This window comes from Lycium barbarum, chromosome 8, assembly GCF_019175385.1.
Source record: "Lycium barbarum isolate Lr01 chromosome 8, ASM1917538v2, whole genome shotgun sequence".
Classification (NCBI taxonomy): Eukaryota; Viridiplantae; Streptophyta; class Magnoliopsida; order Solanales; family Solanaceae; genus Lycium; species Lycium barbarum.
The window spans coordinates 73,421,004-73,493,092 of NC_083344.1; positions in this window are offsets into that span (position 1 = coordinate 73,421,004).

Here is a 72,089-nt window from a genome sequence, read left to right on the forward strand (position 1 = left end):
TGATGATTCTAAATGAGATTTCAAAGACATTCGAGGTAGGAGACGGGAGTTGTTAAGGAAAGCAAGGTATATGTTGTGTGTCGGGCAAGATTTACGAGTATCGAATTAATGAGAGCTTAATGATGTTTTGGAGAAGAGCTATAACATACCTTAGAGTGTTAATGAGGTGTTAAACAAGTGTTAAGAGGGTTCCATAAGGATTGGGGATCAAACGAGCCGACGAGAATGAATTTCGGAAAGTTGGGCAACATACGGTCCAACATACTGGCCGTATAAAGCATACTGGCCGTATGTTTGGCTGTATGTTTTGCCCAGAATGGAACCTTCACTGGACAAAACATACGGCCAGACATACGGCCAGTATAAAAGATACGGACCGTATGTTGGTCCGTCTGTCCGAGTCGGGTCAAATTTGTATGTTGATATAAGGGACGCCAACCTCATTTATTTCATTTCATTTTTCACTCCACAGCTCAAGAACCCTCTAGAAAGCTCTCCACTCTTCATCCACAAGAACCCAAGAGAGATTGGTGATCAACTTCATCATACCAACAAAATTAAATGTATGAAACTCATTGAAGTTCATCCAAGCCAAGAAATTTCAATGGAAGTGAACTAGGGTTTTGGTGTAAGAGGAGTATTTCCACTCATAGCTTATTCCTACACTATCTAAGGTAAGTTTTATGATCTTTCCATGTTGTTTAGGGTAATGAGAGGTTGAAAGACTTAGATGATGAAAGGAGATAGAAAATGGGTCACAAAGATGAGAATAATGAGATTGTGAATAGTAGTTTGGAATGAGTCATGAATGTTGATATATTGTGATTGTAAGTATGTTATGAATGAAATTTAGGACATGGGATAAGCATTATATGTGAGAGAACGTAATAGTGAACTATGACCATGATTATGGAGAAATTGAAGTGAAATTGAGAATTGTGGATAATGTAGATGAATGACGATTGTTGCTTATAATATTCAGAATGTTGTTATGGGTGTTTGGGAGTTGATATATGATATGAGGAAAGTTGTATAAACTAAGGAAATGCTGCCCAAATTTCTCTAGCATTAGTAAGCACGTTCACATAATCGATTAGCTAATGTTGGTGCAAATGCTCTTGAAAGTAGAAACGCGAGCATCGAAGGAGAACGATCAAATGATAGAATAGCTAAACGAAAGAGGTATGTAAGGCTAATCCTTTCCTTCTAAGGCATGGCTCCTATGACATGAATCTTCCTATTTTTCCGTGATCTTCCTAAATAACGAAAATTATGAGTCCATGACTATAAAGAGATCCATACGCATATAATGAAGAAAAGAGTATGATACGAGCATGATAATGATGATGATGAGCTTAAGTATAAAGAATCATAGAGTAACATACGGTGTCCATGAGGTTAATGATCCTAAGTATGGTTCCATTGATGCTTTTTCTTGTGTACACTCACCTTAAACTGTTAGTCCCCTCAAGGTGAGACATAATGATTATGATTACCCCATAATGTAATCGGGGGTTCACGACCTTATGTCACCCCAACATAGCCATAGTTTCCTTCAAGTTCTAATGTATGTTTGATGATAAATGTATAATGATGCTAAGCTTATGATATGCCTATGCAATGTATGATAACGTTAAGTTTACGATGGGTATTTGGCGATGCGATTCCACCGTGCCGAAATGGTCGGCCATGTCACCGCGAAGGCGGGCTGCATACGATTCCACCATGCCTAAATGGTCGGGCATGTCACCGCTAAGGTGGGCTGCTATGTTTACACCGAGCCTAGAGGGCCGGGCATGACACCACTAGTGGGCGGTATATGATGGTTACCCGGACGCGGGTTAACGATGATGATATATATATATATATATATATATATATATATGATACGCTGATGTATGCGCTATGATGGTACATGTACTACGATTATATATGATATATGTGTGAAATGTATCCACCCTTAAAAGTTACGCAGGTTATATCTTCATCTTATGTCTTATGATTTCTCTATTATGTTCATTTCGTTCATGCCTTACATACTCAGTACAATGTTCGTACTGACGTTCGTTTTCTTTGGAAGCTGTGTTCATGCCCATAGATAGGCAGGGAGGTGATCCAGACTCGTAGGAGCTATTAGCTGACTTGAGAGCACTCCATTGTTCCGGAGGTGCCATTGACTTATTCTTTTCTGTATACACATGTATTTTGGGCACGACGGGGTCCTGTCCCGTCCCTATGTATAGCACTCTAGTAGAGGCTCGTAGATACGAATGTGTGGGTCGTATGATCTCACGTTTTCTCCTCGTATGTATATGCATTATTTGATTTTGATAGCCGGAGGGCTTATGTATATAAGGTAAATATGTTTCAAGTGAAAAATGGTTTTTCTATGATTTGAGTATAAGATTAATGAATGAACGCTTGATGTGTACGATGGGTAATGGTACGAGCGGGGCTTGGTGGTTAGCCCCGGGTACCCGTCATGGCCCATAGTTGGGTCGTGACAAAAGTGGTATTAGAGCAGTTCTGTCCTAGGAAGTGTCTACGTGCCGTGTCTAGTAGAGCCTTGTTTATGGTGTGTTGCGCGCCATACTAATAAACAGGAGGCTACAGGGAATTCAGGAAAAATGGCCATTCTTCTTCTTATAAGATCGTGCGATAGAGCCATGTATAAGATTTTCTCCTCCCTAATAGTGTGCTATGATTTCAGAAAAGCCGCCAAAGGGAAAAGCTACAGCCGCCTAGAAGGGCAAGATTACGATGAAAAGGCGGGTAGAAAAAGAGCTACCAATGAATGTAGAAGAGGGTGAATCACACAATGAGGCTCAATCTAATGCCTCTTCTATTCCGCCTATTATAGAAGAACAAGAAGGGGCTTCAGCTCCAACTCCTATGCCTCTAGTTCCTCCACCGGCTACTTCAGGTCAACAAGTGATTAGAGCGCTTGAGGTTCATCTAATAAGATTTTGAAGTTCTATGAATATGTGAAGTTTAGTTTGTTGAAGAGAGCGAAACGTAAGTCGTGTTCGGAAAGATTCCGCTATGATTGAGCTAATGTTTATGTGGTGATGTTTTAAAGGGCTAATATAGAGCCTATTGTATGGTTAATGAAGTATTATACAAGTGCTAAGAAGGTTCCATAAGGATTGGAGATCAAACGAGTCGACGAAAACGAACTTCGGGAAACTGGGGATTATACGGCCAAACATACTAGCCGTATAAAACATACGGACCGTATGTTAGACGGTACAATCAGCCCAGATTGGAACCCCTCTCTAGACCAAATCTATGGCCAGACATACGGTCAGTATAATTTATACGGACCATATGTTGGTCCGTAGAACTGGTCGGGACAGATTTGGTGTATTTAATAAGGGATCCAAGTCTTATTTCATTTCATTTCCTTTCACACCCCTTCTCTCTAAAGCATCTTTCGACACTTGTTCCACAGGAATTCAAAAGATATTAGTGATCAACGACATCAATCTAAGTGAATCAAATGTAAGAAACCCATTAAAGTTCATCCAAGGCAAGGAATCCAAGTGAAGTTGAAACTAGGGTTTTGCTCAAGTGAGGTGTTTTCACCCAAGGTTCATCCTTACACCATCTAAGGTAAGATTTATGGTATTTCCATGTTGTTTAAGGTATTTGAAAGTTGAAACACTTGGATTGTAGAAGGATATAGAAAAATGGGTCATGAATGTGGAAATAGTGCCATTTTGAGTAATAGCTTGAATTGAGTAATGATTCTTGATGTGTTGTGATATGGATATGTTATAAATGGTGTTAATAACATATGATAGGCAATGTATATGAATGAATGTAGTCGTTCGTTATGACCATGGATATGGGTGATTGGAAGTGAATTGAGAAATATAGATAATGTGGATAAATAAAGACTATTGTAATGATATTGTGAATGTATTATTGACGTTTGGGAGTTGATTTATGATGTGGAGGAATGCCGTATAAATAAAGGAGATGCTATCCATTTTTCTCTAGCCTTAGTCATGTATGCTAGCTATCGATTTTCTAATGATAGCATAACTCTAATGAAGGTAGAAACGAGAACATTGAAGGAGAACGTGCAAGTGATAAAATAGTTGAACGGAAAGGTATGTAAGGCTAACCCTTCTTTCATAAGGCATGGTTCTTTGGCCAAATATCTACTCTTCTACGAGTCTATGACGCTCTCCAAATGATTCTATCCTCAAAAGGCCTCAAAGCTTATAATTCTCGATATGTATTACGATTGTACTAAATTCCTCATATGACGAATAATCCTATAAGGATAGATGTAATGAATAACGATAATGGTAATGACGATGATGATAATGACGATAATGGTAATGATGCTAAAGATGCCTATGAGCTATTATGTATATGTGCCTATGTATGACTATTTATGGAACCCCGAGCTTATAAGGCCGGGAAGAATGTATATATTTATGTAACGCGTGCGCACCTCTGCAGTTGGGTACGGATAACCCTGAAGCCTTGTTAGGGCCAGGTATGTATAACCCTGAAGCCTTGGTTGGCCAGGTATGTATGATAACCGAGCCTAGCTATAGTCGGGTACGTGAAACACCGAACCTTCATGGTCGGGCATGCTATATAAATGTTATGTATATGCTATGGATATGTATATGATATAGATATGAGTATGAATACAAATATGAATAAGAATAAGTATATGAATACGACTATGGATATGAAATGTAAGTGAGTACATATACGAATACGGTGGTATGTACACAATCTCGCATTAGAAATGGAAAGTCCCTATTAAAGGCAAGTAAGTGCTTATGACGATGACACTACTATCTCCCATCATATGATATTTCTTATGTTGCTTATTATGCTTCTATATTGATATTGATGATGCTTTACATACTCAGTACATTCTTCGTACTGATGTCCTTTTGTTTGTGGACGCTGCGCCATGCCTGCAGGTGGCCAAGGAGACAGACTTGATTCATAGCTACATTACTCAGGGACTACATAGCGGAGCTCCATTTCTTTCGGAGCTAAAGTTGTTGGTACTTATTCTTTTGTGTATATATTTATGGGCATAGTGGGGTCCTGTCCCGCCTATATGTTATGACTTAATCTCCTTAGAGGCTCGTAGACATGCGTTTTTGGTTAGATGTGTTTGGCCTTTTCGGCCTATATTTTGGACGTCATTTTGTTAGCCTCGTCGGCTTATGTACATTGATATGGGCATAGTGGCTAATGTTGATATAAAAGTATTGTTGTCCAATGGGATTAGTATGATTGACGAATAGAAATGTATGATTTTATATGTGGCTCACCTAGATGTAAATGTTAAGGTATGTTAAGAGGTGCCCGGGTGGGCTAGCAGCGGGTGCCCGTCGCGGCCCTCCGGTTAGGTCGTGACAAAAGTGGTATCAGAGCAGTTCTGTCCTAGGGTGTGTCTACGAGCCGTGTCCAGTAGAGTCTTCGTTATGGGTGTGTTGCGCGCCACACTTATAAACAAGAGGCTGCGGGCATTTTAGGAATGATTGACCTTCTTTCTTCATAACATTGTGCGATAGAACTATGATATAAGAACTTCCTTCGCTTTAACAGTGTATTGTGTATTTCAGAGATGCCTGTAAAGAGAAAGGCTACGGCAGCCCAAAAGGGCAAGACAGTGGCAGAAAAGCGGACTGAAAGAGCACCGCCAACAGTTGTAGAGGAAAGTGAGTCCCAGAATGCGACTCAATCTTAGTCCTCCCAGACAGTGCCTATTTCTGAGGAGCGTGCGGGAGCCTCAGCTCCAGTTGCAGCACCTCCGGTTCCTCCACCGGATACTTCAGGCCAAGATGTAAAAGAGGCCATTCATTTGCTTACTCAATTGGTTACTGCTCAGACTCAGCGGCAAAGTACAGGGCAAGGTGATAGGGCTGTTAGTGCAAGGGCCCGTGACTTCATTAGCTTGAACCCTCCGAAATTCTTTGGATCAAACCCGGATGAGGACCCTCAGAATTTTATTGATGGAATGTTGAGGACGCTTCGGTTGATACATGCTTCAGACACCGAATCGGTGGAGTTAGCGTCCTATAGATTGAGGGATGTCTCGATCCATTGGTACATGGTTTGGATGGCTTCACGGGGAGCCAACGCGCCTCCCCCGGTATGGCAAGAATTTGTTGATGCTTTCCTCCGACACTATTACGTCCAGAAGTTCAGCGAGCTAGAGCCGATAAGTTCTTGAATTTGAGGCAAGGAAGCATGAGTTCTTTAGACTATAGTCTCCGGTTCAATTCTTTGGCTAGGTATGCTTCGGCCATGGTAGAGGATATGGGTGACCGAGTACACCAATTTGTGAAAGGCATAGGGCCCCATTTGATGGATAGGTGCTTGACTGCGTCCCTTCAGGACACTGTGGATATTTCACGCATTCAGGCCCATGCTAAAAATTTAGAAGAAAGTCTACAACAGCAAAGAAGTGAACGTGAGCATGATAGGGGCCATAGCAAGAGGGCCAGACCTTCGGGTCCGATGAGTGAGTTTATAGGCGGGCACAAACAACAATTTTCTAGGCATTCAGGCCATTCTATGACTAGTGCGCCTCCACGGTTTTCAGGCCAGAGATTTGATAGATCCATTCATTCCGGGCCGAGTCAGAGCTTTTCGGGATCTCAGTTTAGAGGTGATTTGGGTCAGGCAAGGCCACACGTGCCACGATGTTCCCAGTGTGGGAAGTTACATTGGGGTCCATGCCGATTTGGTTCAGAGGTTTGCTATTCATGTGGTCGACCAGGCCATATTATGCGTGATTGCCCCTCAGTTCATGGTAGAGGTAGGACCCAGCCTTCAGGGTCGGTAGCCGGATCTTCATCATCTGTACGCGCTATGGGGCTAGGTTCACATGCGCCAGTCGGACATGGTAGAGGCAGAGGGAGAGTCCCCAGTTCTAGCGGTCCTCAGCACCGTATTTATGCTTTGGTTGGACGCCAAGATCTTGAGTCTTCTCCTGATGTGGTCACAGGTATATTATTGGTATTTTCTCATGATGTATATGCTTTGATATATCCGGGCTCCACATTTTCATATGTTACTCCGTATATTGCGGGTAGAGTAGAATCGGAGTCGATCAAACCTTTTGAGGTGTCTACACCCGTTGGTGAATCGATAATAGCTAGTCGAATATATAGAAACTGTATAGTTGTGGTTTGTGACCGTTGTACTATGATTGACTTGCATGAGTTAAAAATGGTAGACTTGGATGTTATTATGGGCGTGGATTGGTTGGCTTCTTGCTATGCCAATGTTGATGGTAGAATGAAAATTGTTCATTTCCAATTTCCGGGAGAACCAGTTTTAGAATGGAAAGGGAATACTGCGTCACCAAAAGGTAGGTTTATTTCCTATCTAAAGGCAAGGAAAATGATCACGAAAGGATGTATTTATAATCTAGTTCGGGTTCAAGATGTAGAAACTGAATCGCCAACTCTCCAGTATGTTCCCGTGGTGAATGAATTTCTGGATGTGTTCCCGGAAGATCTTCCAGGCCTCTCTCCTGAGCAGGAGATTGATTTTTCTATTAATGTGTTGCCAGACACTAAGCCTATATCTATTCCTCCTTATAGAATGACACCCGCAGAATTGAGAGAGTTGAAGGAGCAATTGAAAGACCTGCTTGAGAAAGGCTTTATTAGGCCTAGTTCATCCCCGTGGGGAGCACCCGTATTGTTTGTCCGAAAGAAAGATGGCTCCGTGAGAATGTGCATTGACTATCGGCAATTGAATAAGGTGACGATTAAGAACAAATATCCTCTTCCGAGGATTGATTACTTATTTGACCAATTACAAGGTGCCAAATGGTTTTCCAAGATAGATTTTAGGTCTGGGTATCATCAAGTGAGAGTTAGGGAGAATGATATCCCTAAGACAGCCTTCAGAACATGATATGGTCATTTTGAGTTCCGGGTAATGTCATTTAGGCTAACTAATGCACCAACAGTATTTATGGATTTGATGAACAACGTGTTCAGGCACTTCGTAGATCTATTTGTGATTGTATTCATCGACGATATCATGGTGTATTTTAGATCCGAGGCAGAACATGCAGAACATTTGCGTACTATCCTTAGAGTTCTTCAAACTCGAGAGAAATTTGCCAAATTTTCTAAGTGTGAGTTTTGGTTGAACTCAGTGACATTTCTGGGGCACATTGTTGCAGCCGATGGTATTCGGGTATATAGACAAAAGATTGAGGCCGTGAAGACTTGTCCAAGGACCACAACTCCTACGGAGGTTCGTAGCTTTCTGGGCTCAGCAGGTTATTACAGGAGATTTGTTGAAGGTTTTTCTTCTATTTCTGCACCACTCACAAAGCTGACCCAGAAATCAGCAAAGTTTCAATGGACAAATGCTTGTGAACGTAGTTTCTATGAGTTGAAAGATAGATTGACTTCCTACCCAGTCCTGACACTTCCAGAGGTATTGGAAGGATATGTTATTTATTGCGATGCTTCAGGCATTGGGCTAGGCTGTGTGTTGATGCAACGTGGTAAGGTGATGGCTTATGCTTCAAGGCAATTACGGAAACATGAGAAAAATTACCTAACCCATGATCTAGAATTGGCTGCAGTGATTCATGCATTAAAGATGTGGAGACATTATTTATATGGTGTCCATGTGGATATTTATACCGATCATAAGCGCCTTCCGTATATCTTCAAGCAGAAAGAGTTGAATTTGCGGCAACGACGATGGTTGGAATTGCTAAAAGATTATGATGTTGATATCCTATATCACCCCGGAAAGGCAAATGTTCTGGCTGATGCTCTTAGCCGTAGATCTATGGGAAATTTGTATGATGTACGACCAGAAAAGAGAGAAATGGCTCGTGAGCTCCAGCAATTAGCTAGCCTAGGAGTTCGAGTAGTGGACTCAGGTAGCAGAGGAACTACCATTCAAAATTCAGCAGTCTCGTCGTTAGTAGCGGAAGTGAAAGAGCGACAATACGAAGATTCCATGCTAATGCATTACAAAGATACACTCCCTCATAAGGAGGAGTCATCATTTGAGATTTCAGGGGACGAAGTTCTTCGATGTCAAGGCAGATTATCTGTTCCTGATGTGGCAGGTTTACGCCACCAAATATTGAGAGAAGCCCATTGTTCCCATTATTCTGTCCACCCCGGAGCAACGAAAATGTACCATGATCTTAAGTCTATTTATTGGTGGAATGAGATGAAGAAAGATATAGCGGAATTCATAGCTTAATGTCCCAACTGTCAACAAGTGAAAATCGAGCACCAAAAGCCGGGCGGATTGCTACAAGCTATAAAAATTCTAACTTGGAAGTGGGAAGTAATTAACATGGACTTCATTACAGGCTTACCCCGTTCTCAATGTAAGTATGATTCTATATGGGTGATTGTGGATAGACTCACGAAATCAGCTCATTTCTTACCAGTCAGAACGACATATGTGGTGGAAGATTATTCAAAGCTTTATGTTAAAGAGATAGTGCGACTCCATGGTGTCCCGGCATCTATTATCTCTGATAAAGGGACTCAGTTTACAGCTAATTTTTGGAAGTCCTTCCAAGAGGATTTAGGGACCCAAGTGAGCCTTAGCACGGTATTTCATCTGTAGACTGACGGACAAGCTAAACGTACCATTCAGACTCTTGAGGATATGTTACGGGCATGTATGATAGATTTTGGAGGTAATTGTGATGATCACTTGCCCTCATTGAATATGCTTATAATAATAGTTATCATTCTAGCATTCAAATGGCACCGTATGAGGCTTTATATGGGCGAAAGTGTAGATCCCCAATTGGGTGGTTCGAGGTAGGAGAGACTAAATTGATAGGGCCAGGCTTGGTCTAGGAAGCCATAGAGAAAGTTAAGCTCATACAAGATCGGTTATTAGCTGCCCAAAGTCATCAAAAATACTATGCGGATAATCGTCGAAGGGACTTAGAGTTCCAAGTGAAAGATTGGGTATTCTTGAAAGTGTCACCAATGAAGGGTGCAATGAGATTTGGCAAAAAGGGGAACCTTAGTCCCTGATACATTGGGCCTTATGAGATTGTGCGCAAAGTAGGTAAAGTGGCCTATGAGTTAGATCTACCTCCTGTTTTAGAGTCAGTTCACCCAGTTTTCCATGTCTCGATGCTTCGTAAATGTGTTGGAGATCTGTTATATCCCGTGTTCTCGTACGATTGGAAATCGAGAAATAATTATGACTCGGGTGTTAGAAGGACCTAATTTAATTTTTGTGAATATGACTATGTTGGTTGTGAAATCTTTAATGCTAAGCCCTCGGGAAAGGCCAAGGGTAAATTTGGAACTTCATAAATTAGTTTCGGGAATTACAAAACGGGACTTTTTAATTATTGGGCCAAGAAACCAAAATTTGCTAATTGGAAGCCCAAAGGAAAAGAGGGAGCCGGCCAAGCCCATTCTTAAAGGGTCATGTGCTATGCACATGACCCCTAAAAGGATATATACATGGATTGCACTTGGAAATTTTCATAAACCAACAATAATTCAAGAACATAGAGAGAAAAAGGGGTTCGGCCGTGTATAGGATAGAAAAAAAAAAAAAAAATCCCAAGCTTGTGTGGTGGTTCAATAATCCTAGTTTCTACATATTTGTGAAGTGCTCAAGACGCTCTCCGACGTGGTATAAATAGTTTGGCACGAGGACGACGTTTTCGACAAGTCGGGTTTTCAAGAAAAGGTAAGAATCTTGCCCCTCTAATGTTATAGAATTGCTATGAATGTGTTAAGGATTGGAAGTGGACGAGAATCCCGTAATTTAGACGTAAATAGAAAGTCGTGGGTGTGTGTTTGTAGTGTGTTTGGCCGTGAGCCATAGATAAGGAAATTGGTGTGAATTGATCTTGTTTAAGTTGGCATAATGTGTTGTTGAGACCCTTAGACCGTAATTGATTGATTGTTGAATTAAATTGGCGGTGGAAAACGAATTCGGATGTTATCGGAAAGTGTATATCCTTGGTATCTTTATGTATATCAATGTGTATTTTTGGTGCTAGAGACTTTAGATATGACTTTTTAACGATATGGGTGGATTTGGAATGAAACGACGTTAGTTAGAATGTTCGTTGTGAATTTTAGTGTTTTGAAGAATTATGGAAATAAATTGATTTTGGTGCAATTTCGTGTATGGCTTAGATTGAATTTGGAATGTGTTTGACTAGTGTTGAATGGTTAAATGAATACAAATTATGTGAATATAGAATCGGGATTTTGAACGTTTGAACGAAAAGTTGCCAACTTTGGAAGTCGTGTAGAACTTTAATACTTGAATGGTTTGATTGTTGTTTGGTTTGGTTGTTGACGTGTGGGCTGTTGTAATTGGTTAATTTGAGCCGAGCTATGCCTCGGGGACGTTAGATTTATAGGGGAAATGCTGCCGAAATTTCGGTAGGCAATTATGGAGTTTAAGGCATTCTTTGAGCCTAAGAATCTCATTTGGTAACTTTGACCAATTGCAGATTTTTGACGAAACGGGACGAGACATTTGGAAGAGCTTACGACGCCTGTGAGGTATGTAAAGCCTCCCACTCTTTCATTTGGCATATCTTAGTGTGTCAGTCGAATATGAGACCTTTCGGAGCATTTCTGCTCCTCGAAACCCGATCCACAGAAAAGTTACTATTCATTCAATTCTATTGTAGCCTAAAGACTCCAATTTGGCTAGAATGCCACTATTCGTCCGAAACCTATCGAAATGTGGTCGGGTAACCTAGAAATGATAATGTATGACCTTTGGCATATAAACGCTCGTAGAAAAACGTTCGCCACCTCACTTCGACTCGAGGTGGGCCCGCTACCCCAAAATGCCCGATTTGCCCTTCGGGCCACCTTTGACAATAAATTTGTACATACTACTTCGGATCTTTGGAACATCCTCCTACGGGGTAGGTTTGGACAATTCGATACGCTAACCTATGTTTTTGAATTATATGGACCATTTTGGAAACGTGTTGCGAAATGAAACTTTATGTCGACTAAGTATTCGACTATTTTGTAATATGATATGATTTATGAATTTACTTTGTTTTGAAACACTATTTTGAAAGACGATTTGCATTTGTTTGCTCACGACTCCGTTCGTGCCTTATTATGACTTCGTTCGCCGGTTCCCGGGCCGGTTTTGATTCGTGCGCCTTATGATAATTCGGCCGTATGCTGTGTTACGGTTCCCAAGGCTTCGCCATAGGGCCGGGTTCCGTTTGGAGTTATGCTGTGATATGGCTCGGGATGCGATACGCTCACCGATGATTATGATTATGTTCGGGGATGTACGGAGATTTGAAACCTTCTGGTGTTATGCTGTGTGTGGCGCCAGCGTCGGAGTGGCGACCACGTTCTTAAGCGTTTGCATGATTTTACTTGCATAATATATATGTATATGATTTCGATACAGACTTTGACATCTGATTTGCTTTCGATTTTGATTCATATTTCTGTACTCCGTGCTTTACATACTCAGTACATATTCCGTACTGACCCCCTCTCTCCGGGGGCTGCGTTTTATGCCCGCAGGTGCAGATTCCGGTGATCTTCCGCAGTAGGCTTCACCTATTTCTTTCTCGGAGTACTCTTGCTAGATCCGGAGTCCACTCTTGGTACAGACTCCTCCACTTTGTATATACTTTGTACATTTGACGGTTTGGGTACGGCGGGGCCCTGTCTCGCCATATGTTATGTTTTGAATTCGTAGAGGCCTGTAGTCATCTGTGTGGGGCGAGGGTCCTATGTGTATACTGTATGATTTTGCTTTCGGGTCTTAAAGCGGTCTGTTTGATATGATGGCCCCAAATGGCCCTTCTGTATATAGTTGTATATTGACCGGCGATGCCTATTCCGCCGCTTTGTTTGGGTTTGATTTGATATGACCGCTCAAGACATATTTTCGATATAAATTATGTTTGATATAACTTTTGTAAAACTATGAAATCAGTTTGGATTTGGAAACGAAAATGCGATTTGGTCTGGGTACCCAGGTAGGGTGCCAGTCGCGGCCCACGGGGCTGGGTCGTGACAAAAGTGGTATCAGAGCAGTTTGTCCTCGGAATGTCTACAGGCCGTGTCTCGTAGAGTCTTGTTTATCGATGTGTTGTGCACCACATCTATAAACGGGAAGCTACAGGGTATTTAGGACGTTACTTTCTTTGTAATCTTAGATCGTGCGATAGAGCTGAGCTATTAGGATTATTTTGGTCTGACTCGCCCTTGTGTTTGCAGTGATGCCTCCGAAGAAGGCTACGGCGGCCCAGAAGGGCAAGGCGAGGATTGGAGAGACTAGCCAGGCACAGCGAGCTACCCGGGCTCGTGTTTATGATTTGCCTGAGGATGTGCCACAGTCTGAGGGGTCTGCTACACCCCCACCAGTACAGCCTGGAGTAGGACCTTCAGCAGCTCCAGAGGTCCGTGTACCCGCACCTGAGACTCCAGCTCCTCAGCCAGGGGCGGAGGATCGGACCTTGAGGGAGGCTGTACAGTTGCTGACTACGTTGGTAGCAGGGCAGGCTCGCAGACGCGGGCGGAGGGACGATGATGACGATGACAGGCGGGACAGCCTGAGAGTTCGGGAGTTTCTGCTATGTGGCCCTCCAGAGTTCTTCGGGTCTAAGCCCGATGAGGACCCCCATGACTTTATTCGGGGGATGCGACGCTCGCTGGATTTGGTCAGGGCTTCTGAGACCGAGTCAGTTGAGCTGGCTTCACACAGGCTCCGAGATGTGGCTACTCATTGGTACGAGACTTGGGAGCTGTCTAGGGGAGAGGGTGCCCCTCCAGCCACTTGGGATCAGTTTGTGACAGCATTCACCCGCCACTTTTTGCCGCCAGAGTTACGGCGGGCACGAGCTGATCGGTTTTTACGTCTGCAGCAGAGGGGTCGGAGTGTTCGCGAGTATAGCCTTGAGTTTGATTCTCTGGCCCGATATGCACCGGCCGTGGTAGCAGATATGTCCGATCGGATGCACCGCTATGTTATGGGATTGGACCGGTATTTGGTAGACAGCTGTATGGCCGTGTCACTGCAGACAGACATGGATATTTCCCGGCTTCAGGCCTATGCGATGGGTATGGAGGACCGTCGCAGATCTGATCCTGCTGGCAGAGATAGAGACAGGAGGCCGCCCAAGAGGGCTAGATCCGCGGGTTATTCAGGGGATTCTCGAGGCGGACAGCCTCAGCAGCAGCAGCCGTCTGACAGATATCTTCCTTCTTCCGGCCGGGGTACTCAGTCAGGCAGCCGGAGATTCGACAGTACGGGACCGTCTGGGGCCGGTCAGAGCTCCAGAGTGGCAGGTTCGCAGGTATCCAGGGGTCCCAGTCAGGCCAGACCACCTAGACCCCGTTGTCCACATTGCGGGAAGTCTCATCCCGGGGAGTGTTACCGAGCGACGGGAGCTTGTTTTACTTGTGGTGGTCAGGGCCACTTTATGAGAGACTGCCCATTGGCCAGTGGTTCGGGTAATGCGGCTCAGCAGACAGGGTCAGCCGCCGGTTCTTCCTCTGTTCCATCTGTTGCACGCCCTGGAGGGCGGGGTATTCCAGTACCGGCAGCACGCGGTCGAGGCCGCGGTGGCGCTTCAGGTTCTAGCGGTCCCTCGAACCGCATATATGCTTTGGCCAGCCGCCAGGATCAGGAGGCTTCGCCAAACGTTGTCACAGGTACATTACTGGTTTTCTCCAGATCTGTATATGCATTGATTGACCCTGGCTCTACTTTATCATATATTTCCCCGCTCGTTGCTAGTAAGATTGGGATAGTGTCTGAGCCTATAGAGCCATTTGAGGTAGCTACGCCAGTTGGGGATTTTATTATAGCGAGACAGATCTATAGGGATTGTTCTGTGACCATTTATGATCGTAGCACTAAGGCTGATTTGGTAGAGTTAGACATGCTCGAGTTTGACGTCATTATGGGTATGGACTGGTTGTCTTCCTGTTATGCTAATGTCGACTGCCAGCAAAAGGTAGTCCGTTTTCAGTTTCCAGGGGAACCAGTCATAGAGTGGTTCGGATCTACTGCATCGCCGAGGGGTAAGTTTATTTCATACCTCAAGGGTAAGAAGATGATCCAGAAGGGTTATATCTATCATTTGGTTCGTGTGCACGATACTGCAGCGGAAGTACCTACCCTTCAGTCTGTCCCGGTCGTCAGTGAGTTTCCAGATGTTTTTCCTGACGAGCTTCCTGGCCTTCCGCCGGAGCGGGAGATTGATTTTTCTATTGAATTGATGCCGGATACGCAGCCTATATCTATTCCTCCCTACAGGATGGCACCAGCTGAGTTGAAGGAGTTGAAGGAGCAGCTGAAAGATTTGCTGGATAAGGGTTTTATCAGGCCCAGCACGTCACCCTGGGGAGCGCCGGTATTATTTGTCAGAAAGAAGGATGGGTCGTTGCGGATGTGTATTGACTACCGGCAACTGAATAAGGTGACTATTAAGAATAAATATCCCCTTCCCCGGATTGATGACTTGTTTGATCAGCTGCAGGGTGCTAGACACTTCTCCAAGATAGATCTGCGCTCAGGCTATCACCAGGTGCGAGTACGGGAGTCTGATATCCCGAAGACTGCTTTCAGGACCCGGTACGGGCATTATGAGTTCAGAGTTATGTCTTTCGGGCTGACTAATGCTCCAGCGGTGTTTATGGATCTGATGAACCGGGTATTTCGGCCTTTTCTGGATATGTTTGTTATTGTATTTATTGATGATATCCTGATTTACTCGCGCTCAGCCGAGGAGCATTCAGATCATTTGCGGACGGTACTTGGCATTCTCCGTCAGCAGAAGTTATATGCTAAATTTTCTAAATGCGAGTTCTGGTTGACTTCTGTGGCATTCTTGGGTCATATTGTCGGCGCAGACGGTATTCGGGTCGACACGCAGAAGATTGAGGCTGTGCAGAATTGGCCCAGGCCTACTACTCCGATGGAGGTGCGCAGTTTTCTGGGATTGGCTGGGTATTATCGCAGGTTTGTGGAGGATTTCTCTTCTATTGCAGCACCACTGACGAGGCTTACCCAGAAAGCAGTAAAATTCCAGTGGTCAGATGCCTGCGAGCGCAGCTTTCAGATGCTGAAGGAGAGATTGATTACAGCGCCAGTTTTGGCTCTTCCAGAGGGAGCTGACGGGTATGTTGTCTATTGTGACGCCTCTGGTATTGGGATAGGATGTGTATTGATGCAGCACGGTCGAGTCATAGCCTATGCTTCCCGGCAGCTCAGACCGCACGAGAAAAACTATCCCACTCATGATCTTGAGTTGGCCGCGGTGATTCATGCTCTGAAGATTTGGCGGCATTATTTATATGGGGTCCATGTTGATATCTATACGGACCATAAAAGTCTCCAGTATATTTTCAGACAGAAGGAACTAAATTTGCGGCAGCGGAGATGGCTTGAGTTACTAAAGGACTTCGACGTTGATATTTTGTACCATCCGGGGAAAGCCAACGTGGTAGCTGATGCGCTTAGCCGCAAGTCCGTGGGCAGTCTGGCTGATGTTCCACCTGATAAGAGAGATTTGGTTCGTGATATTCATCAGCTGGCCAGCCTCGGAGTTCGTTTGGTGGATTCTGGAGATTCTGGGATTTCTGTTCGTCCAGTTGCTGAGTCATCTATTATTCAGGAGGTAAAGCAGCGCCAGTTTGAGGATCCTCTTTTGATTCAGTACCGGGATGCGGCCCTTAATACGACAAAGACCCAGTTTGAGATCTCGCCTGAAGGGGTACTATTGTACGACGGCAGATTCTGTGTACCGGACGTTGCGGGCTTACGACGGCAGATTATGGGCGAGGCACATTGTGCCCGGTATTCTGTTCATCCTGGTTCCACTAAGATGTATCGGGATCTTCGGTGTTTGTATTGGTGGGACGGCATGAAGAAAGACATTGCTGAATTTGTTAGTCAATGCCCGAACTGTCAGCAAGTCAAGGTTGAACATCAGAAGCCCGGTGGGTTGCTACAGGAGATGGAGATTCCAGCCTGGAAATGGGAGATGATTAATATGGACTTCATTGTTGGGTTGCCGCGTACTCTACGCAGGTATGACTCCATTTGGGTTATTGTGGACAGGCTGACGAAATCAGCCCATTTCCTTCCGGTCCGGACTACTTATTCGGCTGAGGACTATGCCAGATTGTATATCAGAGAGATAGTCAGACTTCACGGAGTCCCGATATCTATTATTACTGACCGAGGTACCCAGTTTACAGCAAATTTCTGGAGGTCATTTCAGGAGGGATTAGGGACTCAGGTGAGTCTCAGTACAGCTTTTCACCCTCAGTCCGACGGGCAGGCCGAGCGCACTATTCAGACGCTCGAAGATATGTTGCGGGCCTGCGTTATTGATTTTAGGGGCAGCTGGGATGATCATTTGCCGCTTATTGAGTTTGCCTATAACAACAGTTATCACTCCAGCATTCAGATGGCTCCGTACGAGGCCCTTTATGGCAGGAGATGCAGGTCTCCTATTGGCTGGTTTGACGTGGGCGAGACTAAGTTGATTGGGCCAGATGTAATCCAGGAGGCTGTAGATAAGGTAAAGCTTATTCGAGAACGATTATTGGCTGCTCAGAGTCGACAGAAAGCTTATGCAGATAGACGACGTCGACCGTTAGAGTTCCGGATTGGCGACTGGGTATTCCTGAAGGTGTCGCCCATGAAGGGTGTCATGAGATTCGGTAAAAAGGGTAAGTTGAGCCCCCGGTACATTGGACCGTATCAGATCGTGCGAAAGATAGGCGAGGTCGCCTATGAGCTAGACTTACCATCCGACTTGGAGGCCGTACACCCAGTGTTTCATGTGTCTATGTTGCGGAAATGCATTGGTGATCCTGCCAGGATATTCCCAGTTGACGACATTCAGGTGACGGAGCAGTTATCTTATGACGAGCAGCCTGTATCTATTCTGGATCGACAGGTGCGGAGACTACGCACTAAAGAAGTGCCCTCCGTCAAAGTCCTGTGGCGCAACAATAATCGGGAGGAGATGACTTGGGAGGCGGAGGACGAGATGAAGAAGAAATATCCCCACTTGTTTCCGACATCCGCAGGTAATCTAATTTCTTTTTTCAGTTTGTTGTGTCGATTGCTAAAATAAATTACGTATGTCATTATTAAAAGGGACACCCCTGCCTTGATCATAAGACCTTATAAGATTAATCTAACATTCGGGGACGAATGTTCTTAAGGGGGGGAGAATGTTATATCCCGTGTTCTCGTACGATTGGAAATCGAGAAATAATTATGACTCGGGTGTTAGAAGGACCTAATTTAATTTTTGTGAATATGACTATGTTGGTTGTGAAATCTTTAATGCTAAGCCCTCGGGAAAGGCCAAGGGTAAATTTGGAACTTCATAAATTAGTTTCGGGAATTACAAAACGGGACTTTTTAATTATTGGGCCAAGAAACCAAAATTTGCTAATTGGAAGCCCAAAGGAAAAGAGGGAGCCGGCCAAGCCCATTCTTAAAGGGTCATGTGCTATGCACATGACCCCTAAAAGGATATATACATGGATTGCACTTGGAAATTTTCATAAACCAACAATAATTCAAGAACATAGAGAGAAAAAGGGGTTCGGCCGTGTATAGGATAGAAAAAAAAAAAAAAATCCCAAGCTTGTGTGGTGGTTCAATAATCCTAGTTTCTACATATTTGTGAAGTGCTCAAGACGCTCTCCGACGTGGTATAAATAGTTTGGCACGAGGACGACGTTTTCGACAAGTCGGGTTTTCAAGAAAAGGTAAGAATCTTGCCCCTCTAATGTTATAGAATTGCTATGAATGTGTTAAGGATTGGAAGTGGACGAGAATCCCGTAATTTAGACGTAAATAGAAAGTCGTGGGTGTGTGTTTGTAGTGTGTTTGGCCGTGAGCCATAGATAAGGAAATTGGTGTGAATTGATCTTGTTTAAGTTGGCATAATGTGTTGTTGAGACCCTTAGACCGTAATTGATTGATTGTTGAATTAAATTGGCGGTGGAAAACGAATTCGGATGTTATCGGAAAGTGTATATCCTTGGTATCTTTATGTATATCAATGTGTATTTTTGGTGCTAGAGACTTTAGATATGACTTTTTAACGATATGGGTGGATTTGGAATGAAACGACGTTAGTTAGAATGTTCGTTGTGAATTTTAGTGTTTTGAAGAATTATGGAAATAAATTGATTTTGGTGCAATTTCGTGTATGGCTTAGATTGAATTTGGAATGTGTTTGACTAGTGTTGAATGGTTAAATGAATACAAATTATGTGAATATAGAATCGGGATTTTGAACGTTTGAACGAAAAGTTGCCAACTTTGGAAGTCGTGTAGAACTTTAATACTTGAATGGTTTGATTGTTGTTTGGTTTGGTTGTTGACGTGTGGGCTGTTGTAATTGGTTAATTTGAGCCGAGCTATGCCTCGGGGACGTTAGATTTATAGGGGAAATGCTGCCGAAATTTCGGTAGGCAATTATGGAGTTTAAGGCATTCTTTGAGCCTAAGAATCTCATTTGGTAACTTTGACCAATTGCAGATTTTTGACGAAACGGGACGAGACATTTGGAAGAGCTTACGACGCCTGTGAGGTATGTAAAGCCTCCCACTCTTTCATTTGGCATATCTTAGTGTGTCAGTCGAATATGAGACCTTTCGGAGCATTTCTGCTCCTCGAAACCCGATCCACAGAAAAGTTACTATTCATTCAATTCTATTGTAGCCTAAAGACTCCAATTTGGCTAGAATGCCACTATTCGTCCGAAACCTATCGAAATGTGGTCGGGTAACCTAGAAATGATAATGTATGACCTTTGGCATATAAACGCTCGTAGAAAAACGTTCGCCACCTCACTTCGACTCGAGGTGGGCCCGCTACCCCAAAATGCCCGATTTGCCCTTCGGGCCACCTTTGACAATAAATTTGTACATACTACTTCGGATCTTTGGAACATCCTCCTACGGGGTAGGTTTGGACAATTCGATACGCTAACCTATGTTTTTGAATTATATGGACCATTTTGGAAACGTGTTGCGAAATGAAACTTTATGTCGACTAAGTATTCGACTATTTTGTAATATGATATGATTTATGAATTTACTTTGTTTTGAAACACTATTTTGAAAGACGATTTGCATTTGTTTGCTCACGACTCCGTTCGTGCCTTATTATGACTTCGTTCGCCGGTTCCCGGGCCGGTTTTGATTCGTGCGCCTTATGATAATTCGGCCGTATGCTGTGTTACGGTTCCCAAGGCTTCGCCATAGGGCCGGGTTCCGTTTGGAGTTATGCTGTGATATGGCTCGGGATGCGATACGCTCACCGATGATTATGATTATGTTCGGGGATGTACGGAGATTTGAAACCTTCTGGTGTTATGCTGTGTGTGGCGCCAGCGTCGGAGTGGCGACCACGTTCTTAAGCGTTTGCATGATTTTACTTGCATAATATATATGTATATGATTTCGATACAGACTTTGACATCTGATTTGCTTTCGATTTTGATTCATATTTCTGTACTCCGTGCTTTACATACTCAGTACATATTCCGTACTGACCCCCTCTCTCCGGGGGCTGCGTTTTATGCCCGCAGGTGCAGATTCCGGTGATCTTCCGCAGTAGGCTTCACCTATTTCTTTCTCGGAGTACTCTTGCTAGATCCGGAGTCCACTCTTGGTACAGACTCCTCCACTTTGTATATACTTTGTACATTTGACGGTTTGGGTACGGCGGGGCCCTGTCTCGCCATATGTTATGTTTTGAATTCGTAGAGGCCTGTAGTCATCTGTGTGGGGCGAGGGTCCTATGTGTATACTGTATGATTTTGCTTTCGGGTCTTAAAGCGGTCTGTTTGATATGATGGCCCCAAATGGCCCTTCTGTATATAGTTGTATATTGACCGGCGATGCCTATTCCGCCGCTTTGTTTGGGTTTGATTTGATATGACCGCTCAAGACATATTTTCGATATAAATTATGTTTGATATAACTTTTGTAAAACTATGAAATCAGTTTGGATTTGGAAACGAAAATGCGATTTGGTCTGGGTACCCAGGTAGGGTGCCAGTCGCGGCCCACGGGGCTGGGTCGTGACAAGATCCTACTAGGATCGTGCCAGTAAATGATGTTCAAGTGACAGAGAAGTTGAATTATGAAGAGGTACCCATTACCATACTAGATAGGCAAGTACGGAGGCTTAGAAACAAAGAAGTAACCTCAGTTAAGGTTTTATGGAGAAACAACAAACGAGAAGAAATGATATGGGAAGCGGAAGAAATTATGAGATCCAAGTACCCGCATTTATTTCAGCCCTTAGAAGAAATCCAAGATGAGACATCAAGATCATAAGGTATGTATGTTTTCCTTTTTATGCTTTTGGGTCGTGGGTGGCCAAATTCTATTGCTATTATGTTATGGCCCTGTGAGGCATTGTTATTATGGGCTGTTGTGACAGGATGGTAGTGCCATATTACAGGGGAAACTCTAGCGAAATTTTAACAGAATCCCCTACGACTTAACATTCGAGGACGAATGTTCTTAAGGGGGGAGAATTTTACACCTCGAAAATTCCGTATGTGTTGATTTGTGGATAGGTTAATGTGAGCTTAAGGTGATTATGAAATCCCTACGAGGTTAAGAAAAGGATTAGATATCTTGAGGTTCAGCTAATAACATTTTGAAGTTCTATGAATATGTGAAGTTTAGTTTGTTGAAGAGAGCGAAACGTAAGTCGTGTTAGAAAAGATTCCGCTATGATTGAGCTAATGTTTATGTGGTGTTGTTTTAAAGGGCTAATGTAGATCCTATTGTATGGTTAATAAAGTATTATACAAGTGCTAAGAAGGTTCCATAAGCATTGGAGATCAAACGAGTCGACGAAAACGAACTTCGGGAAACTGGGGATTATACGGCCAAACATACTGGACGTATAAAACATACGGACCGTATGTTGGACCGTACAATCAGCCCAGATTGGCACCTCTCTCTGGACCAAATCTACGGCCAGACATACGGTCAGTATAATTTTTACGGACCGTATGTTGGTCCGTAGAACTGGTCGGGACAGATTTGGTGTATTTAATAAGGGATCCAAGTCTTATTTCATTTCATTTCCTTTCACTCCCCTTCTCTCTAAAACATCTCTCTACACTTCTTCCACAAGAATTCAAGAGATATTAGTGATCAACAACATCAATCTAAGTGAATCAAATGGAAGAAACCCATTAATGTTCATCCAAGGCAAGAAATCCAAGTGAAGTTGAAACTAGGGTTTTGCTCAAGTGAGGTGTTTTCACCCAAGGTTCATCCCTACACCATCTAAGGTAAGATTTATGGTATTTCCATGTTGTTTAAGGTATTTGAAAGTTGAAACACTTGGATTGTAGAAGGATATAGAAAAATGGGTCATGAATGTGGAAATAGTGCCATTTTGAGTAATAGCTTGAATTGAGTAATGATTCTTGATGTGTTGTGATATGGATATGTTATAAATGGTGTTAATAACATATGATAGGCAATGTATATGAATGAATGTAGTCGTTCATTATGACCATGGATATGGGTGATTGGAAGTGAATTGAGAAATATAGATAATGTGGATAAATAAAGACTATTGTAATGATATTGTGAATGTATTATTGACGTTTGGGAGTTGATTTACGATATGGAGGAATGTCGTATAAATAAAGGATATTCTGTCCAATTTTCTCTAGCCTTAGTCATGTATGCTAGCTATCGGTTTTCTAATGATAGCATAACTCTAATGAGGTAGAAACATGAGCATTGAAGGAGAACGTGCAAGTGATAAAATAGTTGAATGGAAAGGTATGTAAGGCTAACCCTTCTTTAATAAGGCATGGTTCTTTGGCCAAATATCTACTCTTCTATGAGCCTATGACGCTCTCCAAATGATTCTATCCTCAAAAGGCTACAAAGCTTATAATTCTTGATATGTATTACGATTGTACTAAATTCCTCATATGACAAATAATCCTATAAGGATAGATGTAATGAATAACGATAATGGTAATGATGATGATGATAACAATGATAATAGTAATGATGCTAAAGATGCCTATGAGCTATTATGTATATGTGCCTATGTATGACTATTATGGAACCCCGAGCTTATAAGGCCGGGTAGAATGTATATATTTATGTAACGCGCGCGCCCCTCTGCAGTGGGGTACGGATAACCCTGAATCCTTGGTAGGGCCAGGTATGTGTAACCTTGAAACCTTGGTTGGCTAGGTATGTATGATAACCGAGCCTAGCCATGGTCTGGTACGTGAAACATCGAACCTTCGTGGTCGGGCATGCTATGTAAATGTTATGTATATGATATAGATATGAGTATGAATATGAATATCAATAAGAATACGTATATGAATACGACTATGGATACGAAATGTAAGTGAGTACGGATATGAGTACGGATACGATTCGGAGGTATGTACACAATCTCGCATTAGAAATGAAAAGTCCCTATGAAAGGAAAGTAAGTGCTTATGACGATGACACTACTATCTCCCATCATATGCTATTTATTATGTTGCTTATTATGCTTCTATATTGATATTGATCATGCTTTACATACTCAGTACATTCTTCGTACTGACGTCCTTTTGTTTGTGGACGCTGCGTCATGCCCGCAGGTGGCCAGGGAGACAGACTTGATTCATAGCTACATTACTCAGGGACTACATAGCGGAGCTCCATTTCTTTCGGAGCTCAAGTTTTTGGTACTTATTCTTTTGTGTGTATATTTATGGGCATAGTGGGGTCCTGTCCCGCCTATATGATATGAATTACTCTCCTTAGAGGCTCGTAGACATGTGTATATGGTTAGATGTGTTTGTTCTTGTCGGTGTATATTTTGGACGTCATTTTGTTAGCCTCGTCGGCTTATGTACATTGATATGGGTATAGTGGCTAATGTTGATATAAAGGTATTATTGTCCAATGGGATTAGTATGATTGAGGAATAGAAATGTATGATTTTATATGTGGCTCACCTAGATATTAATTTAAAGGTATGTTAAGAGGTGCCCGTGTGGGCTAGCACCGGGTGCCCGTTGCGGCCCTCCGGTTGGGTCGTGACACTAATGTTGATTGCTGAATGAAAGTAGTTCGATTTCAATTTCCGGGAGAGCCCGTGCTTGAATGGATACAACATCTCCAAGAGGTAGGTTTATTTCCTACCTTTAGGCCAGAAAGATGATAGCTAAGGGCTATATTTATCACTTAGTCCGAGTTCAAGATGCTGAAGCAAATTCGTCAACTTTCCAATCCGTTCCGGTAGTGAATGAATTTCCGGATGTATTTCCAGATGAACTTCCAGCCCTTCCTCCGGAGAGAGAGACAGATTGATTTCGTTATTGATGTGTTGCCGGATACTAAGCCTATTTCTATTCCTCCTTACCGAATGGCTCCGGCCGAATTGAAAGAGCTAAAGGCACAATTGAAATATTTGCTTGAGAAGGGGTTTATTAGACCCAGTTCATCACTGTGGGGAGCACCAGTCCTATCCGTGAGAAAGAAAGATGGTTCCTTACGGATGTGTATCGATTATAAGCAGTTGAATAAGGTGATGATAAAGAACAAATATCCTCTCCCAAGGATTGATGATTTGTTTGATCAATTACAAGGTGCCAAGTGGTTTTCCAAAATAGACTTGAGGTCAGGTTATCACCAAGTGAGAGTTAAAGAGGAAGATATTCCCAAAACAGCTTTCAGAACGACATATGACCATTGTGAATTCCGGGTAATGTCATTTGGGTTAACTAATGCTCCGACAGTGTTCATGAATTTGATGAATAATGTATTCAAGCCTCTCTTTGATTTATTAGTAATAGTATTCATTGAAGATATTCTGGTATACTCTCGAACAGAATCAGAACATGCAGACCATTTACGTATTGTCCTTGGAATTCATCGAACTCGAGAATTGTATGCAAAATTTTCAAAGTGCGAGTTTTGGCTGAATTCTGTGACTTTTTTGGGCCATGTTATTTCAGATGATGGCATTCGAGTTGATACTCAGAAAATTGAAGCTGTGAAGACTTGGCCAAGGCCTACGACTCCTACAGAAGTCCGTAGTTTTCTGGGATTGGCAGGTTACTATCGAAGGTTCGTAGAGGGATTTTCATTTATTTCAGCCCCATTGACGAAGCTAACCCAGAAGTTAGCTAAATTTCAGTGGAATGATGCTTGTGAACGCAGCTTCCAAGAGTTAAAGGACAGATTAACCTCAGCCCCAGTCTTGACACTCCCAGAAGGGCCAGATGGTTATGTTGTATATTGTGATGCTTCCGGTGTTGGGTTAGGATGTGTGTTAATGCATCACGGTAAGGTCATCGCTTATTCTTCGAGGCAGCTGCGGAAACATAAAAAGAACTACCCAACTCATGATCTCGAATTGGCTGCAGTTATTCATGCATTAAGGATATGGAGACATTACTTATATGGTGTGCATGTCGATATTTATACGGACCACAAGAGTCTCCAATACATTTTCAAACAGAAGGAGTTGAATCTGCGGCAGAGGCGGTGGTTAGAATTGTTGAAAGATTATGATGTGAGTATTTTATACCACCCCGGAAAGGCAAATGTAGTAGCTGATGCGCTTAGCCGCTGATCGATGGGCAGCCTATGTGAAGTTCGTCTGGAGAAGAAAGAATTAATTCATGAGCTCTACCAACTCGCTAATCATGGAGTACGTCTAATTGATGCAAGTAGTGCAGGAATTGGTATTAATAATCCCACAGTGTCGTCCCTGAATATGGAAGTGAAAGAGCGTCAATATGAAGATCCTCAGTTGAGCCATTATAGAAATACATTTCATGAAAAAGAGAAGTCCCCATTTGAAACTTCTATGGATGTAATTCTTAGATACCGAGGAAGGCTATGTGTTCCGAATGTTGCAGAATTACGTCACCGAATTCTAGAAGAAGCTCATTATTCTCGGTATTATATTCATCCAGGAACGACAAAAATGTATCATGATCTCAAGTTAATTTATTGGTGGGATGGAATGAGGAAAGACATAGCAGAATTTGTAGCTCAATGTCTAAATTGCCAGCAAGTGAAAATCGAACATCAAAAGCCATGAGGATTATTGCAAGCAATGGAAATCCCTACTTGGAAATGGGAAGTGATCAATATGGATTTCATTGTGGGATTACCCTGTTCTCGAGGCAAGTATGATTCCATATGGGTGATCGTGGACAGACTCACGAAAGCAGCTCATGGTTAAACATCACTCAAACTAAACAAACCTATAAGCATGCTAATGACTAACAGACTGATCTAACACATGCTTAACTAAACATAGACTTAAACTAAACTAGCATATATAACAAGTTAATAACTAAACTATACTAACACATATGACTACTAAGATGAAATATCAAAACAATTAATGCTAAATTAAACTAATTAATGTCAAACCAAACTAAACAAAGACATACCAAACTAATCAAACAACAAATAAACCAAATAAACACACACAGACAGATTAAACACAGATAAATAACTAAAATAACTAAAAGGAAGAAAAATTACCTTTTTCAAGCGCAGCCTTTGTCGAGAATGGAAATGAAGCCCTTTCTTCTCCACCCGAGACTCAGCCAGAAAAAACTAGATTTTAGACTAGATAAACTCAAATAATTAAAGGTTTCAGCAAATTGCGAAATCCCTACGTAATTTGAGTCTTTTTTTTGTTGCTCTCTAAATCGAGACTTCTGTGTGTGTAATGATAGAAATGGGGTTCTATATATAGAGCCCCAAAAATCCCAAGCTTTGGTTTTCAACCGACGTGGGACTTGTGGTTTTTGTGAAGGATTTTTTTGTGAATCCTTGTATTTCAGGATAAGCTAGTAAGAATCGAGACTTTTAGCAAACTGTAGGACAAGTTTCATTAAACACGTCCTTGTTTGACCGTAAAAATGCAGAAAAAGTAAGAGAGGGGATAGGGTTTACCTCTTCTTGGTGGTGACGCAGTGTAGAGAGGTTGAAATGGGCAAGAGCAATCCCGAAATGGACCAACCCAGACTGAAATGTATCACAGGCGTGACATCTTTGCCGTTCTTGGCATGGAAATGACGAAGGAGGTGGCTAGGGTTTTCATTAGAAGCCCTTGTCAAATAAAACGACAAATGGGGGTCTTGTTTGGGTAGCCTGTACATATATATATGCATATGGTGGGCCGGGTCGATCCTTTTAAAATGGATTGGGCCTAGCCCAATTTCGTAGATTTAAGGGGTTGAAAAAAGAAAAGAGGCCAATTGTGCAAATGTGGTTGTAGTTTAAAGAAAGTGACTTAAGTAATAATTCAATTAGAGCCACTTAAAATAATTAAAGGTGTGGAAATTAATTAATCTTCTCAATTATAACCACTTTTAGCACATAAAAGAAATTGACAATTTCAATTTTAGCCATTTTGAAGGTAAATGCAATTAAAGTTAAACAATTTGTAAAATTGAGACGTAATTGATTATTAATTCGATTAATCAAACTTCTTGATTTGGTGGAGTAAAAAGTATTTATCAATTGTCCATTAAACTATTTTAAACAATTAATCAAGTAATTGTTTTCACCATTTTGAATTAAAACTTTGATAAATGTTTAAAAATCCTTGAAAATATACTAAATATACAAGATAATATACAATAGTATACTTGATGATATTTTGCCAAATGAAATGGCAAAATGTCACCAAAATAATTTCGTAAAACCATTTTTGACTTGTAAAGTAGATATTTCACTCCGTTTTTGACTCAAGAAATTCGAATAACTAAATAAAATTATTGGAAGGCCAAACTTAGGTGTCAACACAGCATTGGAAGAGAAGCATCTATCACGACCCAAATCACGAATCGCGCAGGCACCTACCCAATTCCCACCTGGTCGGCGAACCTGTCCCTTAACTCAACTTCCAAAAACGACATAAGAAAGTAAATAAAAAGAAATAGCAGTCTCAAATCACAAATAAATAATCATTCAGAGTCCTACAACACAGCACCCCCAAATCTAGTTTGAATAGTACAAGAACAACTAAGTACATATGTCTAGAAAATACAAGTCTAAAAATAAACATCTGTCTCAGAATGGGAAAATAAAGACAGAGGGAAAGAGGAGTCTCCGGGCAGCGGATCCATCATATGCTCACCCTGGATATTTGGAAGCCTAGCCTCAGGATCACTCTTGAAGGGTAAAAGTGGAGCCTGCTACGAACTCTACACTCAAAAAAAGAGTACAGCAAGGTAGTATCTGTACATACACCATGTACTGGTAGGTATCATAGGCCGACAACAGTTAGATAACATATATAAAAGAAAGAAACTGAAAGATAGACATGCGAGCAGTCAAGTATAATCACAACAAAGTCCAAGAATAAGTAACACACGAGAAAGGAATACCAAAGCAGAATCAATGTAATATATGAATGAAGTAATGAGTGCATATGCAATGCAATGATATGCATTGGCCAACTGTCTGTCTCTGTACACTCATGCTACAACCGGATAACCTGCACGTCTCAATAGTCATGACCCATGGGAGGCCCGCGAAGTCCATGTACTAGTCACTCCGTACACAAACCAGAGATGACTTCCACAACACTAGCCACTCCGCACATAGCCCAGAGGTGGCTTCCATATCACAAGCCATTCTGCACACAGCTCAGAGATGGCTACTATACCAAATTTGTCCATAACTTCTGATGTTCCCTTCTCACTTATCATCATCAGTACCAATCACAGTTCATATCAATGTATCATGCAAAATGTGTATGAATGCAATGCATAATATCAATCTCAAATGTAATCATATCAAATCTCAATCGTGCCTCTGCGTGAGCACATATCATAATGTCAATACTGAATCAAGTTCTTTCGTTTATCAATGATGATGTCAAAATAAGTAAGAGATGAACGTATCACAATCACAGTAGGACAATTTAGCAACAATTCCAATACCACACACATGGCAACAAGCCAGATCACAACAGACGAGGCAACATGACCACAAGTTAACAACAACACCAACCTAAGAATATCCATCCCAACTTAATACCCGAAGGATTAACATGCTTTCTCCATTAATAACTAGCTCCACATTTGCTGCGCTAACTGGAGTCTAACCAAAAGGTAAACAGTAACCTACCTCGCTGTCGAGCTGGTGCCACGAATAGTTAAATCTGAGCCTTGCCCTTTCGAAGAGCCTCTGAATACTCAAAGTCTAGCCATCACCAAAATCTAAGTTAAAACGTGGAACAACAGTACCCATATTGCTATTCATTCGTTCGAATCAAAATCAACTAAGGAAAAGAGGAAAATCGGACCCAAAAGAGCAAAACGGGTATTTCAAAGATGGAATTGGTAACCCAATGTTCTAGAAGTTCAATAATACTCTTCAATTGCTTATTTAGCTCAATTATTAATCAATTTCATCATTCAAGGAAAACCCCCCAAATTAGGCATAAACCCTAGCTTTTCCATATTCAATTTCTCAACTCAATTTGAAGATTCAAACCTATTGGTTACTAATTAATGAAATTCCATGCTTAGATTGGTCAAATCCATCAATTAATCTCATATTCAAAGCCTAAAATTCAAATAGCAAAATTAAGGCTGAAACTTATATTCTCCAACAATCTTTATAGATTTCCACCATAGATTTCAAGCTTAGAAAGGTAAATAATGGATAACAAGGAGGAAGAGACTTACCCCATGAAGAATCCACTCAGAAAAACTTCAAATCGCCCTTGAATCACTTTGGAGAATTAATTTTGGGAATGGGAAATGAAGGGTTTCGTCTAGGCATTTAATGAATCTGGAACAGCATCTTCCGCTCCAGCGGAAGAGGTTCCACCAAAACACATTAGCCTCAGCGGAATACTATCCACTGGGCAAATTTCAAAAGAATCCTAGAACCCCGCGCTTGCAGACCAAGCCTCGCTGAGGCGGGTTCGTTGAGGCTCACCTATTGTCATTGGGGCGAGACACCAATAAAAGTGAAGTTCTGGTTTTTCACCAAGTTCACCCCAAATCTAGACATACACCCGAGACCTCCCATATACAAAAAAGATATGCACATATACATAAAAACATGTTACGAACTCGCTCGTGGTCTCGGAATTCCAATCAGAGGTCTATTTGACCAGGTCAACCCCCAACAACCAAAAACCAACTCTCCAACCAATAGCCCAAAATGCTTCGGAGTGCCTCGAGAATTGAACTGAACATCCCACCAAGATGTAATCAACCCTCCGGAATAGACCGATTTCAGAAAATGGTCCGTTTACCCAAAAGTCAACTATTGGTCAAAGGTTTTTCACTTTAAGGTTCTATTTCTCATAAGTCATCATACAACTCGCCCGATTACCTCAAGAATCGTGTCGCCTATCCCGCGGGTCAAAATCATAGTAACAGGGCTCGAGATAGGGTCAATGGGGGCAGATGGGTCAAAAGCAAAATAACGACCATACGGGTCGGTACATCATATACCAATTAAATAATCGTTCGTCCTCGAAAGACAAGGAAAGGAACTGGGAAAAGTACCAGAGTTGGTAAACAACTGGGGATATATGGTATGAATATCGGACTCGGTCTCCTATATGGCCTCCATATCAGGACGGTTCTTCCATTGCACCTTGACTGAAGCTATCTCTTTTGATCTCAACTTTCTCACTTGCCTATCCAAGATCGTGATAGGCTCTTCCTCATAGGACAGATTCTCATCAAGCAACACGGAGTCCCAACGAATGATATAAGAACAATCAGAATGGTACCTCTTCAGTATGGAAACATGAAAAACCAGATGAACACCTGACAGGCCTGGTGTCACGGCCCAACCCGCCATGACTAACACCCACACTAAATCCTAGTGCGCGAACCAACACGTAAGTCATCTATTCATTCAACTCCATTTTTATATTAACCAATTCAATAAGTTATTAACCATTCAAGCACAAGATAAAATCAGATTAAGTCATGCCATAACACACTGAAGTAAATGCGGTAGTTCTAACTATTACAAACCCAAAATCCGAAAGTCACCGTACAAGGACTCTAATCTAAAAACATGTCTAAGGAATGAAATTTGTCTAACAAATAACCACAATGTCTAATGTAGAAATAGACATCATAAAGGAAGATCTTCGGGCGGCCTGGCATGGATAGAAGCTCACCCTAAATATGTCAGCAACAACCTCAAAGCTAGATATGAGGGCGGGTAGCAGTCTCTGGATCACAATCTGCACTCAAATGAATGCAGCAAGGTAGTATTAGTACAAACACTATGTACCGGTAAGCATCATAGGCCGACTAAGATTAGTATCAAGCATATATTATAAAATCAATAAAATAGACAAGTCAGCCACAACACGAAATCAATAATCCAATCAATAAGTCAACCAAGGATAATCACAAATCAAATCACCCAAAGATATAAAATCGGATCAACGGAAACAACAAACATAAACAAGTCTACCAACAATAACCATAACCTCGCTGTACACACATGCTAACTGATGTCATTGCTCAGCAGTCATGACCTGCAGGGGACCCATCGTGTCCATGTACCACTTGTTCCGGATACTCATTGGACCCGAGCATAAAACCTCCGCTCCGGAAAAAACCTCGAACGCGGTCCATATCAAGTACCAATCATTTTCGGAACGAACCTCGGACCACAAGCCCATAATCTAGATCACATACTCATTAGGTCAACTGTGCCTTTTCATACATCTATAAATAATAGTATTTCTTCCTCTCTTTTTACCAATGCTCAAATCATCATTTTGTATTTCAACTATACCGAGAAGATCATATTAACTTCTCAGCACATAAACTAGAGAATCAACACAATGAATAAAGGCACGAAGCCCACACGTCACCCAGTCAATAAAAAATGTGAGTTTAATCACACAACATATCATGTATGAAGACTAGACATTCTTTGTTTTATCAAATTTACAACAAGTACAATCAACTAGTAAAAGTCTAGCTCAAGTAGATCGTAACCTGCCTTAACCGTAGAGTTGGAACAGCGCGAATCACTCCGCTACAGCTTTTCCCTTCCTTAAAGCCTTGGAACGCTCAAAGTCTAGCAATTAGAATGATTAATGAGTCACAAATACTCTAGTCACGAAACCAATTAAAGAATACCCTTCCCTTTACCCCATTCAGATGGGTGAATAATTTTCTAGCTGTAAAACAACCAATCAAGGGCCTTAGAAATCACTAATCAGCAAACTATAACAATAATTCATCAACATTCTAATTACAATAAGTTTCCATGGTCAAGCTACCATTTTTATGGAACCCTAAGTCTCAATTTACTTAGTTCATGGCTCTAAAGATGCAATTCATGATTAAAAGGAGTTAACCAAGACATTAGATGATAAATAAGAGATAACAATCATAACCCATCAAGTATAGAATGTTTATTAGGTTCTGGGGTTTCTATTGCTAATTTCACCATTGAAGATCCATAAAAAGGATGATAATCACGAAGAAGATAACATAATGATTGAAGGGAATGTTTGAGACTTACATCTCAAGAATATTCTTGAGACTTACCTCTCAAGAATATTCTTTCCCTAGCTTGGAATTTTTCCCTCGGTGCTTGTGGGGAACTGTGTTGGTGTTTTGTGAATAAAGAATTTAGAACTAAGTCTCTTAAAATGGAGTTGCTATTTTCCGTCGATCGTTGCGGCAGTCAAACCATCGCCATAGCGGGGTATCGCCCGTCACAGCGGATACATGAAAAGAGGTTGATCGCTGGCGGCGAGGGACTCACCGCTATAGCAAAACTATCGTAGCGGTACACACCCCGCCGCAGCGGTGCCATTTGGGCTGTGAGCTCGACTTTTGCTCAGTTGTTTCACTCTATCACTCAACATTTCATCCGAGGCCTCACAAACACAAATAAAACAGGTGCATAGACATAAAAACATCATATGAATCCACCCATGGCCTCGGAATTCCCAACGGAGTTCTAATTTCCTACGTCATCCCCTGATGGCCCAACACAATTCAATGAAATCCACAACCAAGTCAAGTTTTCTGTTCTTAGACTTACACAATCGATTTCTATTAGCTCGTTCTACCCTTGGAAAGGTTCTATTTGGTTGGGTGATCCTACATTTCCCATAACAACCGAAAGGGTAGTTATACCAGATACCAATTAAAACACCGTTCATCCCCGAACGGACAAGGATGAGGAATCTAGGGAAAAGTTACCTGACTCGGCGAAAAGCTGAGGATACTTGCTACGCATATCAGATTCTGTTTCCCAAGTTGCTTCCTCCGCCGGACGATTCTTCCACTGAACTTTCACGGATGCTATTTCCGTGGACCTCAATTTGCGAACATCCCTATGTAAGATAGCAACAGGCGCTTCCATATAAGTCAAATTCTCATTCTCATCTAACAGAATCAAATCCCAACGGATTATGTATGAACTATCGCCGTGGTACCTCTTCAACATCGAAACGTGATTTACTGGATGAACGCCTGATAGAACCGGGGGTAAAGCCAGCTTGTAAGCCACCTCCCCCACACGCTTGAGAATCTCAAACGGCCCAATGTACCTCGGGCTAAGCTTGACCTTCTTCCCAAACCTCATCACTCCCTTCATGGGTGAGACCTTTAACAACACTTTCTTTCCCTCTCCAAACTCAAGATCTCGGACGTTACCGTCCGCATACTCCTTCTGCCTACTCACCTTCACCTTCTATAGGGACTCCCTCAGAAGATCCGTACCCAAGGTCTCACCTCAAACGCATCAAACCATCCAATTGGAGACCTACACCTCCTTCCATACAACTCCTCAATAGGGCTATATTAATACTAGAGTGATAGCTGTTATTATATGCAAATTCGGCCAAAGGCAAGAACTAATCCCAATGCCCACCAAAGTCTATCACTATCACACAAGCACGAAGCATATCATCCAGAACCTAAATAGTCCGCTCAGACTGCCCGTCAGTCTGTGGATGGAATGTTGTGCTAAGGTCCAACCTTGTACCTAACTCTTCATACAAACACTCCCAAAATCTGGATGTGAATGTTGTACCCCTGTCGAACACAATGGAGATAGGAACCCCATGAAGTCTAGCTATCTCTTGAATGTAGATTTTAGCCAATTTCTCCGCGCCATAAGTTATCTTCACCGGAATAAAGTGGACAGACTTAGTAAACCTGTCAACAAAAATCCAAATAGAATTAAACTTCCCTAGCGTCTTCGGAAGACCAACCACGAAATCTATGGCTATTCTTTCCCACTTCCACTCAGGAATAGGCCTCCTATGAAGTGTACCCCCAAGTTTTTGATGTTCATACTTCACCTGCTAGCAGTTCAGATACTGAACCACAAACTCTACTATGTCACGCTTCATCCTAGTCCACCAGTAATGTTGTCTTAAATTGCGATACACATTAGTGGCGCCAGGATGAATCGAACACCTCGAACTATGAGCCTCTGTCAGAATAGTCTTGATCAAATCGCCCACACGTGGCACGCAAACTCGCCCTTTAATCGGCAACACCCCCTTTCCATCAACCACGGCCTCTTTGGCCTCACCATGCAACACCTTATCACGTATTTTACATAACTTAGCATCCTCAGACTACTTAGCCTTAATCTGCTCTAAAAATGATGACCGAGCCTCAACACAAGCCAACACCCTGCCTGTGCTAGAAATATCCAGCCTCATAAAAATGTTAGCCAGAGTCTGAACCTCTCTAGCTAACGGACGCTCCGAAGAAATCAAACGAGAAAAACTGCCCATACTAGCTGACTTCCTGCTCAACGCATCAGCCACTACATTTGCCCTACCAGGATGATACAAGATGGTGATGTCATAATCTTTCAGTAATTCCATCCATCTTCGTTGCCTAGAGTTCAGATCACTCTGAGTGAACACATGCTGCAAACTGTGGTGATCAGTGTACACCTCACAGTGAACACCATACAAGTAGTGCCTCAAGATTTTTAATGCAAACACCACCACTGCCAACTCTAAATCATGAGTAGGATAGTTCTTCTCATGCACTTTCAACTGCCACGAAGCATAGGCAATCACCTTCTTTTCCTGCATTAAAACAGCACCCAAACCAGAACGTGAAGAATTACAATAAATAACAAAATCCTTGCCCTCCACGGGCATTACTAGAATAGGTGATGTAGTCAGCAACGTCTTGAGCTTTTGAAAGCTCTCCTCGCACTCGTCGGACCACTGAAACAGTACCTCTTTCTGAGTCAAGCGAGTCAAATGAGAAGCAGTAGAGGCAAACCATTTCACAAGCTAACGATAGGAGATAGCCAGACCCACGAAACTATGAATCTCGGTCACTGATATAGGCCTAGCCCATTCCCTAACTGCCTGAAATTTCTGAGGATCCACCATAATACATTCCTTCGAAATAACATGCGCCAAGAAGGACATAGAAGACAACCAGAATTCACACACGGAGAATTTAGCATACAACTCCTTCTCCCGCCATACCCTAAGAGAAATCCTCAAGTGTTTCTTATGCTCCTCCTTACTTTTAGAGTACACCAGGATATCATCAATGAACACTATCACAAAAGAGTCTAGAAAGGGCTTAAACACGCTGTTAATCAAATTGATGAACGTAGCTGGGGCATTAGTAAGCCCGAAAGATATAACCAAGAACTCATAGTGCCCATACCTGGTCCGAAAAGTTTTTTAGGAACATCCTCTGCCCGAATCTTCAATTGGTGATACCCTGACCTTAAGTCAATCTTAGAGAACACAGAAGCTCCCTGTAACTGATCAAACAAATCATCAATATAGGGAATGGGATATTTATTTTGGATAATTACCTTATTCAGCTGACGACAATCAATATACATATGCATAGACCCATCCTTTTTATTAACAAACAACACAGGAGCACCCCAAGGAGAGGCACTCGGGTGAATAAACCCCTTACTCAAAAGATCTTGCAACTGCTCTTTCAAATCTCTGAGTTCTGCTGGCGCCATCCTATAAGGTGGAATAGAGATAGGATGAGTCCCTGGGTCTAGATCAATCCTAAAATAAATGTCACGATCAGGTGGCATACCAGGCAAGTCCGTAAGGAACACATCCGCAAACTCGCGTACCACTGGAACCGAATCAATAGATGGAGTATCTGCACTAGTGTTATGGATATGTGCCAAATAAGCTAGACAACCCTTCTCCACTAGCTTCCAAGCACGAACGAAGGATATAACTTTCTTAGGGAGGGGACTAAGGTTACCCTTCCACTCAAGTCTAGGTGCCTCAGGCATAGCTAAGGTAACAGTCTTAGAATGACAATCAAGAATATCATAATGCTGGAACAACCAACTCATGCCCAAAATGACATCGAAATCTATCATATCTAGGATCATCAAATCCGCCCAAGTACTATACCCCATAAATGTAATCGCACAAGAAGGGTAGATGCTATCCACCACCACCGAATCCCCAACCGGAGTTGATACATAAATAGGGGCATCAAGAGTATCACTCATCATATCCAAACCCACAGAAAAATATGTAGACACATAAGAAAGAGTAGAGCCCAGATCAAATAAAACAGAAGCCATCCAGTCACAAAATGAGATAGTACCTATGATAACAGCATCGGACAGCTCAGCTTTGGGTCTACCCGGGAAAACGTATAAATGATCGCGCCCTCCTGTAGCCTGTGAACCACCGCGATTACCATGACCAGTCTGAGCCCCGCCCCTTTCGGGCTGCTGTCCGCCTCTACCTTCCTGAGAACCGCCTCGGTTAGGCTGGGCACCACCCCTAATCGCAGTGTGGCCGCCCCGCCCTACCGGTGTGCGATCCTTACCCCCTCTATCTGGTGCAAATGGAGCTCGGGGAGCCTGATACTGAGTCCCCTATCCACCCTGTCTGAGTCTGGGGCTATACCTCTTAATATGCCCTATATTACCACACTCTTAACATGCACGGTCCAGTGTAGGTCGCTGAATAGAAGCTGATGACACAGTATAACCCCCATGCTTACCTGAAGACCGATAATTAGCCCCTGATGGGCCCCCAGCAGACACCTGTATCGCGGACTGAACTGGAGGCCCTAAATATTCCTACGAACTATGACCCCTCGAGAAGGAGTTACTGAAATTTCCACCCCTTCGGGCCTTCTTCTCTATCTGATTTGCATGACTTTCCTGTTTAAGACTCTAAACAACACGGACATGCTCCACTACCTCCTAGAATGAAGCCCCAGTGGCTACAAGCTGAAGAGCTGGTAGCTGAAGTCCAGTGTTCAATCCTTTCAAAAAACGTCTGATCTTCTCCCCCTCAGTAGGCAGCAACTGAAAAGCATAATGGGACAAGGAGTGGAAATAGGACTCGTACACAGCAACATATGAGTTTTCTTGATCAATATTAGCAGACTCGTACACAACAACAGACGAATTTCCTTGATCAATATTAGCAAACTCATCCTTCCTTTGGTCCCTCAGAGTACGCGAAACGTACTTATCCAATATCACAGAATAGAACTGAACCCAAGTCAACGGAGGAGACCCAGCTGGCCTACACTTCACATATGCCCTCCACCATAGCTTGGCATCAACCAAAAATAGGAAGGTCACAAACTCTACACCGTACCTGTCCATATCCCCTATTTTAGGGAGCCTCTCGTGACAGTCTATGATGAACTCGTATGCATCCGCTGACTCAGTACCATAGAAAATCGGAGGCTTTATTTTACTAAACCTCCAAAACAAATCATGCTTTTCGCCAGTCATCACCGGCCCTGCAACTGGCCTCAGAAAGGCCTCAAAACTCGAAACTTCCTCCAAGCGAGGTGCCACTGTTGCGGCATGCTAAACCCTCGGAGGCTGTACTTTATCTGGACCTGGGGCTGCTACTCCTGCGCCCGTACCTTCTGGAATGGCTTGTATAGCCCCGGTCTGTGCTAACCCATGCAATCAATTTAGCACATGTGCCATAGCATCTAGTATTCCCGGAGTAACTGCAGCTCCTGGCGGAACCGGTACTACCGCTGGCTGGGCTGTTGCCTCATTAGGAACCTCTGGAGGCAAGGGATCAACTACTGGACTCCGCCCCCAGCTGGGGCTTCCCCTCTACCAGCCCCTCTGCCCCTACCTCTACATTTGGCTGCTACCGCGCGTGTTCTCGTCATCTGCGAGAGAATGAAGGATAGTCAGATACCAATTAGAAGCATCAGATACCAATTAGAAGCATCAGATACCAATTGGAATCAAGTAGCACGAAAGAAAGAATGAAAAATAAATTTTCCTATTGTCTGGTAGCCTCTCGAAGATAAGTACAGACGTCTCCGTACCGATCCGTAAGACTCTACTAGACATGTCCTTGTACGATGAGATCGACAAACCTAAAGCTCTGATACTAACTCTGTCACGACACAACCCACCATGTCTTGCACCCACACTAAATCCTAGTAGGCTAACTAGCACGTAAGTCATCTATTCATTCAAGTCCAATTTCATATTAACCAATTCAATCAGTTATTAACCATTCAAGCACAAGATAAAATCAAATTAAGTCATGCCATAACACATTGAAGTAAATGCAGAAGTTCTAACTATTACAAACTCAAAATTCGAAAATCACCATACAAGGACTCTAATCTGAAAACATGTCTAAGGAATGAAATTTGTCTAACAAATAACCACATTGTCTAGAGTAGAAATAGACATCATAAAGGAAGATCTTCGGGCCCTGGCATGGATATAAGCTCACCCTAAATCTGTCAGCAATGGCCTCAAAGCTAGATATGAGGGCGGGTAGTAGTCTCTGGATCATAATCTGCGCTCAAAAGAATGCATCAAGATAGTATCAGTACAAACATTATGTACCGGTAAGCATCATAGGCCAACTAAGATTAGTATCAAGCATACATCATAATATCAATAGAATAGACAAGTCAGCCACAACACGAAATAAATAATCCAATTAATAAGTCAACCAAGGATAATCACAAATCAAATCACCCAAAGATATCAAATCGGATCAACGGACACAACAAACATGAGCAAGTCTACCAACCATAACCATAACCTCTATGTACACACATGGTAACTAATGTCATTGCTCAGTAGTCATGACTTGTAGGGGACCCATGGAGTCCATGTACCACTCAATCCGGATACTCATCAGACCCGAGTATAAAACCTCTATTCCGAAAAAAACCTCGGACGCGGTCCACATCATGTACCACTCATTTTTGGAATGAACCTCGGACCACGAGCCCATAATCTAGATCACATACTCATTCGGTCAGCTTTGCCTTTTCATATATCTATAAATAATAGTATTTCTTGCTCTCTTGTTATCAATGCTCAAATCATCATTTTGTATTTCAACTATACCGAGAAGATCATATTAACTTCTCATCACAACAACATTAACTGTAGAATCAACATAATAAATAATGGCACGAATCCCACACGGTCACCCAGTCAATAGCACATGGGAGTTTAATCACACAACACATCATGTAAGAAGACTAGACATGCTTTCTCCTATCGAATTTACAACACGTACAATCAACTAATCAAAGTCTAACTCAAGTAGACCGTAACCTACCTAAAACGTTAAGCTGGAACAATGCGAATCACCCCGTTACAACTTTTTCCTTCCTCAAAGCCTCAGAACGCTCAAAGTCTAGAAATTAGAATGCTTAATGAGTCACAAATACTATAGTCACGAAACCAATTCAAGAATACCCTTCCCTTTACCCCATTCCAATGGGTGAATAATTTTCTAGATGTAAAACAACCAATCAAGGGCCTTAGAAATCACTAATCAGCAAACTATAAAAATAATTGATCAACATTCCAATTACAAGCAGTTTCCATAGTCAAGCTACCATTTTTATGGAACCCTAAGTCTAAATTTACTTAGTTCGTGGCTCTAAAGATGAAATTCATGATTAAAAGGAGTTAACCCAAGACATTAGATGATAAATAAGAGATAACAATCATAACCCATCAAATATAGAATGTTTATTAGGTTCTAGGGTTGCTAGTGCTAATTTCACCATTGAAGATCCATAAAAAGGATAATAATCACGAAGAAGATAACGTAATGATTGAAGGGAATGTTTTAGACTTACCTCTCAAGAATATTCTTTTCCCTAGCTTGGAATTTTGCCCAAGGTGCTTGTGGGGAACTATGTTGGTGCTTTGTGAATAAAGAATTCAGAACTAAGTCCCTTAAAACGGGGTTACTGTTTTCCATCGACCGCTAGCAGTCTCGCTATAGCGGCCAAGTGCCTGCTATAGCGGCAAGTGCCTGCTATAGCGGACCAAAGGATTCCCGACCTCCGCTATGGCGAGCCATATCATGCTATAGTGACACGCCATAGCAGACCATCGCCCGCCACAACGGACACATGAAAAGGGGTTGACCGCTGGCGGCGAGGGACTCATCGCTATAACGGTGCCGCCGAGCGGTACACCCCACTACAGCGGTGCCATTTGGGTAGTGAGCTTGACTTTTGCCAGTGTTTCCACGTTATCACTCAACATTTCATCCGAGGCCTCACAAACACAAATAAAACATGCACATAGACATAAAAACATCATACGAATACACCCATGGCCTCGAAATTCCCAACAAAGTTCTAATTTCCTACGTCACCCCCGATGGCCCAACACAATTAAATAAAATCCACAAACAAGTAAAGTTTTCAATTCTTGGATTTACACAATCGAGTTCTATTAGCTCGTTCTACCCTTGAAAATGTTCTATTTGGTGGGGTGATCCTACATTTCCCATAACGACCGGACGGATCGTTATACCTGGTGGCAAAGCTAACTCATAAGCCACTGCACCAACACGACGGAGAATCTCAAATAGACCAATGTACCTCAGGCTCAACCTTCTCTTCTTCCCAAATCGTATGACACCCTTTATGGGTGAAATATTCAGAAGAACCTGCTCACCCTCCATAAAATCCAAATCTCGAACCTTCAGTTCCGCATAGATGTTTTTTCTATTCTGAGCTGCCAGAAGCTTTTCTTGAATCAGCTTAACCTTGTCCAAAGACGACCTCAGCAAATCTATACCCCAAGGTCTCACCTCAAAAACATTAAACCACCCAATCAGAGAATGACACCTCCTACCATATAAAGCCGCGAATTGCACCATATCATACTCGAATAGTAGCAATTATTATACGCCAACTCTGCCAATGGTAAGAATTGGTCCCAATGACTACTAAAATCAATAACGCAAGCCCTCAACATATCCTCAAGTACTTGAATGGTCCTGTTGGACTGACCATCGGTCTACGGATGAAAGGTTGAGCTAAGGTCTAACTGAGTACCCAACTCACTCTGCAAAGTCTTCCAGAAATATGAGGTAAACTGATTACCTCGTTCGAAAATAATGGTAACAGGAACCCCATGCAATCGCACAATCTCTGTTATGTAAATCATGGCCAACTTCTCTGCATTATATGTAATCTGAACTAGAATGAAATTTGAAGACTTAGTCAACCTATCCACTGTTAGGCCCCGTGTTTTCGCACAATTGGAAATCGAGAAATAATTATGACTCGGGTGTTAGAAGGACCTAATTTAATTTTTGTGAATATGACTATGTTGGTTGTGAAATCTTTAAATGCTAAGACCTCGGGGAAGGCCGAGGATAAATTTGGAATTTCGGAAATTAGTTTCGGGAATTACAAAAAGGGGCATTTCAAGAATTGGGCCAAAGAAATTACAACTCAATTGAAGCCCAAAAAGATTGAAGGGGGCCGGCCATAGTAAGTGGCCCAAGCCCACTTTTAAAGGGTCATGTGCTATGCACATGACCCCTAAGTGGATATATATGAGATATAACTAAGGATTATCAAGAAAAGAGATCAAAATTTCAAGAACCACCCCATAGAGAGGTTCGGCCGTGACTAAGGAGAAAGAGAGAAAAAAAAATTCCAAGCTTGTGTGGTGATTCAAAAACCTTGGTTTCTACATATTTGTGAAGTACTCAAGACGCTCTCCGACGTGGTATAATTAGTTTGGCACGGGGACGACGTTTTCGACAAGTCGGGGTTTCAAGAAAAGGTGAGAATTCTTACTCTTTTATGTTATAGAATTGATGTGAATGTGTTAAGCATTGGAAGTAGATGGAGATCCCGTAATTTTAACGTAAATAGAAAGTCGTGGGTGTGTGTGTGTAGTGTGTTTGGCCGTGAGTTATGGAAGGAAAGAAATGGTTTGAATTGATCTTGTTTAAGTTGGCATAATGTGTTGTTGTGACCCTTAGATCGTAATTGATTGATTGTTGAATTAAATTGGCGGTGGAAAACGAATTTGGATGTTATCGGAAAGTGTATATCCTTGGTATCTTTATGTATATCAATGTATATTTTGGGTACTAGAGACTTTAGATATGACTTTTTAATGATATGGGTGAATTTGGAATGAAACGACGTTAGTTAGAATGTTCGTCGTGAAATTTTGATATTTTGAAGAACTATGGAAATTTATTGATTTTGATGCAATTTCGTGTATGGCTTAGATTGAATTTGGAATGTGTTTGACTAGTGTCGGATGGGTAAATGAATACAATTATGTGAATATAGAATTGGGATTTTGAAAGTTTGAATGGAAGTTGCCAACTTTAGAAATCATGTAGAACTTTAAAGCTAGAATGGTTTGATTGTTGTTTGTTTTGGTTGTTGATGTGTGGGCCGTTGTGGTTGGTTAATTTAAGACGAGTTATGCCTCGGGGATGTTAGATTTATAGGGGAAATGCTGCCGAAATTTCGGTAGGCAAATATGGAGTTAAAGGCATTTTTGAGCCTAAGGATCTCATTTGGTAACTTTGACCATTTGCAGATTTTTGACGAAACGGGACGGGACTTTTGGAGGAGCTTACGACATCTGAGAGGTATGTAAAGCTTCCCGATTCTTTATTTGGCATATCTTAGGGTGTTAGTTGAATATGAGACCTCCCGGAGCATTTCTGCTCCTCGAAACCCGATCCACAGAAAGGTTACTATTCATTCAATTCGATTGAAGCCTAAAGGCTCCCTTTTGGCTAGAATGCCACTATTCGTCCGAAACCTATCGAAATGTGGTCGGGTAACCTCGAAATGATTATGTATGACCCTTGGCATATAACTGCTCAAACAAAATATGTTCGCCACCTCACTTCGACTCGAGGTGGGTCCGCTACCCCCAAAATGCCCGATTTGCCCTTCGGGCCATCTTTGAGAATAGAGTTAAACGTACCACTTCTGATCTTTGGAACATCATTCCACGGGGTATGTTTGGACTATTCGATGCACTAATCCATGTATTGGACTATATGGACCATTTTGGAATCGTTTTGCAACATGAAACCTTATGTTGACTAAGTATTCGACTATTCTGTAATATGATATGAATTATGGGCTTACTTTGTTTTGAAACACTATTTTGAAATACGATTTGCATTTGTTTGCTCACGACTCCGCTCGTGCCTTATTATGACTTCGTTCACCGGTTCCCGGGCCGGTTTTGATTCGTGCGCTGTATGATAAATTCGGCTGTATGCTGTGTTACGGTTCCCGAGGCTTCGCCATAGGGCCCGGTTCCGTTTGGAGTTATGCTGTGATATGGCTCGGGACGCGATACGCTCACCGATGATTATGATTATGTTCGGGGATGTACAGAGGTTTGAAACCTTCTGGTGTTATGCTGTGTGTGGCGCCAGCGTCGGAGTGGCGACCACGTTCTTAAGCGTTTGCATGATTTTGTTGCATAAAATATATGTATATGATTTCGATACAGATTTTGACATACCAGTTTGTACCCCCTTTGACATTTGATCTGCTTTCGGTTTTGATCCATAATTCTGTACTCCGTGCTTTACATACTCAGTACATATTTCGTACTGACCCCCTCTCTCCGGGGTCTGCGTTTTATGCCCGCAGGTGCAGACATCGGTGATCCTCCGCAGTAGGCTTCACTTCTTGCTTTCCGGAGTACTCTTACTTGGTCCGGAGTCCACTTTTGGTACAGACTCCTCTACTCTGTATATATTTTGTATATTTGACAGTTTGGGTACGGCGGGGCCCTGTCTCGCCATATGTTATGTTTTGAATTCGTAGAGGCCTGTAGTCATATTTGTGGGGCGAGGGTCCTATGTGTTTATTGTCTGATTTTGCTTTCGGGTCTTAAAGCGGTCCGTTTGATATGATGGCCCCAAATGGCCCTTTTGTATATATTTGTATTTTGACCGGCGATGTCTATTCCGCCGCTTTGTTTGAGTTTGCTTTGATATGACCGCTTAAGACAAATTTTCGATATAAATTATGTTTGATATAACTTTTGAAAAATTCTGAAATAAGTTTGGATTCGGAAATGAATATGCGATTTGGTCTGGGTACCCAGGTAGGGTGCCAGTCGCGGCCCACGGGGCTGGGTCGTGACAAAAGTGGTATCAGAGCGGTTTGTCCTCGGAATGTCTACAGGCCGTGTCTCGTAGAGTCTTGTTTATCGATGTGTTGTGCACCACGTCTATAAGCAGGAAGCTACAGGGCATTTAGGATGTTACTTTCTTTGTACTCTTAGATCGTGCGATAGAGCTGTGCTATTAGGATGATTTTTGATCTGACTCGCCTTCGTGTTTGCAGTGATGCCTCCGAAGAAGGCAACGGCAGCCCAGAAGGGCAAGGCGAGGATTGGGGAGACTAGCCAGGCACAGCGAGCTACCCGGGCTCGTGTTTATGATTTGCCTGAGGATGTGCCACAGTCTGAGGGGTCTGCTACACCCCCACCAGTACAGCCTGGAGTAGGACCATCGGCAGCTCCAGAGGTCCGTGTACCCGCACCTGAGACTCCAGCTCCTCAGCCAGGGGCGGAGGACCGGACCCTGAGAGAGGCTGTGCAGTTGCTGACTACGTTGGTAGCAGGGCAGGCTCGCAGACGCGGGCGTAGGGATGATGATGATGATGACAGGCGGGACAGCCTGCGAGTTCGGGAGTTTCTGCTATGTGGCCCTCCAGAGTTTTTCGGGTCCAAGCCCGATGAGGACCCCCATGACTTTATTCGGGGGATGCGACGCTCACTGGACCTAGTCAGGGCTTCGGAGACCGAGTCGGTGGAGCTGGCGTCGCACAGGCTTCGAGATGTGGCTACCCACTGGTATGAGACTTGGGAGCTGTCTAGGGGAGAGGGTGCCCCTCCAGCCACTTGGGATCAGTTTGTGACAGCATTCACCCGCCACTTTTTGCCACCAGAGTTACGGCGGGCACGAGCTGATCGGTTTTTACGTCTGCAGCAGAGGGGTCAGAGTGTTCGCGAGTATAGCCTTGAGTTTGATTCTCTGGCCCGATATGCACCGGTCGTGGTAGCAGATATGTCCGATCGGATGCACCGCTATGTTATGGGATTGGACCGGTATTTGGTAGACAGCTGTATGGCCGTGTCACTGCAGACAGACATGGATATTTCCCGGCTTCAGGCCTATGCGATGGGTATGGAGGACCGTCGCAGATCTGATCCTGCTGGCAGAGATCGAGACAGGAGACCGCCCAAGAGGGCTAGATCCGCGGGCTATTCAGGTGATTCTCGAGGCGGACAGCCTCAGCAGCAGCAGCAGTCTGATAGATATTTTCCTCCTTCCGGCCGGGGTACTCAGTCAGGTAGCCGGAGATTCGATAGTACGGGACCGTCTGGGGCCGGTCAGAGCTCCAGAGCGGCAGGATCGCAGGTATCCAGGGGTCCCAGTCAGGCCAGACCACCTAGACCCCGTTGTCCACGTTGCGGGAAGTCTCATCCCGGGGAGTGTTACCGAGCGACGGGAGCTTGCTTCTCTTGCGGTGGTCAGGGCCACTTTATGAGAGACTGCCCATTGGCCAGTGGTTTGGGTAATGCGGCTCAGCAGACAGGGTCAGCCGCCGGTTCTTCCTCTGTTCCATCTGTTGCACGCCCTGGAGGGCGGGGTATTCCAGCACCGGCAGGGCGCGGTCGAGGCCGCGGTGGCGCTTCAGGTTCTAGCGGTCCCTCGAACCGCATATATGCTTTGGCCAGCCGCCAGGATCAGGAGGCTTCGCCAAATGTCGTCACAGGTACATTACTGGTTTTCTCCAGATCTGTATATGCATTGATTGACCCTGGCTCTACTTTATCATATATTTCCCCGCTCGTTGCTAGTAAGATTGGGATAGTGTCTGAGCCTATAGAGCCATTTGAGGTAGCTACGCCAGTTGGGGATTTTATTATAGCGAGGCAGGTCTATAGGGATTGTTCTGTGACTATTTATGATCGTAGCACTAAGGCTGATTTGGTAGAGTTAGACATGCTCGAGTTTGACGTCATTATGGGTATGGACTGGTTGTCTTCCTGTTATGCTAATGTCGACTGCCAGCAAAAGGTAGTCCGTTTTCAGTTTCCAGGGGAACCAGTCATAGAGTGGTTCGAATCTACTGCATCGCCGAGGGGTAAGTTTATTTCATACCTCAAGGCTAAGAAGATGATTCAGAAGGGTTATATCTATCATTTGGTTCGTGTGCATGATACTGCCGCGGACGTACCTACCCTTCAGTCTGTCCCGGTCGTCAGTGAGTTTCCAGATGTTTTTCCTGACGAGCTTCCTGGCCTTCCGCCGGAGCGGGAGATTGATTTTTCTATTGAGTTGATGCCGGATACGCAGCCTATATCTATTCCTCCCTACAGGATGGCACCAGCTGAGTTGAAGGAGTTGAAGGAGCAGCTGAAAGATTTGCTGGATAAGGGTTTTATCAGGCCCAGCACATCACCCTGGGGAGCGCCGGTATTGTTTGTCAGAAAGAAGGATGGGTCGTTGCGGATGTGTATTGACTACCGGCAGCTGAATAGGGTGACTAATAAGAATAAATATCCCCTTCCCCGGATTGATGACTTGTTTGATCAGCTGCAGAGTGCTAGACACTTCTCCAAGATAGATCTGCGCTCAGGCTATCACCAGGTGCGAGTACGGGAGTCTGATATCCCGAAGACTGCTTTCAGGACCCGGTACGGGCATTATGAGTTCAGAGTTATGTCTTTCGGGCTGACTAATGCTCTAGCAGTATTTATGGATCTGATGAACCGGGTATTTCGGCCATTCCTGGACATGTTTGTTATTGTATTTATTGATGATATCCTGATTTACTCGCGATCAGCCGAGGAGCATTCAGATCACTTGCGGACGGTACTTGGTATTCTCCGTCAGCAGAAGTTATATGCTAAATTCTCTAAAAGCGAGTTCTGGTTGACTTCTGTGGCATTCTTGGGTCATATTGTCGGTGCAGACGGTATTCGGGTCGATACGCAGAAGATTGAGGCTGTGCAGAATTGGCCCAGGCCTACTACACCGACTGAGGTGCGCAGTTTTCTGGGATTGGCTGGGTATTATCGCAGGTTTGTGGAGGACTTCTCTTCCATTGCAGCACCACTGACGAGGCTTACCCAGAAAGCAGCAAAATTCCAGTGGTCAGATGCCTGCGAGCGCAGCTTTCAGATGCTGAAGGAGAGATTGATTACAGCGCCAGTTCTGGCTCTTCCAGAGGGGTCTGATGGGTATGTCGTATATTGTGACGCCTCTGGTATTGGGATCGGATGTGTATTGATGCAGCACGGTCGAGTTATAGCCTATGCTTCCCGGCAGCTCAGACCGCACGAGAAGAACTATCCCACTCATGATCTTGAGTTGGCCGCGGTGATTCATGCTTTGAAGATTTGGCGGCATTATTTATATGGGGTCCATGTGGATATCTATACGGATCATAAGACCCTTCAGTATATTTTTAAGCAGAAGGAGCTAAACTTGCGGCAGCGGAGGTGGCTGGAGCTACTAAAGGATTACGACGTTGATATTCTGTACCATCCAGGGAAAGCCAACGTGGTAGCTGATGCACTTAGCCGCAAGTCCGTAGGCAGTCTGGCTGACGTCCCATCTGATAAGAGAGATTTGGTTCGTGATATTCATCAGCTGGCCAGCCTCGGAGTTCGTTTGGCCGATTCTGGAGATTCTGGGATTTCTGTTCGCCCGGTTGCTGAGTCATCTATTATTCAGGAGGTAAAGCAGCGCCAGTTTGAGGATCCTACTTTGATTCAGTACAGGGATGTGGCCCTTAATAAAGCAACGACTCAGTTCGAAATCTCGCCTGAAGGAGTATTATTGTACGACGGCAGATTTTGTGTACCGGACGTTGCGGGCTTACGGCGGCAGATTATGGGCGAGGCACACTGTGCCCGGTATTCTGTCCATCCTGGTTCCACCAAGATGTATCGGGATCTCAGGTGTTTGTATTGGTGGGACGGCATGAAGAAAGACGTTGCTGAGTTTGTCAGTCAATGCCCGAACTGTCAGCAAGTCAAGATCGAGCATCAGAAGCCCGGTGGATTGTTACAGGAGATGGAGATTCCAGCCTGGAAGTGGGAGATGATTAATATGGACTTCATTGTTGGGTTGCCGCGTACTCTACGCAGGTACGACTCTATTTGGGTTATTGTGGACAGGCTGACGAAATCAGCCCATTTCCTTCCGGTCCGGACTACATATTCGGCTGAGGACTATGCCAGATTATATATCAGAGAGATAGTCAGACTTCACGGGGTCCCTGTATCTATTATTACTGACCGAGGTGCTCAGTTTACAGCTAATTTCTGGAGGTCATTTCAGGAGGGATTAGGGACCCAGGTGACCCTCAGTACAGCTTTCCATCCTCAGACCGACGGGCAGGCCGAGCGCACTATTCAGACGCTCGAGGATATGTTACGGGCTTGCGTTATTGATTTCAGGGGCAGCTGGGATGATCATTTGCCACTTATAGAGTTTGCCTACAATAACAGTTATCACTCCAGCATCCAGATGGCCCCGTATGAGGCCCTTTATGGCAGGAGATGCAGATCTCCTATTGGCTGGTTTGACGTGGGCGAGACTAAGCTGATTGGGCCTGATGTGATCCAGGAGGCTGTAGATAAGGTGAAGCTCATTCGGGAGCGACTGTTAGCGGCTCAGAGCCGACAGAAAGCGTATGCTGATAGGCGACGTCGACCGTTAGAGTTCCAGACGGGTGACTGGGTATTCCTGAAGGTGTCGCCTATGAAGGGAGTTATGAGATTTGGCAGGAAGGGTAAGCTGAGTCCGCGGTACATCGGGCCATACCAGATTGTTCGGAGGATTGGCGCAGTCGCCTACGAGCTAGACTTGCCATCCGATTTGGAGTCCGTGCACCCGGTGTTTCATGTGTCTATGCTGCGGAAATGTATTGGTGACCCTTCCAGGATATTCCCAGTAGATGATCTCCAGGTGACGGAGCAGTTATCTTATGACGAGCAGCCGGTATCTATTCTGGATCGTCAGGTGAGGAGATTGCGCACTAAGGAGGTGCCTTCGGTTAAGGTTCTATGGCGAAATAACAACCGGGAAGAGATGACTTGGGAGGCGGAGGACGAGATGAAGAAGAGATTCCCCCATTTATTCCCTACGCCTCCTGTAATCTAGACTTTTGTATTTGTTGTACCAATGAACGGATGGACCATGTGTGCTATTTATATAAAATGGTTTTCCCGTTATGCTTGTGAGCCTTCATAAGATTTGTTTAACATTCGGGGACGAATGTTCTTAAGGGGGGGAGAATGTTAGGCCCCGTGTTTTCGCACAATTGGAAATCGAGAAATAATTATGACTCGGGTGTTAGAAGGACCTAATTTAATTTTTGTGAATATGACTATGTTGGTTGTGAAATCTTTAAATGCTAAGACCTCGGGGAAGGCCGAGGATAAATTTGGAATTTCGGAAATTAGTTTCGGGAATTACAAAAAGGGGCATTTCAAGAATTGGGCCAAAGAAATTACAACTCAATTGAAGCCCAAAAAGATTGAAGGGGGCCGGCCATAGTAAGTGGCCCAAGCCCACTTTTAAAGGGTCATGTGCTATGCACATGACCCCTAAGTGGATATATATGAGATATAACTAAGGATTATCAAGAAAAGAGATCAAAATTTCAAGAACCACCCCATAGAGAGGTTCGGCCGTGACTAAGGAGAAAGAGAGAAAAAAAAATTCCAAGCTTGTGTGGTGATTCAAAAACCTTGGTTTCTACATATTTGTGAAGTACTCAAGACGCTCTCCGACGTGGTATAATTAGTTTGGCACGGGGACGACGTTTTCGACAAGTCGGGGTTTCAAGAAAAGGTGAGAATTCTTACTCTTTTATGTTATAGAATTGATGTGAATGTGTTAAGCATTGGAAGTAGATGGAGATCCCGTAATTTTAACGTAAATAGAAAGTCGTGGGTGTGTGTGTGTAGTGTGTTTGGCCGTGAGTTATGGAAGGAAAGAAATGGTTTGAATTGATCTTGTTTAAGTTGGCATAATGTGTTGTTGTGACCCTTAGATCGTAATTGATTGATTGTTGAATTAAATTGGCGGTGGAAAACGAATTTGGATGTTATCGGAAAGTGTATATCCTTGGTATCTTTATGTATATCAATGTATATTTTGGGTACTAGAGACTTTAGATATGACTTTTTAATGATATGTGTGAATTTGGAATGAAACGACGTTAGTTAGAATGTTCGTCGTGAAATTTTGATATTTTGAAGAACTATGGAAATTTATTGATTTTGATGCAATTTCGTGTATGGCTTAGATTGAATTTGGAATGTGTTTGACTAGTGTCGGATGGGTAAATGAATACAATTATGTGAATATAGAATTGGGATTTTGAAAGTTTGAATGGAAGTTGCCAACTTTAGAAATCATGTAGAACTTTAAAGCTAGAATGGTTTGATTGTTGTTTGTTTTGGTTGTTGATGTGTGGGCCGTTGTGGTTGGTTAATTTAAGACGAGTTATGCCTCGGGGATGTTAGATTTATAGGGGAAATGCTGCCGAAATTTCGGTAGGCAAATATGGAGTTAAAGGCATTTTTGAGCCTAAGGATCTCATTTGGTAACTTTGACCATTTGCAGATTTTTGACGAAACGGGACGGGACTTTTGGAGGAGCTTACGACATCTGAGAGGTATGTAAAGCTTCCCGATTCTTTATTTGGCATATCTTAGGGTGTTAGTTGAATATGAGACCTCCCGGAGCATTTCTGCTCCTCGAAACCCGATCCACAGAAAGGTTACTATTCATTCAATTCGATTGAAGCCTAAAGGCTCCCTTTTGGCTAGAATGCCACTATTCGTCCGAAACCTATCGAAATGTGGTCGGGTAACCTCGAAATGATTATGTATGACCCTTGGCATATAACTGCTCAAACAAAATATGTTCGCCACCTCACTTCGACTCGAGGTGGGTCCGCTACCCCCAAAATGCCCGATTTGCCCTTCGGGCCATCTTTGAGAATAGAGTTGAACGTACCACTTCTGATCTTTGGAACATCATTCCACGGGGTATGTTTGGACTATTCGATGCACTAATCCATGTATTGGACTATATGGACCATTTTGGAATCGTTTTGCAACATGAAACCTTATGTCGACTAAGTATTCGACTATTCTGTAATATGATATGAATTATGGGCTTACTTTGTTTTGAAACACTATTTTGAAATACGATTTGCATTTGTTTGCTCACGACTCCGCTCGTGCCTTATTATGACTTCGTTCACCGATTCCCGGGCCGGTTTTGATTCGTGCGCTGTATGATAAATTCGGCTGTATGCTGTGTTACGGTTCCCGAGGCTTCGCCATAGGGCCCGGTTCCGTTTGGAGTTATGCTGTGATATGGCTCGGGACGCGATACGCTCACCGATGATTATGATTATGTTCGGGGATGTACGGAGGTTTGAAACCTTCTGGTGTTATGCTGTGTGTGGCGCCAGCGTCAGAGTGGCGACCACGTTCTTAAGCGTTTGCATGATTTTGTTGCATAAAATATATGTATATGATTTCGATACAGATTTTGACATACCAGTTTGTACCCCCTTTGACATTTGATCTGCTTTCGGTTTTGATCCATAATTCTGTACTCCGTGCTTTACATACTCAGTACATATTTCGTACTGACCCCCTCTCTCCGGGGGCTGCGTTTTATGCCCGCAGGTGCAGACATCGGTGATCCTCCGCAGTAGGCTTCACTTCTTGCTTTCCGGAGTACTCTTACTTGGTCCGGAGTCCACTTTTGGTACAGACTCCTCTACTCTGTATATATTTTGTATATTTGACAGTTTGGGTACGGCGGGGCCCTGTCTCGCCATATGTTATGTTTTGAATTCGTAGAGGCCTGTAGTCATATTTGTGGGGCGAGGGTCCTATGTGTTTATTGTCTGATTTTGCTTTCGGGTCTTAAAGCGGTCCGTTTGATATGATGGCCCCAAATGGCCCTTTTGTATATATTTGTATTTTGACCGGCGATGTCTATTCCGCCGCTTTGTTTGAGTTTGATTTGATATGACCGCTTAAGACAAATTTCCGATATAAATTATGTTTGATATAACTTTTGAAAAATTCTGAAATAAGTTTGGATTCGGAAATGAATATGCGATTTGGTCTGGGTACCCAGGTAGGGTGCCAGTCGCGGCCCACGGGGCTGGGTCGTGACATCCACAATGACCAAACCGAATCATACTTGCCCAAGTTCTTCGGAAGATCCACAAAAAATTCCATGGCTATCCTCTCCTACTTCCACTCGGGAATGGGCATCCTCTAAAGCACGCCACCAGGTCTCTGGTGCTCATACTTGACTTGTTTGAAATTCAAACACTATGTAATGAAATTTGCAATATCTCTCTTCATTCTACCCCAGTAGTAGTACTGTCTCAAATCACGATACATCTTAGTCACACCCGAATGAATAGAATACCTGGAACTATGAGCCTCCCTTAATATCAAACGAATCAGACCATCCACACGAGGAATGAACACATGTCCCTTAATCATCAAGACCCCTTCATCATCAGGCATGGCCCTCTTGGCCTTACCACTCAACACTTTACTACGAATCTTACACAACTAAGCATCATCGAACTGTTATGCCCTGATTTGCTCCAAAAGAGATGACCTCGCCTCAACACATGCTAAGACCTTGACCAGATCCAAAATATCAAGTCACATAAGACTGTTAGCCAAAGTCTGAACCTCCATGGCTAAAGGACGCTCTGAAGTAATCAATCGAGCTAAATTGCCTGTACTCACTGCCTTTCGGCTCAAAGCATCAGCCACCATATTAGCTTTGTCTGGATGGTATAGAATGGTCATATCATAATCCTTAAGTAGCTCCATCCATCTATGTTGTCTAGAATTGATATCCCACTGGTTGAACACATGTTGTAGACGGTGGTGATTAGTGAATACCACACAATAGACCCTATACAAGTAATGCATCTAAATCTTTACGAAGACTACCATTGCAAACTCTCAATCACGAGTAGGGTAGTTCTTCTCATGAATCTTCAACTGCCTAGAAGCATAAGCAATAACCTTGGCCTCTTGCATTAACACGACACGCAAACCAACATGCGACGCTTCATGATAAACGGAGAAATCCTTACTCTCCACGTGTAATGCCAAAATCGAGGCTATAGTCAACAAGGTCTTGAGCTTTTGGAAGCTCTCTTCACAAGCATCGGACCACTGGAAAGTTACCTCTTTTTGAGTCAATCAAGTCAGGTGAGAAGCAATCGAAGCAAACCCTTTCACAAATCGACGGTGGCAACTCGCCAAACCCACAAAGCTACGAATCTCAGTAACTGATGTGGGCCTCGCCCAATCCCTAACAGCCTCAATCTTCTTGGGATCAACTATAATCCTATCCTTTGACACCATGTAGCCCAAGTATGCCACAGAATAAAGCCAAAACTCACACGTAAAAAACTTGGCATAAAGCTTTATTTCCTTCAAAAAACCAAGAACAATCCTCAAATGATTCTCATGCTCTTCCTTGATTTGCGAATACACAAAATATCATCAATGAAGACAATGACAAAGGTGTTACATCCCGTACTTTTTTACGTTGGATTTGTCGTAAGTTAACCGACATAAGCTCATAGGACAAGATTATTTTGTGGTTATAAGTATTTATGCTATGCGTAGAAAGTGATAAGTAAGTGTCATGAAGGTTAGAGGTTAAGAGAGTCGGAGAGTATAAGTTTCATTTATGTAATATCCCGGGCTTTCGAGCTATGGTTTGAAGTGCTCGATTTATGAAAGTAGACCCGAGCCCCAGAGAATTTTTATCATATTCAAGTGTGTAAATAAAGAGTTTGCTGTATAAGAGAAGGTAAGGTCTCAAAATGATTATAGACTTAAAAGAGTGACGACGGTGATTGGAAATATCATTTTACGTGTGTGCCAAAAGAGGCTACAGGCTAGTGCTATATCACATAAAATGAGTATATGATGTATGTTAAAAATGATTATTATTTAAGTGAATTGGGATCAAGGAATTAATTATATGTGTAATTGATTAAATGTTGAATCGTAATGCAGATAAAGAAATTAAATAAAATTATTGGATAATGTCATCACCTCTTTGCCACATGGCAGTAGGAAAGAAAGGCATTGGTGACTATGCATTGGTTTGTGTTGGTGTCATATCTTGGTGGAGAAACAACTATTATGAAATATATATAGGTGGCCCCCACACCCACAAAAGGAAAGATTGATATAAAGACACCAATTTAGTTGGAGAAGTTTAAGAAAATAAACTAAATAGGCAGCCATCTCTTTTCACAGAAAAGGTACGCATATAAGTATCAATATCATTTTTTGGAAAATATTCATATACAACTAACATGTTAGAAGCAGCAACATTAACTCTTGTTGGCAAGAAACAATGTTTCTCTTATTTTAAGCGGAGTAGGGGATTTCTTCGTGTTGTTTAGTCCGGGCTTTATTCGAAGTGAAGTAAAGTGGAAGAAGATCAGTTCTTGGCGTATAAGGTAAGAATTATCCTCTCCTAGGTATATTTAAATTCATACAGGTCATAGCTAAATGGTGAGATGAGAAATACGAAATTAATGGCGGTAAATCGTATATGTTGTTGTTTTGTGGATTGATTTGGAATGTACTCATGAGTTGTTGTGGCTGGAATTCTTGGAACTTGTGTATGTTTTTCTTGATGTTGTGGTACTTGATGTTGAGTTGAGGAAGTGATAAAAGTAGGGGAAATGCGGCCCAATTCTTTATAGAAACGAGTTATCGTTTGATATACATCATATACTAGTGTTCTGTAAGTTTGATGGGCGTATTATCATTGTTATAGATTGAAGTCCTAATTAAGGCGAGTTCTGTATTGAGTGCATAGTGAATACTAGAGGTATGTTAAGGCTAACTCTTCTTTCTCTTTGCATGTCCTCAAAATGTTATGAGATGTAGGTGAACGTTGTTTCAAAGAATTCCACTCTTAGTAGTCAAGGATATTCATATTGTTCATATACTTCCGATGATGTTCAAGCATGATATATATATATATATATATATATATATATATATATATATATATATATATATATATATATATATATGATTCCAAGTCTTGTATAGCTTATGGTAACAAGGATGATATCCATAATGTAATCGGAGGTGTAACGACCTTACGTCACTCCGAAGGAAGTTCCAAAGAATTGAAAGAGGTCTCCAATCCGTATGTACTCTCGAAAGAGTAAGATATGTGGTGATATATACAGATATAAAGTATGTATACAGGCTAGATTAGAGTAGTCTAGTTACCAGCGAGCTACGGTCGGTTGGGCAGTGATGTAACTTCAGTTACCACTGGGATAGCCGGCTGGGCAGACACATATACACTACCGGGCTACAGCCGGTTGGGCAGACATGCATTACCACCGGACGACAGCTGATCGGGCAGTTATGACTTATGTTCTGCCATCGAGTGACAACCGGATAGGCAGTTATGCAGTTACCATCGAGCTACGGCTAAGTGGGCAGTTACAACTGATCAGCCAGGCAGTCAGCGCTATGATGATGAGTTAATCATAATTATAGTATAGTACATATACGTAGATATACATATGAGATTGTATAGATATACATGTTAGGCTCTCAGTGGTAAGTCAGAGGTTATAGGTTGATTCTTATCATTCTTATTTACATTATGTTATCATTATGTTTCATTTCTGCCTTACATACTGGGTACATTATTTCGTGATGACGTCCCTTTGCCTAGGGACGCTGCGTTCATACCCGCAGGTTCAAACTGGTGGCCAGAAGGATCACATTAATAGGATTTGCCGAGTACTAGCCAGTGTGGTGAGCTCTATGTCATTCGGATTTACCAGGTCCAGAGTTTTGTGTGTGTAGAGTATGGGTAGACCGGGACCCTGTCCCGACCTTGTTACAGTTAAACTTCTGTAGAGGCTTATAGACTTGTTTTTTCAGTTCAGTATGTCAGTATGGAGGCCTTGTTGGCTATTGTTTATGTCGATTATGGGTTGTTACTGCTTATAGAAACGTATATTGGCCTAGCCGGCCAGGTAGCTATTCATGTATGCATTAGGATGGTCCCATTTTGTTGAATTAATTTTAAGTACAGATATTACAGCATGATTCCTCATCGGCCCCAGTTATGGTGTTACGTCTATAAGTTGGCCCCGTTGGCCTAATTTGTCTTTCGAGACATAGATGATTCAGGTTACCGCTTGGTTTGCTCGGGCCTAGTACGGTGTCGGGTGCCAGTCATGCCCCACCTAGGTTAGGATGTGACAAAGTGGTATCAGAGTAGGTCTGTCATAGGGAGTTTACAAGTAGTGTCTAATAGAGTCTTGTTTATAAGTGTGTTGTGCACTACATTAAATAAACAGGAAGTTACGAGGTATTTAGGAGATTGTTACCCTTATTTCAAATCTGAATTGCGCTATAGAGCTGAGTCATAAGAGCTTGAGTCAGGACTTATGTTTGCTAATGATACAGAGATGCTTGCAATTACAAAGATTACAGCACAGCCCGACACAAGCCAGTAGATCTTAAGGTGAGTTCTTATTGGGGTCGTATGAAAACAGATGTTACTTTTTATGGATATTGCCCCTGTGTGGCATGTATAGTGAATACTGGTTAGGTTTTAGCTTAGTTTATAGAGGAGACTCAGGCTAAATTTTTGCAAGTCTCTAAGAGTTAACATTTGAGGACGAACGTTTCTAAAATGAGGAAGGATATTACATCCTGTACTTTTGTACGTTGGATTTATCGTAAGTTAACCGACAAAAGCTCGAAGGACAAGATTATTTTGAGGTTGTAAGTATTTATACTATGCTTAACAATTGATAAGTAAGTGTCGTAATGGTCAGAGTTTAAGCGAATCGGAGAGTATAAGTGTCATTTATGTTATATCCCAGGCTTTCAAACTATGTGTTGAACCGCTCGACGTATGAAAGTAGACCCGTGCCCCGAAGAATTTTTGTCATATTCAAGTGTACAAATAAAGAGATCCCCATGGAAGTACAGTTCAATTTCATTCATTTGCTGAATTGCCAGTAGGTGCAAAAAAGATTCTCAATAGTGATACGATGATGATGCCTAACTTCAGAAGCAAGATTTACAAAAATAGAGAACCAGACTGAAACTCTCATACATATTTGATTTCTGTATACAAGCCAACAAGTGATGACACATGATTTAGTTTCACAAGGAAGTAAAGTTTCATGATAACAGCTTGGTCTGATGTTGCAGACCTGGTTGGATGACTAAGGTTATCCTTGTTAGTATGTGGTATTAACAGAAATGTTCATCCTACTAACAGGATCTCTTTAGTTACCTAATTCAGTTACAAACATTCAACATGACCTCATGAGTAAGATTGATTTGGGTTATTGGACAACATAAGACAGCAACTATGAGGATCCTCGTACCACACTTCCTCTTGAAAGAGTTTCAGTGAGATTAGATACCATAGCAGCTGGTGAGAGCTTGAGGTGACTGATAATGGCATCAATCCAAAGAAGGAGTGTTCTTGTTTGCAGTTCTTTCATTGTTACACTTGGCTGTTCAAACAAGGCTTAGACTTTTTTGAATTCCTAGGATAGAGTAGTATAGTTTATTTTCAGTTTTCTTTCATTTTAAATATCTTTGATTACTTTTTAATAAAATCCAACAGCATTAGGCTGATTTGTTTTGCCTAAAAAAAATAAAGAGATCGCTGTATAAGAGAAGATGAAGTCTCGAAATGATTTTAGACTTAAAGGAGTGACGACGGTGATTGGAAATAACATTTTGCGTGTGTGCCAAAAGTGGCTACAGGCTAGTGCTATATCACATAATCATAAGTATATGAAGTAAGTTAAAAATGATTATTATTTAAGTGAATTGGGATTAAGGAATTAATTATATGTGTAATTAGTTAAATGTTGAATTGTAATGCAGATAAAGAAATTAAATAAAATTATTGGATAATGTCATCATCTCTTTGCCACATGGTAGTAGGAAGGAAAGGCATTGGTGACTATGCATTGGTTTGTGTTGGTGTCATCTCTTGGTGGAGAAACAACTATTATGAAATATATATAGCTAGACCCCACACCCACTAAAGGAAAGATTGATATAAAGACACCAATTTAGTTGGAGAAGTTTAAGAAAATGAACTAAATAGGCAGCGATCTCTTTTCATAGAAAAGGGACGCATACAAGTATCAATATCATTATTTGGAAATTATTCATATACAACTAATACGTTGGAAGCAGCAATGTTAACTCTTGTTGGCAAGAACCAACATTTCTCCTATTTTAAGCGAAGCGGGGGATTTCTTCGTGTTGTTTAGTCCGGGCTTTATTCGAAGTGAAGTAAGGTGGAAGAAGATCAGTTCTTGGCATATAAGTTAAGAATTATTCTCTCCTAGGTATATTTAAATTCATACAGGCCATAACTAAATTGTGAGATGAGAAATACAGAATTAATGGCGGGAAGTCGTATATGTTGTTGTTGTTGTATGGACTGATTTGGAATGTATTCATGAGTTTTTGTGGCTGGAATTCATTGAATATAGCTTGTTTATGTTGTTGTTGATGTTGTGGTTCTTGATATTGAGTTGAGGAAGTGATAAAAGTAGGGGAAATGCTGCCCAATTCTTTATAGAAACAAGTTATCCTTTGATATACTTCATATACTAGTGTTCTCTAAGTTGATGGGCGTATTATCATTTTTATAGGCTGTGCCGAGGAACGTACGGCCCGATCCATATATAATATAATAGTGCCGAGGAACGTACGGCCCGATCCATATATAATATAATATGTTAGTGCCGAGGAACGTACGGCCCGATCCATAAATATAATATGTTAGTGCCGAGGAACGTACGACCCAATGCATAAATATAATATGTTAGTGCCGAGGAACGTACGGCCCGATCCATAAATATAATATGTTAGTGCCGAGGATCGTACGACCCGATACATAAATATAATATGTTAGTGCCGAGGAACGTACGGCCCGATCCATATATAATATAATATATACAAATGCATGTAAAACTCGGAAAAGGATACTCTGAACCCCTCTGGTGACATAAGAAGCTAATATGAAAAGTCTCTGGGAGTTATGGACATAAAACATAGAAGGCCAATGATACAAATATCTCTACACTCTCTAAGAACAGTCTTTGGAACTTGCTTGCTCACTGTGTTCGTTCATATGATAAGGATCATGCCAAAAAGAAAGAAAGGATAACTTTACATACCTGTTAAAGGTTATTCGTGATCACGTTCGCTTCGTCGCCCTTAGCCTATTTAATATGAAAGTATCGCTATCGTTAGTAAACTATACTTCCTGGCTTATAAATCTGTAACCATTCGCTTATAGGATTCATTCTTGAATTCATACTTTCTTGATTAGGATTGTCATTAGTTAAGAACTTAACGGAAATCGGGCAGCATTTCCCCTATATACCCGCCTAACCTGAACTTCCAATTAACCTCCTGTTATCACAGAAATACCAATAATGACAGTAATAGAGATATGCATATAAAAACCCTTACAATTCATCCCATAAACAACACTAACAATCCAACAACCCTTCTTAATCCTTTTCCAATCCAAATCGTTAACGTTTTAAGATTATACACCAAACAACCCAACACACGCTTTGTATACGATACGTTATACACTTCTTTCTTCCAAATCTAGAATCCACATCAACGACGACACGACCACAACACGAATAACGACATATGAACATAAATCATACTTTTAATCCTTTCAACCCACAATTTCATATAACAACCATTTCATGCAATTTCTTACTTCCACTTTTACCCAATCCAGTTTTAACCCTTCCATTACAATACCATTAATACAATTATACCACAAAATAAGAAAATCTTACCTTAATTTACTCGGAGGAATTTCTACACTTATTTGCTCCAATTTCACTATTTGTTCTTCCTCAATTCAATATCACCTCCTTGAACTTGCAAATCACTTGAAACTTAATCCAAAATAGCAACAAAATATTTTTTTGCTCCATCCATGGCTGGCCGAGAGCAGCCATGGAAATGTTGCTCTTTCTTTTCTTTTTTTTTTTAATTGAATTTTTTGCAAAGTGAAATATGATAGCATGATTCATCATATATATATGCTCCATCACCATGGGACACGTGTCCACTTGCTTGACATGTGTCCCACCAATGAGTCATCATTCTTTTTAAAAAAAAAACGGGTGGGGCCCACAAACATAATTAAATTAATCAATTTTAATTAGTCACTAATCCCTACTTAATAATCTAATCATAATTAATTAGTTCCTAATCTCCAATAATATTTCTACACTAAATAAAATTTATAAACAATTTGTGTACTAGTTAAAATTGAAAATTAAAAGTTCCTATTTCATGTCCGAAAATAATCCCGTCTTTAACTTAAGTCGATTAGCTTGCGAATAATTCGACGTATAAAAATACGGGGTATAACATAGATAATGTGGTTAACGTAAATGATTAATGGCCATTGTTATGGTATTGTGAATGTATTGTTGACGTTTGGGAGTTGAATTACGATATGGAGGAATGTTGTATAAATAAAGGAGATGCTGTCCGATTTTCTCTACCTTTTGCCATGTGTGCTAGTTGTCGATTCTAACGATAGTATGACTTTAATGAAGGTATAAATGCAACCGTTGAAATTGAACGTGCAAGTGGTAAATAGTCGAACGGAAAAGGTATGTAAGGCTAACCCTTCTTTCATAAGGCATGGTTCTTTGGCCAAACATCTAAATCTTCCATAAGTCTGTGATGTCTCATAAATGATTCGATCTTCCGAGCTATTAAGCTCACGATTCTTGATATGCTATGATTGTACTAAGTTCCTTGTATGACGAGTAAGCGAATAAAGATAAGTGTGATGAATGATGATAATAGTGATAATGATATTGATGATGACTATAATGGTAATAGCGATGATGATGACGATGACGATGATGATATTAATGATAATAGTAAAGATGCTTATGAGCTATATGTATGCCCTTGTATGGCTACTATGAAACACCGAGCTTATATGGCCGGGTAGTATATGTATAGATGTATATGTATGTATGTTTACGTGACGCGCGCACACCACTGCAGTTAGGTATGGATGACACTGAGCCTTGGTAGGGCCAGGTATGTGTAACACTGAGCCATGGTTGGCCAGGTATGTATGACCACCGAGCCTAGCTAAGGTCGGCTACGTGAAACACCGAACCTTCGGGGTCGGGTATGTTATGTAAATGCTATGTATATGATATGATTATATATAGGATATGAATACGAATATGATATGACTATGTATATGAATGTGAATAAGGGCATGTATACGAATACGAGTACAAATATGGTACGGGTACTATTTTGTATACAACTAATGATGTATGTACACAAACACGTATTAGACATGAAAAGTTCCTAATAAAGGCAAGCAAGTGCATATGACTATGATATTGCCATCTCCCATTCGATGCTATTTCTTGTGTTGCTATCTATGCTTCTATATTTATATTGATCATGCTTTACATACTCAGTACATTCTTCGTACTGACTTCCTTATGCTTGTGGACGCTGCGTCATGCTCGCAGGTTCACAGGGAGACAGGCTCGATCCATAGCTGCTTACTCAGAGATTACATAGCAGAGCTCCATTTCATTTGGAGCCATAACTTTTGGGTACTTATTCTTTTGTGTATATAATTATGGGCATAGCGGGGTCCTGTCCCGCTCATGTGATATGTTATACTCTTCTTAGAGGCTCGTAGTCACTTGTATATGGTTAGATATGTCTGGCCTTGTCGACCCATATTTTTTATATCATTTTGATAGCCTTGTCGGCTCATGTACGTTGATGTGGCATAGATGCCAATCATTATATAAAGGCATTGTCGTCCAATGGGACTAGTATGATGAACGAATAGATTCATATGTTTAATTGTATGGCTCACCTAGATGTAAGCATAAGTGTAAGCCAAGGGGCGCCCGGGTGGGCTAGCACCGGGCGTCCGTTGCGGCCCTCTAGACGGGTCGTGGCAAAAGTGGTATCAGAGCAGTTCAGTCCTAGGGTGTGTCTACGAGCCGTGTCTAATAGAGTCTTGGTTATGGGTGTGTTGCGCGCCACACTTATAAACAAGAAGCGGCAGACATTATAGGAATAAATGACCTTCTTTCTTCGTAAGAATCGTGCGATAGAGGTATGATGTAAGAAATTCTTATTCCTTAATCATGTGTTGTGTATTTCAGAAATGCCTGTAAAGAGAAAGGCTACAGCAGCCCAAAAGGGCAAGACGGTGGCAGAAATGCGGGCTAAAAGAGCACCGCCACCGGTAGTAGGGGAAAGTGAGCCCAGAGTGCGGCTCAATCTCAGTCCTCCCGTTCAGTACCTATATTAGAGGAGCGTGAGGGAGCCTCATCCTCGGCTCCAGCTCCTCCACCGGATGCTTCGGGCCAAGATGTGAAAGAGGCCATTAATTTGCTGACTCAATTGGTTGCGGCCCAGACTCAGAGGAAAAGTTCAGGGCAAGGTGATAGGGCTGTTAGTGCAAGGGCCCGCGACTTCATTACTTTAAACCCTCCGGAATTCTTTGGGTCAAAGGCGGAGGAGGACCCTCAGGATTTTATCGATGGTATGTTGAGGACGCTACAATTGATACATGCTTTGGACACCGAGTCGGTAGAGTTAGCGTCATATAGATTGAGAGATGTCTCGATCCAATGGTATAAGGTTTGGATGGCTTCACGGGGAGCCAATGCACCTGCCCCTGTATGGCAGGAGTTCGTTGATGCTTTCCTCGTACATTATTTGCCTCCAGAGGTTCGGTGAGCTAGGGCCGATAAATTCTTGAATTTGAGGCAAGGTAGCATGAGTGCTTTAGAGTACAGTCTACGCTTCAATTCCTTGGCTAGGTATTCTTCGGCCATGGTAGCGGATATGGGTGACAGAGTGCACCACTTTGTAAAGGTCCTAGGGCCGCATTTGATGGATAGGTGCTTGACTGCGTCCCTTCAGGACAATATGGATATTGCACGCATTCAGGCCCATGCTCAGAACTTAGAAGAAAGCCTGCAACAGCAAAGAAGTAAACGCGAGCAAGATAGGGGCCATAGCAAGAGGGCCAAATCTTCGGGTCCGACGAGTAAGTTTAGAGGTGGGCACAAGCAGCAGTTTTCCAGGCATTCAGGCTATTCTATGACCAGTGCACCTCCACGGTTTTCAGGCCAGAGATTTGATAGATCTGCTCGTGCAGGGCCGAGTCCGAGTTCTTCGAGGTCCCAGTTTAGTGGTGATTCAGGTCAGGCAAGGCCACCCGTACCACGATGTTCCCAGTGTGGGAAGTTGCATTGGGGTCCATGCCGATTGGGTTCAGAGGGTTGTTATTCATGTGGTCGACCAGGCCACATTATGCGTGATTGCCCTTCGATTCATGGTAGAGGTAGGACCCAGCCTTTAGGGTCAGTAGCCAGATCTTTATCTTCCATGTGCCCTATGGGGCCAGGTTCACATGGGCCAGTCGACCATGGTAGAGGCAGAGGTTGAGTTCCCAATTCTACCGGTCCTCAACACCGTGTTTATACTTTGGCTGGATGCCAAGATCTCGAGTCTTCTCCTGACGTGGTCACAGGTATATTATCGGTATTCTCTCATGATGTATATGCTTTGATTGATCCGGGATCCACATTGTCATATGTTACTCCATATATTTCGGGTCGATTTAGGGTCGAACCAGAGTCGATCAAACCTTTTGAGGTGTCTACACCCGTTGGTGAATCGGTAATAACTAGCCGAGTATATAGAAATTGCATAGTTTTGATTTGTGACCGCCGTACTATAGTTGACTTGCATGAGCTAAAGATGGTAGACTTTGATGTCATTATGGGCATGGATTGGTTGGCCTCTTGCTATGCCAATGTTGATTGTAGAATGAAGATGGTTTGTTTCCAATTTCTGGGAGAACCAGTTTTAGAATGGAACGGGAATACGGCGTCACCAAAAGGTAGGTTTATTTCCTATCTAAACGCATGGAAAATGATCACAAAGGGATGTATCTATCACTTAGTTCGAGTTCAAGATGTGGAAGCTGAATCGCCAACTCTTCAGTCAGTCCCCGTAGTACATGAGTTTCCGGATGTTTTCCCGGAAGAGCATCCAGGCCTTCCTCCCGAGCGGGAGATCAATTTTGCTATTGATGTGTTACCAGACACTAAGGCTATATCTATTCCTCCCTACAGAATGGCACCTGCAGAATTGAAAGAGTTGAAGGAGCAATTGAAGGATTTTCTTGATAAAGGCTTCATTAGGCCTAGTTCATCCCCGTGGGGAGCACCCGTATTATTCGTCCGAAAGAAAGATGGCTCCTTGAGAATGTGCATTGATTACCGGCAATTGAATAAAGTGACAATTAAGAACAGGTATCCTCTTCCGAGGATTGATGACTTATTTGATCAATTGTAAGGTGCCAAGTGGTTTTCAAAGATTGATTTGAGGTCCGGGTGTCATCAAGTGAGAGTTAGGGAGAAAGATATCCCTAAGACAGCCTTTAGAACAAGATATGGTCATTTTGAGTTCCGGGTGATGTCATTTGGGCTAACTAATGCGCCGGCGACATTTATGGATCTGATGAATAATGTGTTCAGGCCTTTTCTGGATTTATTTGTGATCGTATTTATCGACGACATCTTGGTATATTCTAGATCCGAGGAAGAACATGCGAATCATTTGCATACTGTCCTCGGAGTCCTTCGAACCCGAGAGTTGTTTGCAAAGTTTTCCAAATGCGAGTTTTGGTTGAACTCAGTGGCATTTCTGGGGCATATTGTAGCAGCCGATGGTGTTCGAGTGGATAGTCAAAATATTGAGGCCGTGAAGACCTGGCCAAGGCCCACAACTCCGACGGAGGTTCGTAGCTTTCTGGGCTTAGTAGGTTATTACAGGAGATTCGTTGAAGGTTTTTCTTCTATTTCTGCACCACTCACAAAGTTGACCCAGAAATCGGCAAAGTTTCAATGGATAGATGCTTATGAACGTAGCTTCCAAGAGTTGAAAAGTAGGTTGACTTCCGCCTCAGTCTTGACACTTCCAGAGGGATTGGAAGGATATGTTGTTTATTGCGATGCTTCTGGTGTTGGGTTAGGCTGTGTATTGATGCAACATGGTAAAGTGATTGCGTATGCTTCAAGGCAATTGTGGGAACATGAGCGGAATTATCCGACCCATGATCTAGAATTGGCCGCAGTGGTTCATGCGTTAAAGATATGGAGACATTATTTATATGGTGTCCATGTGGATATTTACACAGATCATAAGAGTCTTCAGTACATCTTCAAGCAGAAAGAGTTGAATTTGCGGCAACAACGATGGTTGGAATTGCTAAAGGATTATGATGTCGATATTTTGTATCACCCTGGAAAGGCAAATGTTGTAGCTGATGCTGTTAGCCGCAGATCTATGGGAAGTTTATGTGATGTACGACCAGAGAGAAGAGAAATGGATCGTGAGCTCCAACAGTTAGCTAGCCTAGGAGTTCGAGTAGTGGACTCAGGTAGCAATGGAGCTACTATTCAGAATTCAGCAGACTCGTCGCTAGTAGCAAAAGTGAAAGAGCGACAATACGAAGATTCCATGCTAATGCAGTACAGAGATACACTCCCTTAGAAAGAGGAGTCCTCATTTGATATTTCAGGAGACGGAGTTCTCCGATACCGAGGCAGATTATGTGTTCCCGATGTGGCAGGTTTATGCCACCAGATTTTGAGAGAAGCTCATTCTTCTCATTATTCTGTTCACCCCGGTGCGACGAAAATGTATCATGATCTTAAGTCTATATATTGGTGGAATGGAATGAAGAAATATATAGCGGAATTCATAGCTCAATGTCCCAATTGTCAACAAGTTAAAATTGAGCACCAAAAGCCGGGTGGATTGTTGCAAGCTATAGAAATCCCAACTTGGAAATGGGAAGTGATTAACATGGACTTCATTTCAGGCTTACCCCATTCTTGACGTAAGTATGATTCCATATGGGTGATTGTGGATAGGCTCACAAAGGCAGCTCATTTCTTACCGGTCAGAACGACCTATGTGGCAGAAGATTATGCAAGGCTTTATGTTAAAGAGATAGTAAGACTCCATGGTGTTCCGGTATCTATTATCTCCGATAGAGGGACTCAGTTTACAGCTAACTTTTGGAAGTCTTTCCAAGAGGGTCTAGGGACCCAAGTGAGCCTTAGCACGACATTTCATCCACAGACGGATGGACAGGCTGAACGTACCATTCAGACTTTTGAAGATATGTTACGGGCATGTATGATAGATTTTGGAGGTAATTGGGATGATCATTTGCCACTCATTGAATTTGCTTACAATAACAATTATCATTCTAGCATCCAAATGGCACCGTATGAAGCTTTATATGGGCGAAAGTGTAGGTCCCTAATTGGGTGGTTCCAAACAGGAGAGGCCAGACTGATAGGGCCAGACTTGGTCCAGCAAGCCAAGAGAAAGTCAAGCTCATACAGGATCGGTTATTAGCAGCCCAAAGACGTCAGAAGTCCTATGCGGATAATCGCCGAAGAGACTTAGAGTTCCAAGTGAAAGATTGGGTATTCTTGAAAGTGTCACCGATGAAGGTGTAATGAGATTTGGCAAAAAGGGGAAGCTTAGTCGCCGGTACATTGGACCTTATGAGATTGTGCGCAAAATGGGCAAAGTGGCCTACGAGTTAGGTCTACCTCCGGATTTGGAGTCAGTTTACCCAATTTTTCATATCTCGATACTTCGAAAATGTATTGGAGATCCTAGTAGGATCGTCCCAGTAAATGATGTGCTAGTGACAGAGAAATTGACTTACGAAGAGGTACCCATTGCCATACTAGATAGGCAAGTACGGAGGCTTAGAAACAAAGAAGTGGCCTCGGTTAAGGTTTTATAGAGAAGCAGTAAACGAGAAGAAATGACATGGGAAGCGGAAGAAAGTATGCGATCCAGATACCCTCATTTATTTCAGCCCTTGGGAGAGATTCAAGATGAAACATCAGCGGTATAAGGTATGTGTGATTTCCTTTTCATGATTTTGGTCGTGTGTGGCCATAGCTATGTTGATATTGTGACGTAGCCCTGTGAGGCGATGATATTTTGGGTTGTTGTGACAGGATGGTAATGCCATATTATAGGGGAAACTCTGGCGAGATTTCTATAGAATCCCCAAAGACTTTAACATTCGAGGACGAATGTTCTTAAGGGGGGGGGGGGGGGGAGGGGAGAATGTTACACCTCGGAAAATCATCCGTTGGTACGCAAGTGAATGATCTAGTGAGGAGTATGAGTATATGATATTTCCATAAGTAAGAAACAACATTTGACGACCCTAAGTAAGATTCCGAAGGCAATTGCAATAAGAGATAGGTTATGCTCCACAAAGACTAATTATATGTTTTGGAAATATGAAAAGGTGCAGGATTGCATTCTGGCCAATTGCATGTAAAATGAAATACGGACCGTAAAGTAGTATACGGCCCGTAAACTGCCATGTCGTATTTTGGCTTTCAAAACTTCAACTTTCTGCCAAATGAGCAAATGGTTAAATACGACCCAAAATACGGCCCGTAAAGTGGTTTACGGCCCGTGAACTGTGTCCGTAAATCACCACGTCTCAGCCAGAGTTTCTGGTTCTGATATAATTCAACACGACCACGAAGGACGGTCCGTAAACTAGAATACGGACCATAAACCAAGTTTACGACCACTGTGCTGTTCATTTAAGATCAAATTTTGGGTTATTAAATAAGGGACCAAGTTTATTATTTCATTTCCACATTTTATCCCTTCTCTCTAAACATCTCTCTACATTTATTCCACAATATTTCAAGGATTATTAGTCATCAACAACCCAAATCAAGTGAATCAAGTGTAAGGAAACCCATTAAGATCATTCAAGTCAAGAAAATCTTATTGAAGGAAAACTAGGGTTTTTGCTCAAGTGGAGAATTTCGACCAAGGCTCGTTCCTACAACATCTAAGGAAAGATTTATGGTATATATATATGTTATTTAAGGTATTTGAGAGTTAAAATGCTTGGACATTAGATGAGTATAGAAAAATGGGTCATGAATGATGAATAGTGACATTTTGAGAGATAGTTTGAATTGAACCATGATTCTTGTTGTGTTGTGATACGAATGTGTTATAAAAGATGTTAAGATCATGAAAATGGGAATTTTATATGAATGGACGAAGTCGGGTGATATGACCATGAATGTGGGTGAATTGGGAGCGAATTGAGAAATCTAGATAATGTGGTTAACGTAAATGATTAATGGCCATTGTTATGGTATTGTGAATGTATTGTTGATGTTTGGAAGTTGAATTACGATATGGAGGAATGTTGTATAAATAAAGGAGATGTTGTCCTATTTTCTATAGCTTTAGCCATGTGTGCTAGTTGTCGATTCTAACGATAGTATGACTTTAATGAAGGTATAAACGCAACCGCTGAAAGGGAACGTGCAAGTGGTAAATAGTCGAACGGAAAAGGTATGTAAGGCTAACCCTTCTTTCATAAGGCATGGTTCTTTGGCCAAACATCTAAATCTTCCATAAGTCTGTGATGTCTCATAAATGATTCGATCTTCTGAGCTATTAAGCTCACGATTCTTGATATACTACGATTGTACTAAGTTCCTTTTATGACGAGTAAGCCTATAAAGATAAGTGTGATGAATGATGATAATAGTGATAATGATATTGATGACGACTATAATGGTAATAGCGATGATGATGATGATGACGATGATGATAGTAATGATAATAGTAAAGATGCTTATGAGCTATATGTATGTATGCCCTTGTATGGCTACTATGAAACGCCGAGCTTATATGGCCGGGTAGTATATGTGTAGATGTATATGTATGTATGTTTACGTAACGCGCGCACACTATTGCAGTTGGGTATGGATGACACTGAGCCTTGGTAGGGCCAGGTATATGTAACACTGAGCCTTGGTTGGCCAGGTATGTATGACCACCGAGCCTAGCTATGGTCGGCTACGTGAAACACCGAACCTTCGGGGTCGGGTATGTTATGTAAATGCTATGTATATGATATGATTATGTATAGGATATGAATACGAATATGATATGACTATGTATATGAATGTGAATAAGGGCATGTATACGAATACGAGTACAAATATGGTACGGGTACTATTTTGTATACAACTAATGATGTATGTACACAAACACGTATTAGACATGAAAAGTTCCTAAGAAAGGCAAGCAAGTGCATATGACGATGATATTGCCATCTCACATTCGATGCTATTTCTTATGTTTCTATCTATGCTTCTATATTGATATTGATCATGCTTTACATACTCAGTACATTCTTCGTACTGACGTCCTTTTGCTTGTGGACGCTGCGTCATGCCTGCAAGTGCACAGGGAGACAGGCTCGATCCATAGCTGCTTACTCAGAGATTACATAGCAAAGCTCCATTTCATTCGGAACCATAGATTTTGGGTACTTATTCTTTTGTGTATATAATTATGGGCATAGCGGGGTCCTGTCCCGCTCATGTGATATGTTATACTCTTCTTAGAGGCTCGTAGTCACTTGTATATGTTTAGATATGTCTGGCCTTGTCGGCCCATATTTTGTATATCATTTTGATAGCCTTGTCGGCTCATGTACGTTGATGTGGCATAGATGCTAATCATTATATAAAGGCATTGTCGTCCAATGGGACTAGTATGATGGACGAATAGATTCATATGTTTAATTGTATGGCTCACCTAGATGTAAGCATAAGTGTAAGCCGAGGGGCGCCCGGGTGGGCTAGCACCGGGCGTCCATCGCGGCCCTCTAGACGGGTCGTGACACTTATATTTCCGCAACAAAAGACTTTAGTCATTCATGCAAAATATGTCCTATTTCATGAAAACAAAAGTGGTAAAAAATTTCCCAAAATTGGGCGTTTAGGGTGTCGGACTAGAACACTTAGTCTAATACCCGGAGGCTCTTAGCCTGAATAGGACTCCACGTAAGTCCACCCAAAAATTAGTTTTGAAAATATTTGGAGGTATAAGAAAATAGTTTTTTAAGAATATAATTTAGATACACTACTATAGCCCATAATATACATATATGTAGTCTATTTTTTTATTTCTATGCTTTTAGTCAATTTTTTATTCTTTTAGCCTAAGTCTAAATATCACAATTACTCCCACAAATTTTGAATATTGGTCAAAATCAGTTCACATGTCATAGGTCCACAGGTTTCATAAATGTTCAAATCAGTATCAAATCTCATAAAAATCTGTAGTTTTGATCCCTTTAGTCAAATTAGTCCCAAATCATATTAATGCTCCAAATTTAGTCTTATATTTTGTGACAAATTCATTTTCTGGTAATTTTAAGACATGGTAATATCATAAGGGTTCCAATTAGCATGATAATTAGGCAAATAATAAAATTAAAAATGAATAACGTAAACGAAGTAGAGAGTTGGGCCGACCAAGCCCAGATAGAAAACATTTATGCAACAAGTCTCGTTTTAATCCCACGTATGCTCCATTTTGCTCCAAGTTGGGTTGACTCGATCTAAATGAATTTGTGCGCCTCGTTGAACCCACCAATGAATGGGAGGTTTGCAAATAAAAGGGTATAAATACATTAGTATCTAATCTCAAGGACATAAATTAAATTTACAAGGCCAAAATTTTAAATTAAAACACAACTGGGCTAAGCCCATGACTCAATGAATAAAAAAAAAGGGACAGATTATGCAACAAAAAAAAAAAAAGACTGAACCAGTATACAGGCCCAGTTGGCCCAGCTTTTTGAAATCATGCCAGAAATTTTTTAAGTGTTTAGCTATGATATACATGATATACTATGTGATATATCCTCATATGCAGAGAAAACCCCATTGAAGGAAATACCCTCCATATATAACCGATATACACTATATGCCCTTCGATATTCACTCTATATATAACTCTTTTAACTACCCCAAGGAACTCAAAAGATTCCCTGAAATTGCTCAGATTTCTTAGGTTTAAGTTGTTCATATTTTATCAAGCAATCAAGCATATGAGCCACTTAAATTCATGGTGTCACGCCCCAAAACCCACCCTAGACGTGACTGACATCCGACGTCATGAACAACATCGGAAGAACCTTATAAATCAATAATGTCAAACCCTTTTTCGATAATCTTTCATTTATTTTAATTAAACAAGTGTTAAACAAATAAATAAAATCTAAGATCACAATTTTGAAACAAAATCAGCGGAAGTCAAATCAAATACTTAGTTAATAAATTTGGTACAAATGCCCCAACAAGTCATACGAGACTCCAACACACTACCCGCAATCTGACAACAGTCTAAGGAGCCTCTAAGATAATGAGTAATGTCTGAATCATTGGGACGCAGCCCGAAACTAAAATATGACAATTAAAGATAGAATGGTGCCCCACGAACAATCATGTGGGCTCACCGAATAGTCTCGAAAGCAGCAAGTTCTCTTAAGTCGTAAGCGTATCACGAACTTGCTCCTCAATGATATCTAACATACCATAAAAAACAACAATGGTATGCCTGAGTACTGGGTACTCAGTAAGTGTCTAAGGGGAAATAGTTAACAAAACAAGATATAATGAATAAAATCAATACAATGATATCAATGAAAATAAC